We start from the raw sequence: 72,089 nt of genomic DNA, 5'->3' as shown, positions 1-72,089 counted from the left end.
CCATAATCCTCCTAGGTACACAACTCCAGTGACCTGAGAATCTCACCCCTGTTCCTACAGTAGCTGCAGCAAGATGCACCCAAGGAGAGTCTGAGCTTAGCTACGCCTAGTTCCACCCTCCATGATGATCCTTCCCTACCCACCCTAGTAGTGGGAGGCAAAGGTCATATAATCTTGGGAGTTCTAGGACCCCACCCACCACTGGTAGCTCACAGTTCTACAGCTGATTCTCTCTGGAAAGCACCACCTCCTAGCAAGAGGCCAACCAGGACAAAAATAGAGCATGAAACCACCAAAGCTAAGGACCCTCACAGAGTTCATTGCACCCTCCACTACCTGCACTGGAATAGGCGCTGGTATCTATGACTGAGAGACCCATAGGTGGCTCACATCAAAAGACCCTGTGCAGACAAGTCCCAGTACCCTCCCAGAACTAAGTAGACTCGCTGGGTGGTTAGACCCAGAAGAGAGACAACTATCACTGCAGTTCAGCTCACAAGAAGCCACATGCACAGGAATGGGGGAGAGTACTACATCAAGGGAACACCCAGTGAACACCCAGTGGGACAAAAAAGTCTGAACAACAGCCTTCAGCTCTAGACCTTCCCTCTGACAGAGCCTGCCAGATGAGAAGGATCCAGAAAACCAACCCTGGTAATATGACAAAACAAGGCTTGTCAGCACCCCCCATAAATCACACTAGTTTACCAGCAATGGATCCAAACCAAGAAGAAATCCCTAATTTACCTGAAAAAGAATTCAGGAGGTTAGTTATTAAGCTAATCAGGGAGGGACCAGAGAAAGGCGAAGCCCAATGCAAGGAAATAAAAATATGATACAAGATATGAGGGGAGAAATATTCAAGGAAATAGATAGCTTAAAGAAAAAAATATCTAAAATTCCACAAACTTTGGACACACTTTTAGAAATGTGAAATGCTCTAGAAGGTCTCAGCAATAGAATTGAACAAGTAGAAGAAAGAAATTCAGAGCTTGAAGATAAGTCTTTGAATTAACCCAATTGAACAAAGACAAATTAAAAAAACAAGAAAATATGAACCAAACCTCCAAGAAGTCTGGGATTATATTAAACGACTGAACCTAAGAATAATCAGTGTTCCTGAGGAAGAAGACAATTCTGAAAGCTTGGAAAACATATTTGGGGGCATAATTGAGGAAAACTTCCCCAGCCTTGCTGGAGACCTAGACATGCAAATACAAGAAACACAAAGAAGACCTGGGAAATTCATCACCAAAAAGATCTTTGCCTAGGCACATTGTCATCAGGCTATCCAAAGATGAAGGAAAGAATCTTAGGAGTTGTGAGATGGAAGCATCTGGTAACGTATAAAGGAAACCTATCAGATTAACAGCAGATTTCTCAGCAGAAACCCTGTAAGCTGGAAGGGATTGGGGCCCTCTCTTCAGCCTTCTCAAACAAAACAATTATCAGTCAAGAATTTTGTATCCAGCAAAATTATGCATCATATATGAAGGAAAGATAGTTGTTTTCAGATAAACAAATGCTGAGAGAATTCACCATTACCAAGCCACCACTACAAGAACTGCTAAATGGAGCTCTAAATCTTGAAACAAATCCTGCAAACACATCAAAACAGAACCTCTTTAAAGCATAGATTACACCAAACCTATAAAACAAAAATACAATTTAAAAAGCAAAAACAAAAAACAACAACCAAAAAAAAAAAAACCCCAAAGTACACAGACAACAAAGAGCATGATGAGTGCAATGGTACCTCACATTTCAATACCAACAATGAATGTAAATGGCCTAAATGCTCCACTTAGGAGATATAGAACTGCAGAATGGATAAAAACTCATCAACCAACTCTCTGTTGCCTTCAGGAGACTCACCTAACAGATAAGGACTCACATAAACTTAAAGTAAAGGAGTGGAAAAAGGCATTTCATGCAAATGGACACCAAAAGTGAGCAGTACCTATTCTTATATCAGACAAAACAAACTTTAAAGCAACAGCAGTTAAAAGAGACAAAGAGGAACATTATATAATGGTAAAAAAAACCTTGGCCAACAGGAAAATATCACAATCCTAAACATATATGCACCTAACACTGGAGCTCCCAAATTTATAAAACAATTACTAATAGACCTCAGAAATGAGATAGCAGCACAGTAATATTCCAGGAATTCACTACTCCACTGACAGCACTAGACAGGTCATCAAGACAGAAAGTCAACAAATGAACAATGGATTTAAACTATACCTTGGAACAAATGGACTTAACAGATATATACAGAACATTTCATCCAACAACCGCAGAATATACATTCTATTCAACAGCACATGGAACTTTCTCCAAGATAGACCAAATGATAGGCCATAAAATGAGCCTCAATAAGTTTAAGAAAACTGAAATTATATCAAGCACTCTTTCAGACCACAGTGGAATAAAACTGGAAATCAACTCCAGAAGGAACCTTCAAAACCATGCAAATACATGGAAATTAAATAACGTGCTCCTGAATGAACATTGGGTCAAAGACAAAATCAAGATGGAAATTAAAAAAATCTTCTAACTGAATGACAATAATGACACAACCTATGAAAACCTCTGGGATACAGTTAAGGCAGTGCTAAGCGGAAAGTTCATAGCCCTACATGCCTATATCAAAAAGTGTGAAAGAGCACAAACAGACAATCTCAGGTCACACATCAAGGAATTAGAGAAACAAGAACAAACCAAACCCTAACCCAGCAGAAGAAAAGAAAACCAAGATCAGAGCAGAACTAAATGAAATTGAAACAAAAAAATACAGATGATAAATGAAACAAAAAACTGGTTCTTTGAAAAGATAAATAAAATTGATACATCATTAACAAGATTAACAAAGAAAAGAAGAGAGAAAATCCAAATAACCTCACTAAGAAATGAAACAGGAGATATTACAAATGATACCACTGAAATACACAAGATCATCCAAGGCTACTATGATTACCTTTACACACACAAACCAGAAAACCTAGAAGAGATGGATAAATTCCTGGAAAAATACAACCCTCCTACCATAACTCAGGAAGAATTAGATGCCTTGAATAGTCCAATAACAAGCAGCGAGATTGAAATGGTAATTTAAAAATTACCAACAACAAAAAAGTCCAGGACCAGATGGACTTACAGCAAAATTCTACCAGACCTTCAAAGAAGGATTGGTATCAATCTTTTTGACACTATTCCACGAGATAAAGAAAGAACACTCCCTAATTCATTCTATGAAGCCAGCATCACCCTAATACCAAAACCAGGAAAGGACACAACCTTGAAAGAAAATTACAGACCAATATCCTTGATGAACACAGATGCTAAAATCCTTAACAAAATACTAGCTAACAGAATCCAACAATATATCAAAATGATAATCCACCATGATCAAGTGGGTTTCATACCAAGGATGCAGGGATGGTTTAACATATACAAGTCAATAAATGAGATACACCACATAAACAGAATTAAAAACAAAAATCACATGATCATTTCAATAGATGCAGAAAAAGCATTTGACAAAATCCATTATATCACTTTGTGATTAAAACCTCAGTAAAATCGGCATACAAGAGACATACCTTAATGTAATAAAAGCCATCTGTGATAAACCCACAGCCAACATAATACTGAATGGGCAAAAGTTGAAAGCATTCCCTCTGAGAACAGGAACAAGAGGAGGATGCCCACTCTCACCACTCTTCTTCAACATAGTACTGGAAGTCCTAGCCAGAGCAATCAGGCAAGAGAAAGAAAGAAATACATCCAAATTGGTAAAGTGGAAGTCAAACTGTCCCTGTTTGCTGATGATATGATCATGTACATTGAAAACCCTAAAGACTCCTCCAGAAAGCTGCTAGAACTGATAAAAGAATTCAACAAAGTTTCCAGATACAAGAATAATGTACCCAAATCAGTTGCTCTTCTGTACACCAATAGCGACCAAGCAGAGAATCAAATCAAGAACTCAACCCCTTTTACAATAGCTGCAAAAAATAAATAAATAAACAAAACACTTAGGAATATCCCAAACAAAGGAGTCAAAAGATCTCTACAAGGAAAACTACAAAACACTGCTGAAAGAAATCATAGATGACACAAACAAATGGAAACACATCCCATGGGTAGAATCAATAGTGTGAACATGACTACACTGCCAAAAGCAATCTACAGATTCAACGCAATCCCCATCAAAATACCGCCATCATCCTTCACAGAGTTAGAAAAAACAATTCTAAAATTCATGTGGACTCAAAGAGCCCTCATAGCCAAAGCAAGACTAAGCAAAAAGAACAAATCTGGAGACATTACACTACCTGATTTCAAACTATACTATAAGGCCGTAATCACCAAAACAGTGTGGTACTGGTATAAAAATAGGCACATAGGCCAGTGGAACAGAATAGAGAACGCAGAAATAAACCCCAGTACTTACAGCCAATGATCTTCACAAAGCAAACAAAAACAGGAAGTGGGGAAAGGACACCCTTTTCAACAAATCATGCTGGGGTAATTGGCTAGCCACATGTAGGAGAATGAAACTGTATCCTCATCACTCACCTTATACAAAAATCAACTCAAGATGGATTAAGGATTTAAACCTAAGACCTGAAACTATAAAAATTCTAGAAGATAACATTGGAAAAACTCTTCTAGACATTGGCTTAGGCAAGGATTTCCTGACCAAGAACACAAAAGCAAATGCAATATAAACAAAGATAAATACCTGGGACATTATTAAAGAGCTTTCCACAGCAAAAGGAACAGTCAGCAGAGTAAACAGATAAGCCATAGTGGGAGAAAATCTTCACAATATATACATCTGGCAAAGGACTAATATCCAGAACCTACAATGAACTCAACCCAATCAGTAAGAAAAAACAATCTCATCAAAAATGGGCTAAGGACATGAATAGACAATTCTCAAAAGAAGATATACAAATGACCAACAAACATATGAAAAAATGCTCAACATCACTAATGATCAGGGAAATGCAAATCAAAACCACAATGTAATACCATCTTACTCCTGCAAGAATGGCCATAATAAAAAAGTCAAAAAAGGGTAGATGCTGGTGTGGATGCAGTGATCAGGGAACACTTCTCACTGCTGGTGGGAATGTAAACTAGTACAGCCGCTATTGAAAACAGTGTGGAGGTTCCTTAAAGAACTAAAAGTAGAACTACCATTTGATCCAGCAATCCCACTACTGGGTGTACCCAGAGGAAAAGAAGTCATTATTCAAAAAATATACTTGCACATGCATGTGTATATATATGATGGAATACTACTTAGCCATAAAAAGGAATGAATTAACAGCATTCGCAGTGACCTGGATGAGACTGGAGACTATTATTTTAAGTGAAGTAACTCAGGAATGGAAAACCAAACATCGTATGTTCTCACTGATATGTGGGAGCTAAGTTATGAGGATGCAAAGGCAAAATAATGATACAAGGGACTTTGGGGACTTGGGGGGAAGAGTGGGAGAGGGGTGAGGGATAAAAGACAACAAATATGGTGCAGTGTATACTGCTTGGGTGATGGATGCACCAAAATCTCACAAATCACCACTAAAGAACTTACTCATGTAACCAAATACCACCTGCACCCTAATAACTTATTGAAAAATAAAATAAAAGAATATAAAAAAGACACATCTAACATATGAAGACATAAAAAGATTGAAGCAAAAGTAAACAATATGACATGCAAATACTAACCAAAAGAACGTTAATGTACCTAGAAAAGATAATTTTTAAAAGGGAAGACATTACCAAAAACAATGAAAGTCACTTCATAATGGTAAAAGATCAGTTCACCAAGAACATTTAACAATTTTACATTTGTATGTACCTATCAATATGGCCTCAAAATGTATAAAGCCAAAATGAGAAAATTACAACCCATAATACTAATGGAAATGTTTACTAACCTCTCTTGGAGCTCGGTTAAACAAGCATTTAAAACAAATCAATAAATGAAAGATTAACACAGCGCAAAGGAAAATTTCAACCACACACATACACTCACACTCACACACTCACACACATTTGGAAATAATCCACTCAACATTTTTGGAGCACACAAAAACACTGGGCCATGAAGCCAATCTCAAGAAATATAAACGTATTGAAACCATACAAACATGTCGCCTGAACACAACCCAATAAAGTTATAACCCAATAACACAAATATAATATGAAAACTTGTATATATTTCAAAATTAAAAAATTTCCCTTTAAGTAATACATAGATCAATAAGGAAATTATAATAGAAGTTTGGAAATATTTTAAACTGAATTTCATTAAATATGCTATTGGTTAACTTTTGTGATCCAGCTCAAGCAGTGCTTCAAAGAAAATTTAGTCTTACATGCATATATGTCAGTAAAAAAGGAAGGCTGAAGTTAATTAATCATCAACAAGAAGTTAAAATAAGTTCAGACAATTTAAAGAGAAAATATTAACTATTGGAGTGTAAATAAATAAAACAGTTATAAATAGGGAAAATTAATAGGGTCAAAAGTTAGTTCTCTGAAATAACTAATATAAATTATGAGTATCTGTTTAACTGAAAAAAAGAGCAGGTAAAAATAATTACTACAGATATACAAAAGGAAATATTATAGATGCTATAGTGATTAAAAAACAGTAAGGGACTTTGGGAGGCCGAGACGTCAGGTGATCCACCTGACATCAGGAGTTTGAGACCAGCCTGGCTAACATGGGGAAATCCCATAACTACTAAAAAAAAATACAAAAATTAGCTGGGCGTGGTGGCAGGCACCTCTAATCGCAGCTACGCGGGAGGCTGAGGCAGGAGAATAGCTTGAACCCAGGAGGCAGAGGTTGCAGTGAGCCGAGATCCAGCCACTGCATTCCAGCCTGGGCGATAAGAGAGAAACTCCTTCTCAAAAACAAACCAAAAACCAGTAAGGGATATTATAAACATTCCTACATACCATTGAATTTGAAAGTATAATAGATAAGGACAAATTCCTAGGAAAACATATTTTTCCACAATTAAGAACTCAAATCAACAGTGAAAACATTTTCCCACAAGGAAAACCAGTTTCAGATGACTTTTGTGGATAGCTCTATCAAACGTTCAAGGAAGAAAAGTAGTTCCAATCTTATATAAAGTGTTCTAAATAATAGAAAAATAGGAAATGCTCCCGTGTTTATTTTATGAAAGTAGAACAGCTTGCTACTAGAACATAACAAAGAGAATGTGAGATACCAAAGTTACCAGCCAATCTTTTTTTTTTTTTTTTTTTTTTTAAGGCGGAGTCGGCCTGTGTCGCCCAGGTTGGAGTGCTGTGGTGCGATCTCGGCTCACTGCAAGCTCCGCCAGCCAGAATCAATTCTGATTGATTCTCCAGCCTCAACCTCCGGAGTAGCTGGGATTACAGGCGCCCACCACTACGCCTGGCTAACTTTTGTATTTTTAGTGGAGACGGGGTTTCGCCATGCTGGCCAGGCTGGTTTCTAACTCCTGACCCCAGGTAATCCACCCGCTTCCGCCTCCCAAAGTGCGTGGATTACAGGTATGAGCCACCGAGCCCAGCCACCAGCCAGTTTTTATCATAATGCAAAATTCTTGAATAAAACAGTGGAAAAATGATAATCTTCTCAACAATAGCACTGGAATCATTTGGTAGCCACATGCAAAAAAACAAACAAAACTTCAATCCAATCCGTACCTTGTACCCTGTGTAAAATTAATTCAAAACGAATCCTACACCTAAAACTATGAAATTTCTAGAAGAAAGGATAGGGAAAAACTTTTATGGCCTCTGGTTAGACAACTATTTCTTATATATGGCATCAAAAGTATATCCACTAAAGAATAGACTAATACACTGAGCTTATTCAAAATTAAAATGTTCTATTCTTCAGAAGGCATTGTGAAGAGAATGAAAAGGTAAGCCACAGACTGGGAAAAAATATTTGCAAATCATATGTCTTAGAAAGAATTCTAAAAACTCAAATAAAAGGAAAAACTCAATAATATAACGAGCAAAAGATATTAATACACATTTTGCCAAAGAAGAAACACAGAAAGCAAATAAACACATGAAAAGATACTGTCATTAGTCATTAGAGAAATGCAAATACAACCACAATGAGATACTGCTATTCGAATAGATAAAATTTTTTAAAAAACTGATCATATCAAGTGTTGACAAGGATGAGAAAGAACTGGATCTCTTATACAATGATGTTGGGAATATGTAACAGGAAAATCACTTTAGAAATCTGTTTGGCAGGCCGGGCGCAGTGGCTCACGCCTGTAATCCCAGCACTTTGGAAGGCCAAGGTGGTTGGATCACCTGAGGTCAGGAGTTCGAGACCAGCCTGACCAACATGGTGAAAGCCCCGTCTCTACTAAAAATACAAAATTAGCCTGGCGTGATGGCTCACACCTGTAATCCCAGCTACTCCAGAGGCTGAGGCGGGAGAATTGCTTGAACCCGGGAGGCAGAGGTTGCCGTGAGCCGAGATCAGGCCATTGCTCTCCAGCCTGGGCAACAAGAGTGAAACTCTGTCTCAAAAAATGAATAAATAAATAAATAAAATAAAAAGAAATCTATTTGGCAGTGTGTTAAACAGTTAAATCTATACCAACCATATGATTCAGTCATTCTACTTCTAGAAATAAATACATATGTTATCTGGATATCCCATAAAAAAGAAAATACAAGAAAACATGTTTATTCAAAGACTGTACACAAATGTTCAAGAAGCTTTATTTGTAACAGCCAAAATGATGAAACAATCCAAATATCCATCAACAGGTGAATTGCTAAACAAATGGTGGTATCACCATAAAATGGAATACTACTCAAAAATAAGAAGGAATGCACTATTGATACAGGCAACAAAAACATATATGAATCTATAAATAATTATAATTATGCTGCGCGAAAGAAGGAAGGCAAAACTGAGCACATATTGTATCATTTCATTTATATGAAATTCCAGGAAATTCAAAGCCATATATAGTGACAGAAAGCAGATTAGTGCATCCCTAGGGATGAAAGAGAAGGGTGGGAGAAAGAGATTATAAAGGGGCATAAGAAAACTTTTTGGAGTGATGAATGTGTTCATTATCTTGCTTGTGATGATGGTTTCATGAGTGTATACATACATCAAAATTTATCAAATTGCACATTTAAATAATAAACGTGCAGTTTATTATGTTAATTATACCTCAAAAAAGCTCCTAACGTATTAGCCAATATATAAACAAGTTAATACACCATGACTGAGTGAGTTTATCCCAGGAATGTAAGGTTGCTTTCACATGAGAAATAAATAATTGTAATCTACTAAATGAATAAAGAAGAAAATCAGATGAATATTTCAATAGATACACAGAAAGCATTTAATGAATTTTAATATGCATCTATAATTTAAAACATAACTCTTATAAAATCAGGAATAAAACCAAACTTTCATAAACTGATAAAGATTATTCTCAAATAACAATAACAACTTTACTGCAAATATCATACCTAATTGTGAAATACCAAAAACTGTCCTTTTAAGAATGAGATTAAAACAGACACTTGCAAATACACTTCTATTTTATTTTAACCAGCTCTCTATGGAGTACTAGCTAGTTCAGTATGGCAAGAAAAATAGATTAAAGATACAAGGATTTTAAAAAATAGTCAATGCTAGCAGATGCTGTGGTCATGTACATAGAAAATTCAAAAGAATTATAGGTAAACAATTAAAATTTTAAAAAAGAGGGCTGGTTGTGGTAACACATGCCTGTAATTTTAGCACTTAAAAAAAAAAGGAGTCCAACAAGGTTGTTACGTTTTAAAAAATGAATATATAAATATAAAAATCAGTTGTATTCCTGTATATTAGTTAACAACCAGGAAATAGAAACCACTCTATGTTATTTAAATAGAAAGAGATTTAATAGAGGAGATTAGATGCTTATGAAATCATTAGGAGATCTGGGCTTTTCAGCGTGAATCTCAGGAAAACAGAAATGACCCTTCAAAGAAGACCACAATAAGTAACTCAGAGAATCAGAAGACTGCCACTGTCATTTAGGAATATAACACTGTCTTAGTCTGCTCAGGCTGCCATAAAAAAATACTACAAACTGCTTATAAACAACAGAAATGTCTGTCTCTCAGGCTGGGAAGTCCAAGATCAAGGCTCCAGCAGATCTGGTGCCTGGTGAGGGCCCTGCATTCTCACGTGGTGGAAAAGGCAGGAAAACTCCCTGGTGGCTCTTTTATAATGACATTAATCCCACTTGTGAGGGCTCCGCCCTCATGAACTAATCATCTCCCAAAGATCGCATCTCCTAATACCATCACATTGCTGATTAGGTTTCAACTTACTAATGTAGGGAGGACACAAACATTCAGACCCTAGCAATCACTAAAGCTGCAGTTCAGGACTCTGAAATCAGAAAACCACTTCTTCAGTTTCCTTTCAAACCCCAGTACCTGTGAAATATGACTGGATCCTGGAATAGAGCTGCAGACAAATTTCATGCCTCAGTGACCTTGCCTATTTGCCGAAACCACCAAAGCAACAGAAAGGTGATTTCTGCCTTACTTTTTTTTTTTTTTTAATAGACTCTCACTCTGTTGCCCAGGCTGGAGTGCAATGGCAATCTTGGCTCACTGCAACCTCCACCTCCTGGGTTCAAGCGATTCTCATGCTTCAGTCTCTCAAGTAGTTGGGATTACAGGTGTGCACCACCATGCCCAGCTAATTTTCTTCTATTTTTAGTAGAGACAGGTTTCACTATGTTGGCCAGGCTGGTCTTGAACTCCTGGCCTCAAATGATCCTCCCACCTCTGCCTCCCAAAGTGCTGGGATTACAAGCGTGAGCCACTGTGCCCACCCGATTTCTGTCTTACTTTTGCCTTCTAAATCTCCCATAAATGTATATAATTGGTGGAAATGATTCATAAAAATAAAACTAACTTCAGGAGAATCTGCAAGATGTAGATTTTAGCTGTCCATCCTCTGCTGGGAATGACAGTGGCAATCAGCTGGTGACTCTAGGAAAGCCTGGTAATAAAACTGAGGGTCAATTAACCATGTCCACTTCAACTAGCAACAAATAGTTGAGAGAATATAATACAAAAATGGATGATATTGACAGAATGCACAAAATAAAGTACTTAGGAATACATGTGATAGATAATTATGTTACATTAAAGGAGATTTAGATAAATTCAGAGATATACTATTTCAATAGATAGGAAAACTCAATATTTAAAGAAAAGTAATTTCTCCTCAAATTGATCTATACATTCAGTACAAATTCTAGTCTAGATCCCAAAAAGATTTTTAGAGGAACTTGACAAACATTCCCAAAGAAGATCAAGGTTGGGAAAAAAGGGTAAGATTTGCCCTTTCAATAAGCAGAATTCATTAAAAGCTATATGACCGCAGGAGGAGCCATGGGTGTAGGATTAGATAAATTGACTAGTGAAACAGAATCAAGAGCCAAAAATCAGACTCACTTACATATGGAAACTTGATGTATGTCAGAGGTTATGTGGTGATTTCAGTGGGAAGAGGGTAGATTATTCCACAAAGTGCTAGGAAAATTGGTTATCTATATAGAAAGTAAAATAGGACACCTACTTCACATCATATAGAAAAATTAATTTCAGGTGAATTAAAGACTTAAGAAGTGAAAAAATTTAAAACTTTTTAGAGAAAATATGAAAGAATATGATCTCAGGATTGGGAAGTATTTCTTATATAAGATACAAAAAGCGTCAATCATAAAACAGTTACACAACATTAGTATTCTTAATCCATGAAAAAAAAAAAAAAAACCCCGCCTTAGATAAAGTGAAAAGACAAGCCACACTGGAAGAATGTATTTGTAACTTACATAAATGCCAAAGGGTTGGTGTAGTGTCCAGTTTCTATGAAAAACTTCCATAAATGAATAAGAAAAAGGTAGAAGACCCAGTAGAAAAATGGGCAAAAGACATTAAGAAGCATTACACAGGAGAAACACAATAATATGACAAACATATAAAGAAAAAGTAAGGAAACATGCTCAATTTCATGTCATTCGAAATAATCAGAATAACTCGTGTTCCAGGAGACAATATACAGAAATGTTCACAGCCACATTGTTAGTACCAAAAAATATAAGCAATCCAAAAGTCTCTTGAAAGTAGAATGAATAAATTGTGGTGTGTTTATACAAAGGAATATAATATAGCAGTAAAAGTTAATAAACAAATGGCTGGAAGCAATTACATGGATTAATATTAGCAATTTAATATTGAGAGTCATGAGTAACTGGGAAAAACTAGAGTATGATAGTAGCTCAAAGACAAGCAAAACTGAACATATATGCAAAAGCTCTTTTGAAGGATTGCATAAAAACTCTCAGAAAAATAAATTTTCAGAAAGTAAGATATAAACACCAAACTCAGGATAGCGCTTTCTTTTGATGTGATGCAGAGGGATGGGATAGGTGAAAAGTGAGACTTTAGGTCATTTGTGATGTCTTTCCTGTTGTATTATTTGTCAGTGCAGCACATTAGTTAAAGTAAAGCTATGGCAAAGATTTCTCTGATCACCATTATTTCTCCTTGTTCGTTCTAGAAGTTCTAGCCAATACAGTAAGAAAAAAACAAAAAACCTGATAGATTACTAACTAATAAAAGCAGAGTTAAGTGATTTTTATTAGTATGTGATGATATTGTCTGAAAAACCCAATGAAATCAATTAAAAATAACCATCAAAACTAATAAAACTTCAATGAAACAATTGGTCACGGGGATCACTATCTGCCATTTGTCGTATATCTACCATGTGCCAGAAACTGGACTCAGCACTTCATATTCATTGTCTCAGAAGCAACCCTATGCATTATATTTGTATCTCCACAAAGATGAGGAAAAGTTTTCGGTTGAGTAACTTGGGCAAGTGTCAGGACAACAATTTGAAGTTGCTTTGTCTGATTCTAAAACTTGTCCTCTAAGACATTTGATTACATTGTCTCTAAATGAATACTGAAGCTAAGATATTTTTTCCATCACAAAAATCATCAGTGATCAGGAAATTCATCCATGGAAAAATCCTTGAATATTTTCTGTGGCAAGCATTATCAAACAAGGATAGTATCTTATTTAAAAATACACACATCTCAAATGGACAAAATCTATATGCAAAGTGAACATGACTTTCTCTCCCGAACAATACTGCAGAAGACAAAAGTCTTCTCTATCTCCCCTTTTTTAGACATTATGCAGACAGCTACCTTTCTTTTAAGTTATTTTTTCTCTAGGGGAGTTAACAATATTATTGATCAGTGTTTTTTCCCCCTGAAACTATGCCTTAGTTGGATGGGAGTGGTAGTGTATTTCTCCTCTAAGCAGGGTTGCTTACACTAGGAGTTGATGCTAATTTTCTTCCGAGATGGCAGTTTTATGCAAAAGAGTTGGTTTTAGCACATTTTCTAGGGTATGGAAATTAAACACAGAACCAGTATTTTCTAGCTCATTCATAAATTCCATCATAATCTTTCTTAATTCTTTTTGTCCTGGAGACCTTCATACTTTGAAAGAGTTTTGAGGAGGTCGTTATTTTCATACCTTTCATTTGGAAAATGCTGGAAGCATCCTCATCCTGCACTTTCTCTTACTATTTCACCACTCTGTGGAGTGTGCCTGCTGAGCTTGCCCATGAAGTTTTGGACCCACCAACTTCTTACGTGTTAGCCCAATCTTAGCAGGTTCAAGTTTACTATCAATTCAGCTTTGAATCATGAATTAAAGCTAGATGGAACTTTAGAAACCATCTAATTCAGTTTTACAAATAAGGAAACGAAAGCCTGTCCACTTCTACTAGTTTCCTCCAGGGCGTGGTTCTGCCTTATTTGGTTTCTGAGGATTTTCCTTTCCTTTCTTCCCTAACTGGATACCTACTCAGCAGCAGTCAAGATCCGTGTTGTGAACACACAGAAGAGGAAATGAGAGACAAGGCTGCCACCGTGTGGTGTGATAGGTGAACAGGAAGGAGGGGTTTATACAGAGAAGCGTGAGAATTGGGAAGCTTAGGAAAGATGAACGACCAAGACCAGGTGCGGTGGCTCCCGTCTGTAATCCCAATACTTTTGGAAGGCCGAGGCGGGCGGATCACGAGATCAGGAGATCGAGACCATCCTGGTTAACACGGTGAAACCCTGTCTCTACTAAAAATTAGCCGGGCGTGGTGGTGGGTGCCTGTAGTCCCAACTACTTGGGAGGCTGAGGCAGGAGAATGGCGTGAACCCGGGAGGCGGAGCTTGCAGTGAACCGAGATCGCGCCACTGCACTCCAGCCTCGGGCAGAGGTATCTTAAAACTTAGGAAGAATTTATAGTTGACAGATGCCCATGGATTGAGACGTCTATAGATGTCCATGGATTGAGAGGCCTATAGAAGGCCCTTAGGAATTTTTTTTTAATCTAAAAATAGACTTACATATGGATAATTTTAGTTTATAAAATTAAATTAAGTAAAACAATATTATAGGATATTACCTTATTAAACTTCTATTTTTGTGTTCCAATCTTTTTTTTTTTTGAGTCTCGCGCTGTCGCCCAGGCTGGAGTGCAGTGGCGTGATCTCGGCTCACTGCAGCAACCCCTCCGCCTCCTGGGTCGACACCATTCTCCTGCCTTAGCCCCCAAAGTAGCTGGGACTACAGGCACCCGCCATTATGCCTGGCTAATTTTTTGTATTTTTAGTAGAGACAGGTTTTCACCATGTTAGCCAGGATGGTCTCGATCTCCTCACCTTGTGATCCAACCTCCTTGGCCTCCCAAAGTGCTGAGATTACAGGCATGAGCCACCACGCCCAGCCCTGTTCCAATCTTTTTTACCATCAGATAGCTTTGGCATGATAGTCATGTGCTATACATGAGATTATTTAATTAAATCGAATTTTTAAAATGCTGAGCGAAGCAAATATTTAAGAAGTCAATATTTAAATAGGTTTTGCTTTCTGTAGTCACATAAGTTGTATTCTAGTTTGAGTGTCACAGAAATGGGCACTGAGATATATTTTTGTTAAACATGAAAGGGAAGCACAAGTGGATCCACTGCTCGAGTTTCATAAAGGCCACTCTGTAGATGTGATGCTTCCAGCAAGCTGACCCAGGATAAGAAGCAAGGCAATGAAAGATAAATCCACCAAAAATACTATATCTGCTGCTATCCTTGTCCTAGACAATCGCAAATTGCTCATGGCATGTACCCACATATCTGCACTGCTTCACCCAGAATCAGTGAGAACAGGCAGGGGGCACCATATCGGTGGCTCTTCCCCTGCTTGTCTAAAAGAATTAGAAATATGCTGCTCCCTATAAAATTGCCTAACATTCTTAAGACAGCCTAATAATCTCAAAGGAGTAATTTGCTTTATTAATTGAAAACAGCTGAAAAATATATTAGCCTCATTTTATATTTTTAAAGCTTAAATATCTAAAGTATTTGAAACAAAGAAAACTGTACGTCCGAGGGGAAGCAAAAGGTGACTAGATAGGCCCTGGCCTCATGGCATGGTCAAGATGTTGAGCTGGCCAGGCGCGGTGGCTCACGCCTGTAATCCCAGCACTTTGGGAGGCCCAGGAGGGTGGATCAATTGGGGTCAGGGGTTCCAGACCAGTCTGGCCAGCATGGTGAAACCCCGCCTCTACTAAAAATACAAAAATTACCCAGGTGTGGTGGCATAGGCCTATAATCCCAGCTACTTGGGAGTCTGAGGCAGGAGAATCACTTGAACCCAGGAGGGTGGAGGTTGCAGTGAGCCAAGATCATGTACTCCAGCCTGAGTGTCAGAGTGAGACCCTGTCTAAACAAAACAAAACAAAACAAAATAAAAAAATAGTTGAATCCTGGAGTAAGACTTATTTGGACTAAAATACTAGTGTCACCACTTAGATAATGACTTTGGTGAAGTTATTGAACGCTTCCTGTCTTCACTTTCCTCAAAATAGCCTGTCCTCTGGGTTGTGGCAAGGATTATACAGCACTTAGCACGGTGCTTAGCATTTACTCAACATTCCATAAATGCTGGGCTAATAGAACCATCCAGCACTAGAGACGTGAATACAGCTAGATTCTGAGCATGCTCACAATGAAGGTTAAAGAGAAAAGCTTAACTTCTATTGCATTTTTTAGACATTTACAAAAAATATATGTCATCCAAAAAGCAGTAGTTGAATGCCTGCAGGATTTCTCAAAGGCAGGACCTTGGTTGAGGCACCACATTTTCAGCTTAGAACTTGGAATTTCTTAGCACATCACACCAGAAAGTTAGTCCCTTGGTGAAAAGTTTGTTCTGAGTTAGTGAACAGAGCACCAATTTTCTAGTCAAATGATCTTACATTCAGTTTTAGATTCATCACTTACTAGTTGTGTGTTCTTGAACTTCAGTTTTCTCATATTGTAAAGTAAGAACAAGGGCTGGGCGTGGTGGCTCATGCCTGTAATCCCAGTGCTTTGGGAGGCTGAGGCAGGTGAATCACGAGGTCAGGAGTTCAAGACTAGCTTGGCCAATGTGGTGAAACTCTGTCTCTACTAAAAATACAAAAATTAGCTGGGGGTGGTAGTGGACGCCTGTAGTCCCAGCTATTCGGGAGGTTGAGGCAGAAGAATCATTTGAACCTGGGAGGTGGAGGTTGCAGTGAGCCAAGATCGCGCTGCTGCACTCCAGCCTGGGCCACAGAGTGAGACTCCTTCTTAAAAATAAATAAATAAATAAACAAATAAATAATAAGAGTAGTAGCAAGTACTTATAGACAGCTTACCAAAAGTATAGCACTCGCTATGTTACCACTGCAGCAGAGAGATAATGTATGTAGACACCTATCCTAGAGCAAGCCTCAGTTTTTTTTTTTTTTTTTTTATTACCTTGGAATTCTTTGATGGTGGTGTCTAGAGAAACCCTGGGATTTAGGAATCTGGGAATGGACTAATGTTGACTGATGACTGATGAATGGAAAAAGAAGAACATAGGAGGAAATGATCTGGCAGTGTTTCAGTGATCAATTTGTTGTCTCTCAGCTCCAAATCCACTCCTGGTTGCCTGTTGAGCTGGAAACCCACTGTTCTGGAGCCAGTCTCTACCAGCATCTCTCCTTTACAGCTGGCACGATGCTAAACTTTATCAGTAGAGGGCGCTAGAGGGACACTGTAAGGAGAAGTGTTTCCTCTTTGGAATTCATCCCCTGTGTCCCTCCTAGCAGGATTCTATTCTATTCTATTCTATTCTATTCTATTCTATTCTATTCTATTATTTTTGAGAGGGAGTCTGACTGTCCCCAGGGCTGGAGAGCAGTGGTGCGATCCCGGCCCCCTCCAACATCCACCTTCCGGGTTCTAGTGATTCTAGTGTCTCTGCCTCCCGAGTAGCTGGGGCTACAGGCGCCTGCCACCACGCCCAGGTAATTTTTGTATTTTTAATAGAGACAGCGTTTCACCATGTTGGCCAGGCTGGTCTTGAACTCCTGACCGCAAGTGATCCGCTCTCCTTGACCTCCCAAAGTGCTGGAATTACAAGCGTGAGCCGCTGCCTCACCCACTGTGCTCCTCCTAGCAGGCTTCTGCAGACCATGCTCCTGCAGCAGGTGTGGCCTCCAGCAGCATCTGGTTGCCAGAACACAGCCACTCTCTTGTGGAGATCTCCATCCATTGTCTCCTCAGGTGGCTTTACAGCAACTTCCTAGGTATGGCACCTCTTGTGGGTGGCTTTCCCCTTAAACACTAGAGGGCAGATTCCCAGTAATTCCCAGCCATGGTTCCCAGCTTGCCAGCCTCTGCCAGCCTGCACCCCAATAGGGAGTTTCCTGCTTGCTAGCTGTAGCTGAAATTCTAGTGTGTGACCCTTTGCTCAGACCACCTGTGAGACAGTTACGGCCTCAATCAACCCAGGAGCCTCTCCTCTCTCCAATGAACTTCTCCAGTGAGGTCTGAATCCCACCCTTGGGAAGGGGCCCTCTCTTCCAACTTTGTTCCCTTGCTGGGTATATTCACTCATCCCTAGGATTCTCCCTTTATAGTTAATCCTCTGCTGCAGTCATCTGTTCTTTTTTTTTTTTTGTCTGAGATGAAGTCTTGCTCTTTCACCTAGGCTGGAGTGCAGTGGCGCGATCTCGGCTCACTGCAACCTCCGCCTCCTGGGTTCAAGCGATTCTCCTGTCTCAGCCTCCTGAGTAGCTGGGATTACAGGCGTGCACCACTATGCCCGGCTAATTTTTTAATGTTTTTAGTAGAGAGAGGGTTTCATCATGTTGGCTAGGCTGATCTCGAACTCCTGACATCAAGTGATCCACCCACTCCGGCCTCCCAAAGTGCTGGGATTACAGGCATGAGCCACCACACCCTGCCAGTACTCAACTTTTTAAATTAAATTTATTCAAATTACGGTCTGGTTTCTGCCCTCTAATAGGACACTGACTGCAAAGGTGGGTCATTCATCCAACCTCTGTAAAAACCCAATGAACTCTATTCTACCATTAATAGGGTAGAACTCTATTCTACTTTCTTGTGACCAAACTTCCTCTGCCCCTCAGATCTTTCTGGGAAATTTTGAATACATAATGGAGATTTTGGTTCTTTATGTGAGTCATACCACTTTTATTAATCTATCCTTGGCTCAGATGTATAAATTTCACTGAATGGTCAAATCAATATTGATAGGAGCCTGCAAATGTTATGCCTCTTCCAGTTACGAGTTGATTTAATGAACTGATTCTGTACCATCCTAGAATCCATCTCACTCATATGGCAGATTACACCTTCTTTGTAAGGTGACTGGGAGAGCTTTCATGGAGGAGATGGCATTTGAGTTGGACCTTGAAGGAAGGATGCAATTTTACAAAACTGAAATATAGCCACAATCATGGGTATATTCCAGGCATAAGGAAAAGATGCGGAGGTATAAGCATTTATCCAACAAACATATTTGATGGAAAAAAGTAGGAATAACATTGAGATGAAGGTAAAGTCAGAGCATGGAAGACCTCTAATGCCTGGCAAAGAAACATTGAGGAGTATGATCTTTTCATGAAGATTTGGCTTCAGTGTAGAATAGATTGGACTGGGGCATGATTCTGAGACCTAACCAAATTCACAAATGAGAAAATGATTATAGTAGCTAAGATATGAGGCAATTTGGACCTACAGAGCCATCAGGATTGGAGAAATGGAAAGGAAGGAATAGCTGTACAAAACAATGTAAAGGAAAAATACACGAGATCTTGAATGGGTGGATGTAAGAGAGGAGACTTTGATAACTGGAGAGGTATCCAGTTTGTGGCAACAGAAACAGGGATCATAGGGAAAACAGGTTAGTGCTGATTTTCCAATCTGACACAAAATGTGCTGTGAGGAATGGAAAGTCCCTGTAATAAATATAACTGCTAGGATGATATAATCCCAGCACTTTATTTATCTATTCATTTAGAAACACACCTGGCTAATTTCGTTTTCTGGTAGAGATGGGGGTGGAGGTCTCACTATGTTGCCCAGGCTGGTCTTGAAGTCCCAGGCTCAAGAAATCCTCCCATCTCAGCCTCTCAAAATACTTGGATTACTGCACAGATCATCATGTCCAGTCCTACTTATTTATCTATCTATTCTCCTATAGACTCTTTAAAAAGGGTTCAATGGGGGAAGTTATTATTATTCCCCCAAATGAAAATTTGGCAGGTCCCGTACTTTTTGTGCTAATTCTTAGTAGACAATTCTAAGTGTCACTGAGTTTCAGTCCAGTAATTACGAAGTCCAATTCAAGATATTAATAGAAACTCTGAACTGTTTGTGTTAAACCTCAGCGTGCCAGCACAGATTTGCCTGAGGCTGGAAGTGGAAAAAGGGCATGTAGCTGGCTTCATCTTAGTCCCTCTCCCTTTTTGTCTCTTCCTCTACTCCTAACCTTGCCAGTTTCTGACCCCCAAAAGTTGAAACAGGAAGGGATGAGTTTGGAGACTCATAGGGGGGAAAGGAAATACCTTACTAGAACAAGGTATCGTTATTGTTTGGCTCCACGTGTTCTGGACCTGCAGATGTTTAGAGCCAGACTTTTTCTTATGGGAGTTGTCCCTTGCCCCAGACAGATGCACCTCCACTTCACGTGGCCCCTGTACTCTGTCTGTGGGCTATAACTTTCTGCTTGGGTTCTTCTGCCTCTCCAAGTGGTCTGCTTGGATTGGGACCTAACTGGCCTCCTGTGGATGACAGCTCTGGGTAAATATAGTCATGCACCACTTAATGATGGGAACACATTCTGAGAAATGTGTTGTTAGGTGATTTTGCCATTGTGTTAACATCATAGGGTGTACTTACACAAACCTAGATGGTATAGCCTACTACACACCTAGGCTATATGATATAGCCTGTTGCTCCCAGGCCACAAACCTGTAAGGCCACTTACTGTACTGCATACTGTAGGCAATTGTAACATGATGGTTAGTATTTGTGTATTTAAAAATAGAAAAGTTACCGTAAATATACGGCATTATAATCTTAAGGGATTGCTGTTGTATATGTGGTCCATTATGGACTGAAACGTTGCTATTTGGTACATGACCATAGATCCCAGCAGTTTTCCTCTCCAGGCTCCGCTACAAAGGAATTGATCCTCTGTGGCCTCAGGCAGGAATCATCCCTGGGAAATCTCTCCCACCCCAGGAAATGGCAGGTCTCTCCTTCCCCCTTGAGATAGGAGTGAAATGGGGCTCGCAGCTCAGCGCCATACCACATACAATATCTTCTTTCAAAAATATGCTTCTCACAAAAATCATCTTTCTTTCCATGCTTAGCTCTCCCTTTTTATTCTTGATTTGGTTGAGGGGTTCAAGGGTCATGAAGTCATTTTTGGACCAGTTTCTTTACAAATTCTTCATAATGGGTTCTGTCTTGAATCTTACATCTGTTATAGTGTACTATCTCAACAAAAACTTCAGTGTGGGCCGGGTGTGGTGGCTCACGCCTGTAATCCCAGTGCTTTGGGAGGCCGAGGCGGGTGGATCACGAGGTCAGGAGATCGAGACCATCCTGGCTAACACAGTGAAACCCTGTCTGTACTAAAAATACAAAAAATTAGCCAGGTGTGGTGGCGAGCGCCTGTAGTCTCAGCTGCTGGGGAGGCTGAGGCAGGAGAATGGCGTGAACCCAGGAGGCGGAGCTTGCAGTGAGCCGAGATCGCGCCACTGCACTCCAGTCTGGGAGACACAGCGAGATTCCGTCTCAAAAAAAAAAAAAAAAAAAAAAAAAAAAAATTCAGTGTGAACATTCTCTTACATAAGGGCTAATACCAATGGTAATTTTTTTCCTGAATTTCTTTTATAAGGCATAAATTAAGCTAATGTTATAATTTTTGTGTCAAAATTTATATGTTTACATATTTTTATAAATGAAACATTCATGTAAACACAAATTATATATATTAATACATTAGGTTTGTGGGTTTTTTTTTCTCTTTTATTCTAAGAAAATTTTAAGACAGCTTTCATAGATTTGGTATATTAGTTCCATTGCTGCTCTAACCAATTTCCACAAATGTAGTGGCTTAAAATAACAGAAATTTATTATTTTACAGTTTTGGAGGTCAGAGGTTTTAAATTGGTTTCCTTGGGCTAAAATCAGGATACAGCAGGATTGCATTCTTCCTGACAGCTCTAAGAAAGAATCTGTTTCCTTGTCTTTTCCACATCCTAGAGGCTACCAGCATTTTGGCCTGTGGTCTCTATCTTTAAAGACTCTTCTGCCTCCCTCTTCCACAGTGAAAGACCCTTGTGATTGAATTGGGCCCACCTGGACAATCCATGACAATTGCACTATCTTAAAGTCAGCTACAGCTAATTAGTAGGTTCCATCTGGAGCCTTACTTCCCTTTTCCATCGTATATCAGTCACATTTCAACCAGAGAAGCAGAACCAGTAGGAGAAATATATATTTTAAGAGATTTACTGCGAGGAATCGGCTTATGTGATTGTGGGGGCTGGCTAGGCAAGTCTGCAATGCAGGATTTCTTGGTCATTCAAGGGACATACACAGAACAGAGAAAAATTTGAGTCAACTACCTTCAGAATATGACTTCCGCTGAGGTTATTAACAAGACAATGCTCTACTTTCCTATCTCAGCTTTCATACAGCGAAGACCAGAGGTTGCTGCCAGTAGGGGGCAGTGCAGTGTAGTGCAAGAAGCTCCAGCTCTAGGGTCAGTCAGATGAGGTTTGAATTCCAACCCTGACAGTGGGGCAGCCTCATGCGAGTTATTTAACGCTTCTGAACTCTTGTTTCACTCTTTTAAAAAAAAATCTTTTAATTTTGAGATAGCGTTTTCACTTTTGTAAAATAAAGAAAATAGAATCCAGAAGGATAAATTGTTTTGAGGAGTTAAGATTATCGTCTATGTGAGCTATGCTTGCACAAATATGAAACATACAGGAGCACACACCCTAGGAGTAATGGTTCAATATTTGCTAATTCAGTGTTTGCAGCTGCGTTATGGAACATAACTACCACAAATAACGAGAATTGGCTGTACTAAGAGATGGCGCTAGGGGTATCTACGGTACACTCTTCTTTACTTTTATGCATAGTAGCAACCCAGTTTCCCCTTGGTAATCAGGACAAATTACTCCAGCCAATACAGCAGACCTTTCTTTGTCTGTGAATGTTATGTAATGGAATCATACATTATGTAAACTTTTGGGATTGGCTTTTTCACTTAGATAATTCTCTATAGATTCATCCAGATCGTTATGTGAACGAAGAGCTCATTCCTTTTTACTGCTGAGTAGTAGATGTACTAGAGTTTGTTTAGCGATGAGGTTTGAATTCTAATCCTTTTAGTGAGGCAGCCTCAGATGAATTATTATTTTTTTTATTTTATTATTTTTCAGACGGAGTCTGTCTCTGTCGCCCAGGCTGGAGCGCAGTGGCCGGATCTCAGCTCACTGCAAGCTCCGCCTCCCAGGTTCACGCCATTCTCCTGCCTCAGCCTCCCGAGTAGCTGGGACTACAGGCACCTGCCACCTCGCCCGGCTAGTTTTTTGTATTTATTAGTAGAGACGGGGTTTCACCGTGTTAGCCAGGATAATCTCGATCTCCTGACCTCGTGATCCACCCGTCTCGGCCTCCCAAAGTGCTGGGATTACAGGCTTGAGCCACCGCAGATGAATTATTTAATACTTCTGAACCTTCTTTTCACTCTTTAAAAAAACAAACTTTAAATTTTGAGATAGCTGTAACATTTTCATTTTTGGAGCTATTATGAGTAAAGCTTCCATAAGCATTAATGTATAAGTTTTTGTGTGAACACAAGCCTTTGTTTTCTGAGATAAACGACTGGCAGTGCGTGGTAATTGCATATTTAGTTTTTGAGGAAACTACCAAACTTTTCCAGAATGGCTGTGCCATTTTACATTCCCCAGAACAATGTAGGGGCAATCCAGTTCTCTGCATATTCACTAGCATTTGATGTTACTATTTTTTTAAATAATGCTTTAGCTATGCTAAGAGGTAGGCAGTGATACCATATTGTGGTTTTAATTTGCATTTCCCAAATGACTAATAATATATCTTTTCTTGTGCTTATTTGCCATCTGTATATCTTCTTTGGTTAAATGTCTCTTCATGTCTGTGTTTAGAATTGAATTGTTTACTATTTAGTTTTGAGAGTTCTTTATAAATCCTAGATAGTAGTCTTTTGTTGGATATATGGTTTGAAAGTACATTAGTCTTTCAGTAGTAGTGGGGATTGGTTCCAGGATTATCCCCAACACCAAAATCCAGGCATACTCAAATCCCCCAGTACCCCTGCAGAACTTACGTCTTGGATATGAAAAAGCAACCCTCCATATCTGAGGGTTTGGCATCCTGCAAATACTGTGTTACTGAACTGTGTTTAGTTGCGGATAAATAACCTGTGGATATGGAGGGCTGATGGTATTTACTGAAAAAAAAAAAATCTGTGTATGAGTGGACCTGTGTAGTTTAAACCTGTCATTCAAGGATCAACTATATTTTCTTCCACTCAGTGGCTTGTCTTTTCATCCTTTTCACAGGGTCATTCAATAGGCAAAGTTTTAATTTTGATAAAGCCCAATTTATTAATTTTTCCTTTTATGACTCACGTTTTTGGTGTTATCTTTGTTCAGGTTGCTATAACAAAAATACCATAGACTGGGTGGCTTAACAGAAACTTATTTCTCACAGTTCTTGAAGCTGGGAAGTCAAATTTCAAGAGAATCCCAAAATATACTAACACAAACATATTCCACTGTTTTTTGACAGTGGAGGAAAGATAGTCTTTTCAATGAAGGATGCTGGAGAAAATAAACATCCACAGGCAGAAAGTAAAAAAGAATCTAGACCAAAGTTTCCACCTTATACAAATTTAACTTGGCCGGGCGTGGTGGCTCAAGCCTGTAATCCCAGCACTTTGGGAGGCCGAGGCGGGTGGATCACGAGGTCAGGAGATCGAGATCATCCTGGCTAACACGGTGAAACCCCGTCTCTACTTAAAAAATACAAAAAACTAGCTGGGTGCAGGTATAGCTGTATTCTCTATTTAATGTGTCTTCTCTCTTTTTTACTTTGTCAGTCTTGCTAGAAGTTTGTTCACGGTATTGTTTCAAAGAACCAACTCCTTGTTTCATTGATTTTTGCTTATTTTTCTGATTTAAATTTTATTGAGTTCTGCTTTTATCTTTATTACTGTCTTCTTTCTGCTTGAGGTCAGTTTATTTTGTTCCTCTTTTCCTAGGTTCTTGAAGAAGAGCTTAGGTTATTGATTTCAGACTATTCCTGTTTTCTAAAGTATGAACTTAGTGCACAAATATTCTTCTCACTGTTTTAGCTGTGTTTCACAAATACTCATATGTTGTATTCTTATTTTTATTCAGTTTAATGTATTTTTTTATTTTCTTTCCTCTTTGACTTATAGGTTATTTGTAAGTGAGGCATTTATTTTATTTCCAAGTGTTTGATGACTTTCCTGTTATCTTTAATTTATTAATTTCTAGTTTATTCTGTTGTGGTCAAAGAACATAACCTATATAATTTTAAGTCTTTTAAATATGTTGAGAGACTTGTCATATGATCCAGGATATGGTCTTTCTTGGTGTATGTTTATATGCACTTGTAAAGCACATGTATTCTGCTGTTGTTGAGTAGAGTATTTTATAAATGTGGAATACATCCTATTATTGAAGTTCTTCTATATCCTTGCTTATTTTCTGTCTAGTTTTTCTGTCAATTATTGAGTGAGGAGTGTTGAATTCTTTAACTATAATTAAAGATTGCCTATTAGTCCTTTTAGCTCTATCAGTTTTTGCTTCACATATTTTCTAGACCTGCTGTTTAGTTTATACACATTTAAGATTAAGCTATGTTTTCTGGATGGATTGCCATTTTATCATTATATAATATCCTTCTCTGTCTCTGGTGAATTTCTTTGCTCTAAAATCTGTTTTTAATATATTAATTATAGTCACTTCTGCTTTTTTGATTAATATTTGCAAGTTATGTCTTTTTTCATCTATTTACTTTTAGCGTATCTGTATTGTGTTATTTAAATTTTCATGTAGACAGCATATAGTTGGATCATGTTTTCAAATCCACTCTGGCAATCTCTGTCTTTTAATTGATATATTTAGACTGTTTACATTAATGTAATTACTGGTATGTAACAAACTTAAGTCTGCCATTTTGTTTTTTAATTTTTAATATTTCTTAGAGATGGGGTCTCACTCCATTGCCCAGGCTGGAGTGCAGTTGTATGAACATGTCTCACTGAAACCTCCAACTCCTGGGCTCAAGCAATCACTCTGCCTCAGCCTCCCAAATATTATAGCTGGGACTGGAGGCATACACCACCATGCCCAACTTGTCATTTTACTTTTTTGTTTATTCTAGTTTTTAGGTTTTGTTTTTTTTTTCCCACCTTCTTGTAGCTTACATGAACATTTTTAGAATTCTATTTTATTATCTATAGTGCTTTTTGGTACATCTCTTTGTATCATTTTATTAGTGGTTTCTCTAGGCATTACCTTACATGTTACTGTCTACTGGTGTTATTTCACCAGTTCAAGTAAAGTATAACAATCTCACCGCTCTTTATGTGCATTTCCCCTTTTTCATTTTCAATATGATTGTCAATCTGAAATATTTCCTCTACATATATTTAGAACTACATCTGACAGTGTTTTAGAAATTTTTGATTCAACACTCAAACATAACTTATAAAACTCGAGAGGAGAATAAAAGTCTATTTGTATTCATCTATATTTTTCCTTATCTTGTTCTTTCTTCCTCCCTGAGTTTCCAAAGTTTCTTCTTTTGTCATTTTTCTTTCTACTTAAAAAAGCTTACTTTAGCCTTTTTTTTTTTTTTTTTTTTTGACGGAGTCTCACTCTGTCTCCCAGGTTGGAGTGCAGTGGTGCAATCTCAGCTCACTGCAACCTCCACCTCCCTGGTTCAAGCAATTCCCCCGCCTCATCCTCCTGAGTAGCTGAGAGTACAGGCACATGGCACCAAGTCCAGCTACTTTTTTTGTATTTTTAGTAGAGACGGGGTTTCACCATGTTGGCCAGACTGGTCTCGAACTCCTGACCTTAGGCAGTCTGCCTGCCTCAGCCTACCAAAGTGCTGGGATCATAGGCGTGAGCCACCACGACCAGTCCTTTAGCCATTTTTTAAGGGTATGTCTGCTAGAAACTAGTAATTAAAACTTAATTCTCCTAGTTTTCCTTCATCTGAGATTGTCTTTATTTTTCCCTTTATTCCTGAAAGAAATGTTTTATGGGTGTAGTATGCTGCCTTGACAATTCTTTCTTGCAGCACCTAGAAATTATCATGTCACTTCTTTCTGGTTTACATTGTTTCTGATGAGAAATACATTGTTATTCAAATTGTTTACCCACATAAGTAAAGCATAGTAAAAAAAAGATTTTTTTTTTTTTTTTGTCTTTCGTTTTCAGAATTTTACTTATAATGTATCTCAGCTTATATTTCTTTGGGTTTATTCTGTTTTGGGTTCACTCACATTCTTGAATCTGTAGTTTTATGCTTCTTGGAAAATTTAGGAAGTTTTCAGCCATTATATCTTTGAGTACTTTTGTAGTCCTGTCCTCTTTTTTTCTCCTTATAGGACTCTGATGACATGAACATCAGATCCTTTGTTTTAATTACACAGATTCTTGAGGCTCTAATCGTTTTTTTTCAGTGTACTTTCTCTCTGTTGTTCATATTAGGTAATTTATATTGTTCTATCTTTTACTTCAGAGATTCTTTTCTCTGTCCCTTCCATTCTGCCATTAAGTGCATCAACTGAGCTTAGTATTTTGGTTATTATATGTTTCAGTTCTAAAATTACTATTTAGGGCTGGGTGTGATGGCTCATGCCTTTAATTCCAGCACTTTGGGAGGCTGAGATGGGTGGATCACTGAAGGTCAGAAGTTTGAGACCAGCCTGGCCAACATGGTGAAACCCTGTCTCTACTAAAAATACAAAAAATAGCCAGGTGTGGTGGCAGGCACCTGTAATCTCAGCTACTTGTCAGGCTGAGGCAGGAGAATCACTTGAACTCAGGAGGCAGAGGTTGCAGTGAGCCAAGATCATGCCACTGCATGCCAGTCTGGGTGACAGAATGAGATTCCATCTCAAAAATAAAATAAAATAATAAAATCAAATTACCATTTAGTTTTTCTTTATATCTTCTTCCTCCTTTCTCCTTCCCCTCCCTTTCTTCCTCCTTCTCCATTCTTCTTCTTCTTGGCTGAGACATTCCATTTCTTTTTTGAGGCTTCACAGTTTTTCTTTTGTTTCAACCATATTTGTAGTTCCTCAGTGAAGCATTTTCATCATGGCAGCTTTCAAATATTTATTAGACAATTAGAGCAGCTCTGTCATGTCAGTGTTGGCATCTATTGATTGTCTTTTTTCATTCACTTTGAGATCTTCCTGGTTCTTGGGATAATTTTTAATTTTAACCTGAACATTTTTGTATCATGATATGATGTGTTCTATTTAAAACTTCTATTTCAGCTAGCTTTCTCAAACACTCCTCTGGCAGGGTCAAGTTATTACTTCCCGGCAGAGGTAAAAGTCCAGGTGTCCTGCTTGTCGTCCAGTGACACCTGAGGGTGGGGTGGGCAAGGGTAGGAATTCTGGTTTCTGTATCATCTCCACTGACAGTGCAGTGAAGGGGCCTTGTTACTGTTAGGTGATGGTCTTGAGTCTCCCTTAGACCTCCTTTAATACCACCCCAGCCAGGAGAGGAAGGGCCACCTTATTACTGCTGAGTGGGGGTAGGAGTTCAGTTTCCTCACTTGGTCTTCACTGACACTGAAATGGAATCATTCCATGTGCTCCTCAGATTCCAAGGTCCCTGTCTGGTTTGAGTCTATGTTTGCTTAATACACATTATGTCCGGAGTTTTTACTGGTATTTAGCAGTGCGAATAGAGAAAAATACATCTACTTCAGTTTCCTGGAAGCAGATGCCCTCAGTGAAAATTTTAAAAATTTGATAACACTGAATATTGTCAAGAGTGTGAAGAAATCAGTACTGGGAGTATGAACTTTTTCAAATTTGAAAGAGAGCAACGCCCAAAATTCAAAAAGATCAGGAATCCTACTTGTAAGGATCTACTCTATACAAATACTAACATCAGTGATTTAAGAATAAAAATGTTTACTTTAGCATTGTTTGTAACGGGGAAACTAATAAGCAATCTAGCTATAAATAATGTATATAAAGAATAATTTGTATATATTCTCTAAATAGAGAAATGTTTAAATATATATAAAATATATTAATTATGGTATCCATACAATGAAATTATAGGTGGCCATTATTAAAAAAAAAAAAGAAGCAACAAAATAGGATATATAGCACTTTCCTTTTTTATTTTGAGACAGTCTCTGTCACCCTGGCTGAAGTGCAGTGGCCTTATCCCTGCTCACTGCAACCTCCACCTTCCCAGGCTCAAGTGATCCTCCCACCTCAGCTTCCCTAGTAGCTGGGACTACAGGCATGAATCACCACGCCCAGCTAATTTTTGTATTTTTTGTAGAGATAGGGTTTTGCCATATTACCCGGGCTGGTCTCGAATTCCTGGGCTCAAGTGAGCCACCTGCCTCGGCCTCCCAAAGTGCTGGGATTACAGGTGTGAACCACCACACTGGCCCTTCCCATTTTTTAAAAAAATGAAAATTGTTGAGTAGGGCTTTACATGTTTCTTAAAATTGATAACTAAGGCTAAAAACTGTGGACAGAGAGACATCAAGTGTCCTGTTGTAAGAAAGCTCAAACATTTGTGGGCTGACAACTCTATTAGAGCTTATAAGCAATGAGGCAAATTGGCACTACTACCTCCACTCATTATCCCTGTGCATCCTCCTTCCTCTAGTCTCAACCATTGCCCCAGTGCTCCCCAATAGCCCTATAAGCAGGAGACTTTGGCTAGTGGTAAGGTAGCGAAAAGTATCTGTGGAGTTAGATGTTCTTGGTACACATGAAAACCCTGTTAATTCTCCATTGGCTTCCCATGGAAAAGGGTGAGGGGACGCTTCTCCCTGTGCACAAATCAAGTAAGGAAAAGAGGGGCATGATAATTGCTTAAGACATTGAGGGTACCTGAAAAAAAAAAATCTCACACTGGCATCTTGTTCCCTAAAGAAAATTTTTGGATGCTAGCCTAAGTAGTTGCTTCATCAGCTATGCACCTACATGAACAGGTGAAGACAGAACTGGAGACAAATGGCAGACAGATGAGAGTTGGCCATGGGATGAGGACCCTGATGGCAAGAGCACAGAGGCTGATGGGATTGTGAAAGCTGGATACAAAGATACAGAGACAAACTCCACTCCAGAGAGCTGTGCAGAAGGATGGCTCCAAGGCATCCTGTCCGTTCCCCTCTGGAAAAGGGCCTGCAGAACTTATTGTTGCGCCCACGGGAGAGGAAATATTTAGACTCTCGCTATCTAAAAGTTAGCCAGAGCAAGTGAGAAGCGGCAACAACCAACAGAGGATGAGGCCAGTGGGCAGTTAATAAAGAAAAATCCTGTCTCATACTCCCTTCAACCCCCAACACCAGAGACATAAGACCTTGAATAAGGTAGAGGAAAAGATAAGTCAGACTCCTGGCCAGGCGCGGTGGCTCACGCCTGTAATCCTAGCACTTTGGGAGGCCGAGGCAGGAGGATCACTTGAGGTCAGGAGTTTCAGACCAGCCTGGGCAACATGGCAAAACCCTGTCTCTACTGAAAATACAAAAATTAGCTGGGTGCAATGGCGGGCACCTATAGTCCCAACTACTCGGAATTGCTTGAACTCGGAAGGTGGAGGTTGCGGTGAGCTGAGATCACACCACTGCCCTCCAGCCTGGGCAACAGATTGAGACCATCTCAAAAAAAAAAAAAAAAAAAAAAAAAAAAAAAAAAAAAAAAAGCTAGACTCCAGACTCCTTTACCCTCCACTTCAACCAAAGTGAATGATTTGGCGGAGAAGCTGAAGAGCAAACCCACTGCAGGTCCCTGGAGGGATAGCCCACAGTCAGTGGAGGAGATGAAATCTACATCACATATGAGATCTGAGTGGTCAACTGGAAATTATTGAATTTGTCTCTTAATAATAAGGTGTTGGAAAATGCTGTGGCATCAGCCCAAGATATTATTAGGGATCTGTTCCACACTAAGGAAAGGAGATTTGACACAGCATAGATTATAGAAAAACGAAACTGGTTTATGAATTATTCGTGTGAAGTTGAAGCTGTTAATCAACATGTGATATGCACATGTATGCACTGTATGTATGTTTGTATATATCTGTTTGTATGTTCTTGTTAGTCTATATGTTTACATTTTCTCTAAGGGAAGAAAACTATTTAGAAGGATCCACACTCCATTATTAACAATAGTCACAAAATAGTATCTATAAAGTTGGAATTTATAATAACCAACATGTTTTACATTTGAGAAACAAAAATGCTTCCTTTATGAACAATGGGATGTACAGTTCCAGACAGATAAGAGCACGCCCGTAAATTTCATAAAGATGAAAAAGGCTTTATTGATTGATGAGAATAATCATTCACCTTTGCACCCCACACATCTCAATGCTCTGAGAACCCACTGGCTTGACTGCCAAGCTGTGGCCTTTTGATTAATGAATTCCTAAGAGAATGACCCTGTCTAGGGTCATTTTAAATGTAAGAATCCCTGAGGAATAAGGCGCAAGGGCTGGGTTGAAGTTTGGAGCTACTCCCTTAAAGTATTCAAAGTGGTGGCTCTAGCTCCATTGGGTCAGTTTTGGCTCCTCTTACCTTCCTGCTTTGTTGAAAGCTTTCATTCTTCTACTTGAAACAATGTCAGCTTCTTTGGGACAGCTATCTCCCTCCCCTCTTGTGGGTTCCTGCCCCTATCTCTGCTGATCTTCTGGGAACAGCTTCCTGGTGTTCTTTTCCCATTAGCTATAGGAAATCTCCTAGTTTCGATTCTGTGACTGACTCTTTAAAAGAGGGTTCTTACAGCACAGCAGTTTGCTTTTCTGGGACACTATTCTTTCAGCTCTCAGTGGATAGTTTAGGGGATGGTTGATTCAGTTGCTCACTCTCCCTGGAACAAATGCCCTCTTCATTATCCAGGCCCTGTGAAACAGCTTGGCCTACTCCACTCCACTCCTTTTCACTCATGGTGGTGTTTTTCTTGAGGCCGTCCCTGTCCTCCTTCCACTCCAATTTCCTTTGGGGATACACAGGTTATCAGATCTGCACGTCTCTTACCCCTTGTTGTAAACAGAGCTCAAGTTATTTCTCAAAGTACTTTTGAGTCCATGCAAGCCAAGGGGCATGACTGAGCCTTTGCTCTACATGTCTCTCAACATTTCATAATGGTAAAGTTCATCAAGAGGCAAACATGACCAGACCGCATGGTGGGGTGGTGGTGTCTAACTTCTGCTGACCACATAAATCAGCAGTTACTCAACTCAAATGCCACGAAGGGAAGTAACCTGCCTTTCAGAGCAATCCTTGGACAATTCTGGGGATGGAAACTTTCTTTCTTTTTCTGTCTCCCTTTCTGTCTGTCTTTCTTAGTACAAGATCTATAAGTAAAGTTCCCAAAACCTGATTTGAAAACAATCTGGAAAAATAACAATGAAGTCAATGAAATATCTTGGACAAAGATTTAAAGAATAATATTCAGTGTTTATAAGGGTTTATTGTAATGGGCATTCTTGTATACTGCTGGTGAGAGTTTGAATGGATACAACCCTTTTGTAAAGCAATTTTGCAATATGTATTCATAAAGAATTACTAAGATTCCATTACAAAAAACATAATTTAAAAAACAAAAAAAAAAAAAGAAAAAAATAATTTGAAAGGTAATCAAAGATTAAGGATGTATGAAGATGTCCAATGCAGAATTACTTATAGAAAAAATGGAAACGGGGATGCCCAGGATGGCCAAATAGGAACAGCTCCAGCCTCCAGCTCCCAGCGTGAGTGACACAGAAGATGGGTGATTTCTGATTTCTGCATTTTCAACTGAGGTACCAGGTTCATATCACTGGGGCGTGTTGGACAGTCAGTGCTAGTCACTGGGTGCAGCCCAACCAGCGAGAGCTGAAGCAGGGTGAGGCATCATTTCACCTAGGAAGCACAGGGGAAAGGGTATTCCTTTACCTAGCCAAGGGAAACTGAGACACACAACACCTGGAAAATCGGGTAACTCCCACCCTAATACTGCACTTTACCAAGGGTCTTAGCAAACAGCACACCAGGAGATTATATCCCACACCTGGCCTGGAGGGTCCCACGCCCATGGAACCTCCCTCATTGCTAGCACAGCAGTCTGAGATCTAACTGCAAGGCAGCAGTGAGGCTGGGGGAAGGGCGCCCGCCATTGCTGAGGCTTAAGTAGGTAAACAAAGATGCCGGGAAGCTCATACTGGGTGTAGCCCACCGTAGCTCAAGGAGGCCTGCCTGCCTCTGTAGACTCCACCTCTGGGGACAGGGCATAGCTAAACAAAAAAGCAGCAGAAACCTCTGCAGATGTAAATATTCCTGTCTGACAGCTTTGAAGAGAGCAGTGGTTCTCCCAGCATGGAGGTTGAGATCTGAGAATGGACAGACTACCTGCTCAAGTGGGTCCCTGACCCCTGAGTAGCCTAACTAGGGGACATCCCCCACTAGGTGCAGACTGACACCTCACACCTCACACGGCTGGGTACACCTCTGAGACAAAGCTTCCAGAGCAAGAATCAGACAGCAACACTCACGGTTCAGCAATATTCTATCTTCTGCAGCCTCGGCTGCTAATACCCAGGCAAACAGGGTCTGAAAGTGGACCTCAAGCAAACTCCAACAGACCTGCAGCTGAGGGTCCTGACTGTTAGAAGGAAAACTAACAAACAGAAAGGACATCCACACCAAAACCCCATCAGTACGTCACCATGATCAAAGACCAGAGGCAGATAAAACCACAAAGATGGGGAAAAAGCAGTTCAGAAAAACTGGAAATTCAAAAAATCAGAGCACATCTCCCCATCCAAAAGAATGCAGCTCATCAGCAGCAATGGAACAAATCTGGATGGAGAATGACTTTGATGAGTTGAGTGAAGAAGGCTTCAGTTGATCAAACTTCTCAGAGCTAAAGGAGGAACTATGTAACCGGTGCAAAGAAACTAAAAATCTTGAAAAAAGAATGGAAGAATGGATAACTAGAATAATCAATGCAGAGAAGTCCACAAATGAACTGATAGAGATGAAAACCATGACACGAGAACTACGTGGCAAATGCACAAGCTTCAGTAATCGACTTGATCAACTGGAAGAAAGAGTATCAGCGATTGAAGATCAAATGAATGAAATGAAGTGAGAAGAGAATTGTAGAGATAAAAGAGTAAAAAGAAATGAACAAAGCCTCCAAGAAATATGGGATTATGTGAAAACACCAAATCTGCATCTGATTGGTGTGCCTGAAAGTGACAGGGAAAATGGAACCAAGTTGGAAAACACTCTGCAGGATATCATCCAGGAGAACTTCCCCAACCAAGCAAGGCAGGCCAACACTCAAATCCAGGAAATACAGAGAACGCCACAAAGATACTCCTCGAGAAGGGCATCTCCAAGACACATAATTGTCAGATTCACCAAAGTTGAAATGAAGGAAAAAAATGTTAAGGGCAGCCAGAGAGAAAGGTCGGGTTACCCACAAAGGGAAGCCCATCTCACTAACAGCAGATCTCTCGGCAGAAACTCTACAAGCCAGAAGAGAGTGGGGGCCAATATTCAACATTCTCAAAGAAAAGAATTTTCAACCCAGAATTTCATATCTAGCCAAACTAAGTTTCACAAGTGAAGGAGAAATAAAATCCTTTAGAGCTAAGCAAATGCTTAGAGATTTTGTCACCACCAGGCCTGCCCTACAAGAGATACTGAAGGAAGCACTAAACAAGGAAAGGAGCAACCAGTATCAGCCATTGCAAAAACATGCCAAAATGTAAAGTCCATCAATGCTAGGAAGAAACCGCATCAACTAATGAGCAAAATAACCAGTTAATATCATAATGACAGGATCAAGTTCACACATAACAATATTAACCTTAAATGTAAATGGACTAAGTGGTCCAATTAAAAGACACAGACTGACAAATTGAATAAACAGTCAAGACCCATCAGTGTGCTGTATTCAGGAGACCCATCTCACATGCAGAGACACACATAGGCTCAAAATAAAGGGATGGAGGAAGATCTACCAAGGAAATGGAAAACAAAAAAAGGCAGTGGTTGCAATCCTAGTCTCTGATAAAACAGACTTTAAACCATCAAAGATCAGAAGAGACAAAGAAGGACATTACATAATGGTAAAAGGGTCAATTCAACAGGAAGAGCTAACTATCCTAAATATATATTCACCCAATACAGGAGCACCTAGATTCATAAAGCAAGTCCTTAGAGACTTACAAAGAGACTTAGACTCCCATACAATAATAATGGGAGACTTTAACACCCCACAGTCAACATTAGACAGATCAATGAGTCAATGAGACAGAAAGTTAACAAGGATATCCAGGAATTGAACTCAACTCTGCACCAAGCAGATCTAATAGACATCTACAGAACTCTCCACCCCAAATCAACAGAATATACATTCTTCTCAGCACCACATCACACTTATTCCAAAATTGACCCCATAGTTGGAAGTAAAGCACTCCTCAGCAAATGTAAAAAACAGAAATTATAACAAACTGTCTCTCAGACCACAGTGCAATCAAACTAGAACTCAGGACTAAGAAACTCAAGCAAAACCCCTTAACTACATCAAAACTGAACCACCTGCTCCTGATTGACTACTGGGTACATAATGAAATGAAGGCGGAAATAAAGATATTCTTTGAAACCAATGAGAACAAAGATACAACATAACAGAATCTCTGGGACACATTTAAAGCAGCGTGTAGAGGGAAATTTATAGCACTAAATGCCCACAAGAGAAAGCAGGAAAGAGCTAAAGTTGACACCCTAACATCACAATTAAAAAAACTAGAGAAGCAAGAGCAAATACATTCAAAAGCTAGCAGAAGGCAAGAAATAACTAAGATCAGAGTAGAATTGAAGGAGATAGAGACACGAAAAACCCTCCAAAAAGTCACTGAATCCAGGAGCTGTTTTTTTGAAAAGATCAAAAAAATTGATATACCACTAGCAAGACTAATAAAGACGAAAGAGAGAAGAATCAAATAGATGCAATAAAAAATGATAAAGGGGATATCACCACCAACCCCACAGAAATACAAACTACCATCAGAGAATACCATAAACACCTCTAGACAAATAAACTAGAAAACCTAGAAGAAATGGATAATTTCCTGGACACTTACACCCTCCCAAGACTAAACCAGGAAGAAGTTGAATCCCTGAATAGACCAATAGCAGGCTCTGAAATTGAGGCAATAATTAATAACCTACCAACCAAAGAAAGCCCAGGACCAGACGGATTCACAGCCAAATTCTACCAAAGGTATAAGGACAAGCTGGTACCATTCCTTCTGTAACTATTCTAATCAATAGAAAAAGAGGGAATCCTCCCTAACTCATTTTATCAGGCCATCATCATTGTGATACCAAAGCCTGACAGAGACACAACAAAAAAAGAGAATTTTAGACCAATATCCCTGATGAACATAGATACAAAAATCCTCAATAAAATACTGGCAAATCGAATCCGGCAGCACATCAAAAAGCTTATCCACCATGATCAAGTGGGCTTCATCTCCGGGATGCAAGGCTGGTTCAACATACGCAAATCAATAAACATAATCCAGCATATACACAGAACCAAAGACAAAAACCACATGATTATCTCCATAGATGCAGAGAAGGCCTTTGACAAAATTCAACAGCCCTTCATGCTAAAAACTCTCAATAAATTTGGTATTGATGAAACGTATCTCAAAATAACAAGAGCTATTTATGACAAACCCACAGCCAATATCATACTGAATGGGCAAAACCTCAAAACCTGGAAGCATTCTCTTTGAAAACTGGCAAAAGACAGGGATGCCCTCTCTCACCACTCCTATTCAACATAGTGTTGGAAGTTCTGGCTAGGGCAATCAGGCAAGAGAAAGAAATAAAGGGTATTCAGTTAGGAAAAGAAGAATTCAAATTGTCACTGTTTGCAGATGTCATGATTGTGTATTTAGAAAACCCCATCGTCTCAGCCCAAAATCTCCTTAAGCAGATAAGCAACTTCAGCAAAGTCTCAGGATACAAAATCAATATGCAAAAATCACAAGCATTCTTATACACCAGTAACAGACAAACAGAGAGCCAAATCATGAATGAACTCCCATTCACAACAGTTTCAAAGAGAATAAAGTACCTAGGAATCCAACTTACAAGGGATGTGAAGGACTTCTTCAAGGAGAACTACAAACCACTACTCGGTGAAATAAAATAGGACACAAACAAATGGAAGAACACACCATGCTCATGGATAGGAAGAATCAATATTGTGAAATTGGCCATACTGCCCAAGGTAATTTATATATTCAATGCCATCCCCATGAAACTACCAAAGACTTTCTTCACAGAATTGGAAAAAATGGCTCTAAAGTTCATATGGAACTAAAAAAGACCCCACATTGCCAAGACAATCGTAAGCCAAAAGAAAAAGCTGGAGGCATCATGCTACCTGACTTCAAACTATACTACAAGGCTACAGTAACCAATACAGCATGGTACTGCTACCAAAACAGAGATATAGACCAATGGAACAGAACAGAGTTCTCAGAAATAACACCACACATCTACAGCCATCTGGTCTTTGACAAACCTGACAAAAACAAGAAATGGGGAAAGGATTCCCTATTTAATAAATGTTGCTGGGAAAATTGGCTAGCCATAAGTAGAAAGCTGAAACTGGATCCTTTCCTTACTCCTTATACGAAAATTAATTCAAGATGGATTAGAGACTTAAATGTTAGACCTAAAACCATAAAAACCTTAGAAGAAAACCTAGGTAATACCATCCAGGACATAGGTGTGGGCAAGGACTTCATGTCCAAAACACCAAAAGCAATGGCAACAAAAGCCAGAATTGACAAATGGGATCTAATTAAACTAAAGAGCTTCTGCACAGCAAAAGAAACTACCATCAGAGTGAACAGACAACCTACAGAATGGGAGAAAAGTTTTGCAATCTACTCATCTGACAAAGGGCTAATATGCAGAACCTACAAAGAACTCAAACAAATTTACAAGAAAAAAACAAACAACCCCATCAAAAAGTGGGCAAAGGATATGAACAGACATTTCTCAAAAGAAGACATTCATACAGCCAACAGACACATGAAAAAATGCTCATCATCACTGGCCATCAGAGAAATGCAAATCAAAACCACAATGAGATACCATCTCACACCAGTTAGAATGGCAATCATTAAAAAGTCAGGAGACAACAAGTGCTGGCGAGGATGTGGAGAAATAGGAACACTTTTACACTGTTGGTGGAACTGTAAACTAGTTCAACCATTGTGGAAAAGAGTGTGGCAATTCCTCAAGGATCTAGAACTAGAAGTGCCATATGACCCAGCCATCCCATTACTGGGTATATACCCAAAGGATTATAAATCATGCTGCTATAAAGACACATGCACACGTATGTTTATTGCAGCACTATTCACAATAGCAAAGACTTGGAGGCAACACAAATGTCCATCAGTGACAGACTGGATTAAGAAAATGTGGCACATATACACCATGGAATACCATGCAGCCATAAAAAAGGATGAGTTCGTGTCCTTTGTAGGGACATGGATGCAGCTGGAAACCATCATTCTCAGCAAACTATCGCAAGAACAGAAAACCAAACACCACATGTTCTCACTCATAGATGTGAATTGAACAATGAGATCACTTGGACACAGGAAGGGGAACATCACACACTGGGGCCTATTGTGGGGAGGGTGAAGGGGAGAGGCATAGCATTAGGAGATATACCTAATGTAAATGACGAGTTAATGGGTACAGCACACCAACATGGCACATGTATACATATGTAACAAACCTGCACGTTGTGTACATGTACCCTAGAGCTTAAAGTGTAATTAAAAAAAGATTGAATAAAATATTCCCTGCAAACTGGTCAAAAAAGAAAAAAAAAAGAAAAATTGGAAACATCTTAAATGTTCAAAAATAAATTAGTATTTATGCATTAAATGTGATATTTAAAAAATTTTAGTATAATGTTTTCCAAAACAATCGTATGAGGTGGCAATAAGCTATTTCTGTAATATAAAGTGACAAAAGTAGAATATAAACTGCATATACAATATTAACCTAATTTTGTTATGTTTATCCTCTATGTCTCTGGAAGTAAACCCTTTCTTCCCAAGTGCTTTAAAATAATCATAACGATTTTTATGGTTAGAAAATCAAATTAGCTAACAGAATCTGTTTTAATTTGGCAACAGTCTGTTTTGGGGGTTTCTGGTTTTGGGGTAGAAGCCTCTCATGGTGGACTGTGTCTTTAAAGGTTCTTAGAGTTGGACTGGAAAAACAAAAAGTTGGAAGCCAGTTTATTCACTCCCCCATAGAGGTGGTTTTAATTGTTCTCATTGTTTCATGTTCTCCTTCAGTCTTTGCCCAAGAACGTTTTTTAAAAAGTTGAAAATTGATGCAAAAGTGGTCATGGTATGAATTAGTGGAGAGGAAACAAATTCATTCATGTCAGCCAATCATTCTCTTAACTTGCAGAATGGTTAGACTTCCCTCTGTGGCAAGAGAAAAAGAAAGTTAAATTAAAAATTAAGTCCAAGTTGTGAACTAAGCAATTGCTGGTGAGGTATAAAATAAGAAGCAGTTTAGAAATGTGTATCAACATTCCAAAACTGGTCATGATCTTTGGCCCAGAAGTCTACTTCTGGAAGATGGAGACAAGGATCTAAGATGGGCATCCCAGCCTCAAGTGAAACTGCAAAATCAGACACAGCCTAAATACCTGGAAATCATGGAATGGTTAGCTAAACTGTAGATGGAACAAATAAAATATGATAAAATATTGAATGTTTTGAAGGTTTAGCAAGTTCTCGGAGTACCATGCTCTCTTCTCAGAGAGGGCCATCATCCTTCTCTTCTCAGCCCCATTTTGCTTATGCAGCCATAAGCAAAGTGGAGATGGCTCCCAGATGTAGTGTGTCCGGAATTGGTGGGTTCTTGGTCTCACTGACTTCAAGAATGAAACCACAGACCTTCGTGGTGAGTGTTACCATTCTTAAAGATGATGGTCTGGAGTTTGTTCGTTCAGATGTTCAGATGTGTCTGGAGCTTCTTCCTTCTGGTGGGTTCGTGGTCTCACTGACAGGAGAGAAGCTGCAGACCTTCACGGTGAGTGTTACAGCTCTTAAAGGCAGCACGTCTGGAGTTGTTTGTTCTTCCCGGTGGGTTCGTGGTCTCACTGGCTTCAGGAGTGAAGCTGTAGACCTTCATGGTGAGTGTCACACCTCATAAAGGCAGCGTGGACCCAAAGAGTGAGCAGCAGCAAGATTTATTGCAAAGAGTGAAAGAACAAAACTTCCACCCTGTGGAAGGGGACCAGAGTGGGTTGCTGCTGGCTGGCCCTGGCAGCCTGCTTTTATTCCCTTATCTGGCCCCACCCACATCCTGCTGATTGGTCCATTTTACAGAGAGCTGATTGGACTGTTTTGATAGAGTGCTGATTGGTGCCTTTACAATCCTTTAGCTAGACACAGAGTGCTAAACAGAACAGTTCTCCAAGTCCCCACTAGGTTAGCTAGATACAGAGTACCAATTGGTGTATTTACAAACCCTGAGCTAGACACAGAGTGCTGATTGGTGTATTTACAATCCCTTAGCTAGACATAAAGGTTCTCCAAGTCCCCACTAGACTCAGGAGCCCAGCTGGCTGGCTACACCTAGTGGATCCTGCACTGGGGCTGCAGGTGGAGCTGCCTGCCAGTCCCGAGCCTTGCCTGCACTCCTCAGAGCCTGGGTGGTTGATGGGACCATGGAGCAGGGGACAACGCTCACTGGGGAGGCTCAGGTCATGCGGGAGCCCACCTCGGGGTGGGGGTGTTCGGGCATAGTGGGCTGCAGGTCCTGAGCCCTGCCCTGCAGGGAGACACCTGAGGCCTGGCGAGAATTTGAGTGCAGCACTGGCAGGCCAGCACTGATGGGGGACCTGGCGCACCCTCTACAGCTGCTGGCCCGGGTGCTAAGCCCCTCACTGCCTGGCGCCAGTGGTGCTGGCCGGCTGATCAGTGTGTGGGGCCTGCTGAGCCTGCACCCACACCCGGCGGAACTTGCGCTGGCCTGTGAGTGCCATGCTCGGCCCTGGTTCCCACCCGGCCTCTTCCTCCACACCTCCCTGCAAGCAGAGGGAGCCGGCTCTGGCCTTGGCCAGCCCAGAGAGGGGCTCCCACAGTACCATTGCAGGCTGAAGGGCTCCTCAAGCACCACCAGAGTGGACACTGAGGCTGAGGAGGCGCCGAGAGTGAGGGCTGCTAGCGCATTGTCACCTCTCAATCCCCCTTCTAAACAGGACACCCCAACTGCTATTGGAAATTTGGACGATGACCGCTCTAGCTACTTCCTGCTGAATAGAGGCGATGAAGGGGCCCTGCAGTTGTAGTGTCCTCCAGAGGGGAGCTCTCTATGCCAGTGAAAGTACCAGCAGGTTGATCCAAGGGTCCTCAGTAGAAGTTGTTAGTTGAGCTCATTTGGGGTTCCATTTGTAAGACCATCCGTAGCTTGATGGCCTCAATTCTAGAGGAAACAAATTTGACAAGAAGGTTAAAGATACAGGTCCAAAGGTGAGTAACACAGCAAGATGGCTGCCACGGGACTTAGAAAGGGGAGAAGCCATGTTGCCCAACTCCAGAGATTGGTATAAGAATTTGAAAGGCGTTGTCTGATTTCAGAAGCCTTTTCCTGTAAATACCGGGCGGCATCTCATACTATCTGACTGCTTAGTGTAAAAACAACACTCTTCCCCTAAGAAGGTACAGAGTCTTCCTTTCTCAGCAGTGAGGAGGTCTAGGCCCCAGCGGTTTTGGAGAGTCACTACTGCCAAAGAGTCTATCTGGGATTGTAAAGTAAGGATAGATTTTGTTATTTCTTGCAAACTGAGAGGCAGATATCAGTTCAAGTTCCACATAAGAATATGCCTTGGCTGGGTAGACATTTGGAAATTTACCCAGGGGCTTTTAAAGGAATAGGGTGCACTGTTTTTTCTTTACTACTTCTCTTTTTCTTTCTCTTTGACTTCTTCTTTGTCTCTCTCTTTCTGACTCTCTGTCTTTCCTTCTTTGGCTTTCTGTCTGTCTCTTCCTCTCTGTCTCCCTTTTTTCCTCTCTCTTTCTCTCCCTCTTTGTCTTTCTCTCTTCCTCTCTCTCTCTCTCTGACTTTCTGTCTCTTTCCATTCTGCTGCCTCTGCCAGCTTCTCATGCTGATGTTCTCCCCTCTCCTTCCCATTTTGATGGCTTTGGCAGTGTAAGACTGCCACCTTCTTGAGTTTTTGCACTGCGTGTAATAACTCTATAATTTCTTTGGGTATTTGATGGGGGTTCCCCCAGAGGTTAGGAACTTCCATTGTTTGCATATTGCAGCATGGTCATGTAGGATTAGATAAGCATACTTGTTATCTGTATACACATTTATTCTTTTTCCCTTTCCCAGTTCTAAGGCTCGGGTAAGTGCCACTAGTTCTGCTAACTGGGCACTGGTCCTTGGGGGAAGAGGCTTACTTTCAAGTACGGTTACATCACTAACTATGGCATAACCTGCCCTTCATATCACATTCTCCACAAATGAACTTCCATCAGTATACAGGTCAAGGTCAGGATTAGCTAAGGGAACTTCTAAGAGATCATCTTGGGTGGCATAAGTCTGCACTATAATTTGTTGGCAGTCATGCTCCATTGGTTCCCCATCCTCTGGGAAAAAAGTGGCAGGGTTGAGGGCCACACATGTGTGTATTTGAAGCACCGGTCCCTCAAGGAGTAGCACTTGGTATCTAAGTAGGCGGTTGTCTGTTAGCCATAAACTTCCTTTGGCACCTAGTACACCATTTACATCATGAGTAGTCCAGACAGTGAGATCCCTTCCTCGTATTATCTTGATAGCCTCTGACACTAAGACAGCCACCACTGCAACTACCCAAAAACAGTGAGATCAGCCTTTTGCTACTACCTCAATTTCCTTACTTAGGTATGCCACTGGTTGTAGGGTTGTCCCACGAGTCTGAGTAAGGACTCCAAGAGCTATACTTGCTCTCTCTGTGACATATAGAGAGAAGTTTTGTCCTGTGTGAAGGCTTAAAGCTGGAGCTTGTACTAGGACCTGCTTTAAAGTTTTGAAGGCTGTTTCTGCCTCTGGTTCCCATTCCACTAGATGAGTATTTGCCCTCTGGGTTTCCTTGATTAAAGCATAGAGGGGCCTGGCTATCTCGCTGTATCCGGGGATCCATAGTCGGCAAAAGCTGGTAATTCCAAGGAACCCCCGTAACTGTTTTAATGTCTTAGGGTGAGGATAAGCTAGTATAGGCTGTATTTGTTCCTTGCTGAGGGCCCTGGTCCCCCTGGCTAAGATTAGGCCTAGGTATTTGACCTGCTGTAGGCAAAGCTGGGCCTTCGACCTAGACACCTTTTACTCTTGATTAGCTAGAAAGTTCAAGAGATCTAGAGTAGCCTGCTGGCATGAGGCTTCCAAACTGGTAGCCAAAAGTAAATCATCCACATACTGAAGGACCAGAGTGCCTGGACTTGAGAAGTGGCCTAGATCTTGGGCCAGGGCCTGACCAAACAGGTGAAGGCTATCCCTAAACCCATGGGGCAAGACCATCTACGTAAGTTGAGACATGTGGTCTGTTGGATCCTCAAAGGCAAAGAGAAACTGGGAGTCAGAGTGCAGGGGAATACAGAAAAAGGCATCCTTGAGGTCCAGAACAGTGAACCATTCTGCTTCCTCTGGTATTTGAGAGAGCAAGGTATAGGGGTTGAGTACAACTGGATACAGAGGAATTACTGCCTCATTGATGAGCCTAAGATCTTGCACTAGTTTCCACTGACTTCTGTACTCCTAGAACTCCTAGTACTTTTGTACTTCCACTGGTTTCTGTACTCCTAGAATTGGGGTGTTGCAGGGACTGCTGCATTTCCTTACTAAACCTCGAGCTTTTAAATGTTTAACAATATTCTGTAATCCTTTATGAGCTTCAGGTCTTAAGGGATATTGCCTTTGGTAAGGAAAAGTGTTGGGATGTTTTAACCTGATTTGGACTGGGCAGGCATTTTTTGCCCTTCCAAATTGTCCTTCCAATGCCCAGACTTCAGGGTTGATTCCCTCCTCAAGTAGGGGACAACAAGTGGGTGACTTGCTCCCCATATTCATGTAGATAATAGCTCCAGCCTTGGCTAATATATCCCTCCCTAATAAGGGTGTGGGACTTTCAGGCATAACAAGAAAGGCAAGTCTCCCAACTACAACTGAGGAAGTGGGAGAAATACCTGGTTACAGGCTGTCCCAGGATTCCTCAGATGGTAAAGGACCTTGAGGACAGTTATCCAGGACAGGAGATTAACACTGAGAAGGCCGCGCCAGTGTCCAGGAGGAAGTCAATTTCCTGGCCCTCAATGGTTAAGCATACCGGGGGTTCAGTGAGGGTAATGACATGAGCTGGTGCTTGCCCCAGGCACCCTCAGTCCTGTTGTTGGATCATCTGGTTGGGGGGCTTCTGACCCAGAGAACCTTCCAGTGATTGCCTCGGCATAGTGGACATGGATGAGGGAGCAGCTTGTTTCTCATTGGACAGTCTTTTTTTAAAGTGTCCTAGTAAACCACACTAATAACAAAGCCTACTGGGTGATTGGCCTGCTCCATTTTCTGTCCTCTCTGAACCACAAAAGTTTTGTTTGTCTGAGGGTCAGGACTAAGGCTGTGGCCTTTCTCTGATATCGCTTTTGCTTTTGGGCCTGTTCCTCTTGGTCCCTATTATAGACCACTAAGGTTGCCAGGTTTAATAATGCCTCCAAATTTTGTTCAGGGCCCAGGGCTTGCTTTTTGAGCTTTCTCCTGATATCTGCAGCTGATTGGGTAATAAACTTATCTTTTAGAATCAATTGACTCTTGAGTGATTTGGGTGACAGGGGAGTATATTTTTTTAAGGCCTCCCATAGCCGCTCAAGGAAGGCAGAAGGATTTTCTTCCTTTCCCTGAGTTATGGTGGACATCATTGAATAATACATGGGCTTTTTCCTAATTCTCCTTAGTCCTTCTAGAACACAAGTCAACAGATGTTTACGACTCCAGTCCCCATGATCTGAGTCAAGGTCCCAGTGGGGATCCATACTGGGGATGGCTTGCTGACTGGTAGGGAATTTGTCCCTTTCTTTGGCTGTCATTCTATCATTTACTTGACTAAGATACCAGATATCTCCAAACTCTCCGGCTGCAGCCAAAGCCACATTCTTTTCATTAAAGGCCAGGGTTTGATCTAACAGTAGCATGACATCTCTCCAAGTGAGGTTGAAGGTTTGCCCTAGACCCTGTAGGACATCTATGTACCTATCAGGATCATCTGAAAACTTCCCCAGGTCTGCCTTGATCCACTTTATATCAGAGAGGGAGAAAGGGAACATGTACTCAGTTTGTGCCAAATTCTCCTTCCCCTACAGCTTGAAGGGGACATAACCGATAGCCTGGGTTTTTTTTTTTTTTTTTTTTTTTTTTTGGTCCTTTGGAGATTTCTTTGCTTATTTCTTTCTGGGCAGGGGAGATTAGAGGAGGATTATCATTAATAGTAAGGGGAGCTATAGGGAGGCTAGGATATGGGGGTAAACTGAGAGGTCCTCTTGTGGGATGTAAATTGTAAGCTTTGCATAGCTGTATATTCTCCCTCAACAAAAAGAAAGCTTGGACATAAGGTATTTCAGTTCATTTGCTTTCCCTCTTACAGAAAAGGTCAAGCTGCAGGATAGTATTGTAATTTATACTTCCCTCAGGTGGCCATTTTTCCCCATCAGAGAGAGAACATTGGGGCCAAGTCATAGTGCAGAAAAAAATGAGTCACCTCTTTTTCAGGGTTTGTGGGTCAAATTGGTCCCAATGACTTAGGATGCATTTCAAGGGTGAGCCTGTTGATGCCTGAGTGTTTCCCATCTGAAAGACAAAACTACCCACCGTTTTGGTTTGCTTTGTTTCTCCCCCTGCCCAAGAACCCGCAATGGTCCCTGGACCCTGCTGATCAGAATAGTTGTGCTCAGTGATGCAGCAGCAGAAACAACCCCTACCCAAGAACCAGCAACGGTCCCTGGACCCTGCTGATTGGAATAGTTGTGCTCACCAACACAGCAGCAGAAACGCTAGTTTTTTCCCCCAGACCACATGGAGGACTGAGGAAGGTAGGATTTAGTGGCCCTAACCAATGCATTCTCAAAAACCTGCACCCTTGCTAGTCCACCCAGACCACATGGAGGACCAGACCGAGAAAAATCAGATTTAGTGGCTCTTACCAATGCATTCTCAAAAATGCATTGAGTCCTAAGCATTCTCCTGTTAGTATTGGGACTTTACTCCTGTCCTATAAAGATGTTATGCCCCCAAAATGAAATGGAAGGCCATACCCTGAGGGAGGGAAGGGATCTCCAGGGTTGGAAGAGTTACACCTTTTGTCCTTGCTTATATGAATATGAAGGATACAATTGCTGAGGATCCCCATATCCTAGCTTCAGGAATAGCTTTTGTTAGGCCTGCTAGTCTAAGGAGGGACCCTAAAATTCCAGGTAGTCCCCTTAGGATGGGGCTTCGGGCAAAAATTGTCTTTCTGATTGGTGAGTCCAGGTGCCTAAAGAAGGTAATAGAGTCTTGGAGTTTATACTAGAAGTCATTCTTACAGGAGAAACTAGAAAAGCACCAGAGACAGGGAGTGATTTTTAGAAGTGGGACTAACCTCAGAGAAGAGAGGTGAGAGGAAGTTTGTCTGGCAGGCATTAGGACCCAGGAGGCAAGGGTAAGGGTAGATAGAATAGATGGGTGAGTCTCGCTTGGGCGACATACCTTTGAGAGTTCCGCTCATGGCCACAGGGTCAACCAACTTGTCAGGACTCCAGAGCCGCATGGCTTTCTTCTCAATTGACCCTCGGCTCAGCCCAGAAGTACAGGAAAAGCGGAAGCTGATTCTAGGCAAACCAACCCTCCCAACTCCGAAGAGTTGGGGGTTGTTAGAGAGCCCTTTCCCAGAAAGCCTGACACCCGTGTCTTAAGTCCAGTGGCGATGCTAGTCGCTTTTAACTGGCCGGCAGGTGCCTGGTATTTAGCCCCTGAATTCTAAGGAAAAACAGGACAGAATAGCAAGCAAAAGGGGTCCGTTGGTGCTCACCACTCGGTGATAGTCAATGTCCCACTGCTTGGCGATAGGTGAAAGTCTCACTGTGATAGACGAAAGTCTCACCACTTGGCAATAGGCGATAGTCCCATCTGGGCCACCAAAATGTGTCCAGAATTGGGTTCTTGGTCTCGCTGGCTTCAAGAATGAAGCTGCGGACCCTCCCGGTGAGTGTTACAGTTCTTAAAGATGGTAGTCCGGAGTTTGTTCTTTCAGATGTTCAGATGTGTCTCAAGCTTCTTCCTTCTGGTGGGTTCATGGTCTCACTGACAGGAGTGAAGCTGCAGACCTTTGTGGTGAGTGTTACAGTTCTTAAAGGTGGCGCATCTGGCACTACTGGGGGACCTGGTGCACCCTCTGCAGCTGCTGGCTGGTGTACTAAGCCCCTCACTGCCCAAGGCCTGTGGAACCGGCTGGCCACTCTGAGTGCAGGGCCTGCCGAGCCCCTGCCTGCGCCTGCCAGAACTCATGCTGGCCTGAGAGTGCCATGCACAGGCCCGGTTCCCACCCGTGCCTCTCCCTCCACACCTCCCTGCAAGCAGAGGGAGCCAGCTCCGGCCTCAGCTAGCCCAGAGAGGGGCTCCCAGAGTGCCGTGGTGGGCTGAAGGGCTCCTCAAGCACCACCAGAGTGGACGCCAAGGCCGAGGAGGTGCCAAGAGTGAGGGCTGCTAGCACATTGTCACCTCTCACTAGGGTCATAACAGTAACTAAACAGATGTGAATGTATAATTCGTTTCAGGATTTTCCCTAAATATTATGTAATGTGGAAAACGAATTCATTCTAATGAGAGAGAGACAGTCTTAGAAGCAATCTCATGCTCTTTTTGGTATTGGTCCTAACTAGTTTTTAAGACTTCCTGCTGCATACAGTTGAGACTGGGTGGGGTATTTACCAGGTCAAATAATAGTCTGGTTCAAAAACCTTGGGATTTTTCTCTAGAGTTATGACTTTTAAAAAATTGTTTTTAATGTTGGAAGGAAATTTAGAAATCCTACTGGCGAAGAAAACAAGGCACAGAGAGATTAAGTGACAGTCTGGATCATAATACCAAAAGACACATTTTTGAATACCATAATCCTTAATGTTAAAATCCTGAAAGAGCAAAATTCCCAAACTCTAAACTCCTAATATCTAAAATCCCCAAAATCACCATCACAGGATAGTTGGATCATATTTGGCAAGCTCTTTTGAACCATCTCCATGCAAATTGCCCAAATCTATCCCTATATTACACTTTTTTATATGCTGAATTTTCTTTTTAGTTTTTTAATTTTCTTTTCCTTTTTTTAAAAAAATTTTCACTATTTTAAATTGTCAGCATTATTTTTTATAATTCTACATGCTATGTATTTAATCTTCACATCATTTCCAGTATTAGAGGTAGAAATTGTATTGAGACTTTTAGAGCATTCTAATTTGTTTTATACATGTTTTGCAAATTTGACTCCCTGAAGGTCCATTATCAGAATGTTGCCTTTGTGTGTAAGCATTGTGCATGTACATAAAAATGTTAAAACTTCTTTAATAAATGAATAGATGTTCTTTTGTACATCTGCATTTGTGAAAGATAAGATTTCTCAAGATCTCAGTTCTTAGGGTAACTGTATATGTATGTGCTGGTGACCCATCAAGGTTTTTAATTGATCGTATCAGAAGATTATGGTTGTTCATCATGGTATTTCAGATGACCACAGTTATAAAGCTGGGTACACTCAACTACCAACCATAGTGATATGCATTGATCCATTTCCTTTTCTGACCTACTTCTTTATGAATACAATTTGTCTGCTCATAACTGTTTTGTCTATGTGACTGTTGTTAGTATACCTGAGTGTCTATGCTTGCAAAAATATATACATTATTATGGCCTATTTTATTATGTTAAGTGGCCTATGAAGTCTTCTGTTGCATTTTTATGCTTCTCAAGTAAATCCTCTTTTAAAAGTATAAGTAAAAATCTTTTAAAAAATTAAAATTTTTTCAGAATTATATTTTTGAGATTTTGATCTTTTGGGATTCCAACCTTCAGGTTTACAGCGTTTGGGATTGTGTCTTTTGGGATTATGATCAGCTTCCATTAAAGGATTTGCTTGGGATCAGAGCAGCTAGATGGCAGAGCCTCCATGTTCAAGTCTGCCTAAGAGCTTTGGAAAACACCACTTTTTGGTTGGGGTTGTGGGTCATGCCTGTAATTCTAGCACTTTGACAGGCCAAGGTGGGCTTATCGCTTGAGCTCAGGAGTTTGAGACCAGCCTGGGTAACATGGAGAAACCTTGTCTCTACAAATAATATTAAAAAATTAGCCAGGCAAGGTAGCACACAGTAGTCCCAGCCACTTGGGTGGCTAGGTGTGAGGATCGCTTGAGCCCAGGACGTAGAGGCTGTAGTGAGCCAAAATCCTGCCACTGCACTCCAGCCTGGGTAACAAAGTGAGGCCTTGTCTCAAAAAAAAAAAGGGAAATATTACTTTTTAAAAACCTTATTCTAATAAATTTGAATGTACCTGATATGAAATATTGAGAAAGATAGTGGAATTCAGTATTATATAATTTATGAGTTAATGTATAAGATTCAAAAGAGAAGAAAAGCAAAAGACAGGTTCTAGAGACCAAAAGGTCTGGAAAGTTGATGAACTGTTTGAGGGGATGATCCCTAAGATGATGCAGAAGGCCTTGGTAGGTGGGGAATGAAAAGTAAGCTCAGCTATCACTGAGTTAGCTCTGACTCTGATGGTCTGTCATTCATAGGTTTTGAGTTGATTTTCCAGTAATGGAGGTAAGTTTCTGTGAATACAGCTATCATATTTAAAAAAATTTTCACTTAGGATCAAAAGTACATATTTATAAGATGGCTGCCCATATCCATGTAGCAGAATGATGGCCCACAGTATATAGCTCATCTCCAAATGGCCAGAGTCCAATTTCAGCCTTGGGAAAATAAAAACCTCCAGCACAACTACCTTAGATACAGGGAGGGATCTTTTGGAATAACTTCTTCAGATACTTGCCCACCGTTGGTTAATTGATTAGTCTGGGATAGAGGCAGGTGGGAGTACTCCATTTTGGGCTAGCTGCATGAATGGCAGGCTGAGGTGTCAGCAGCCTAGTGTTAGAGTATGAGATGGGCAGCCAGCATGTCCTGGTAGCTGACCCTTTTGGAAACTGGCACAGCTGGCAGTTTTCAGAACACAAGACTGCCCTGTCCTGCCAGGTCCTTGCAGAAAAGTGATTGAGTCTTCTGAGGAAGACCCAAGCTGGAAGTCAGGAACGTGTCCTCTCATTCAGCTACTTCCAATGCGTAGCACAGGGTCTTGCATACAGTGGCCACTCAGTGATGATGCATATAGCCAGTCGGCCACAGATATAAGAGCAAGCCCCAGCAACAACAGTAGAGCCCAGCTCGGAGTGAAATGGGGTACCATACATCATCATTCTAAGACGCATTTTCTCCCCACATTTTCACTTTTTGAAAAAATTTGAGATGGAGTCTCTCTCTGCCACCTAGGCTGGAATGCAGTGGCACAATCTCAGCTCACTGCAGCCTCTGCCTCCTGGGTTCAAGCAATTCTTCTGCCTCAGACTCTGGAGTAGCTGAGATTACAGTCACACACCACCACACCTGGCTAATTTTTGTATTTTTAGTAGAGATGGGGTTTTACCATGTTGGGCAGGCTGGACTCAAACTCCTGACTTCAAGTGATCCACCCGCCTTGGCTTCCCAAAGTACAGGGATTATAGATGTGAGCTACCAAGGCTGGCCCGTTTTCACATTTCTAAAACCGCGGTGCATCTTAACATTGGTCTCTTTGTTTCAATGATTTGTATTGTTGGACCTATAATGGAATTAACTGCAGTTAAAGAATGTCTTTACAAAGATTATACTCTGATTCCACATTTTAAAAAAAGTTATTTTATGCATACAAAGTAATGGAAATAGAGAAGTACTGTGTAGTAACAAAGGCATTTGCCATTGGAAGAATATCCGTGATTCCAGATTTTCTCACAAATTAACATCCAAGTGCTTTTTGGGGCATAAGAAAAAAAGTAAACAATAAGTAGATGATCCTGTAATATTTGGTTACTGAGATACATGCAAAGGATTGCCTAATACATGCTGTATTAGTTTCCTGTGGCTGCCTCAATAAATTACCACAAACTTAGTGCCTTCAACTGACAGAAATTTACTCTTCTCTTAGTTCTGGAGGCTGGAAGTTCAATGACAGTTTCGCCGGGTTGAAATCAAGGTGTAGGCAGAACCATGCTCCCTTGGAGGCTTTACAGGACAATCTCTTCCTTGCCTCTTCTGGCTTCTGGTGGCTGCTACTCTTTCTTTGCTTGTGGCTACATCATTTAAATCTCTACTGTCTTCACATCACAATTTTCTCTTCTGTGCATCAAATCCCCCTCTCCCTTTCTCTCATAAGGACACTTGTGATGGCATTTAGGGCCTACCCAAATAACCAAGGATAATCTCTCCATCTCAAAATCATTAATCATATCTGCAAAGACCCTTTTTCCAATTAAGGTAGTATTTATGGTTTCCAGGGATTAGAATCTGGTCTCCTTGAGGCCACCATTTAGCCCACTACACAGGCCAAACAATGCAACTAGGGTCAGGGAAACCTCCAAATTTGTAAGAATAAGTAAAAGAAAGCCTGGTGTGACTAATTTATGTTGGTATTTTCATTATGCTCCCTGCCAAAAATATCAAGAAAGAGTCAATATTGAAACTATAGAATGGGTATCAAGTTGCTTGGAAGAAAATTACAGAGATAACAGAGAACTCTTCTAAGAAATGTTCTTAATAAACCAGAAGATAAAAATGGGTAGTAAATCACTAGATATTCACATTTCAAAGTGGAAAATTATTCCGTAGGGCCAAAGAATTTTTTTAAAAAACTTTTGTATGGTAGATTAATTATAAAAATGGTTCTAAATTTCCATACTTACACAGTCTCCACGTTCTAAGCAAAGTGTGTTTGTAGCTTCTACTATTGAGAGGTAAAATTTATTTCCCTATCTCTTGAATCTGGGATGCCCTTGTGACTGGCTTTAGCCAATAGAACACAGCAGAAGTGGCACTATGCCTATTCTAAACCTAGGCCCAAGAGGCCTTATGTCTTTCTGTTCTCTCCCTAGTTGCCACAAGAACAAACTAGCCTATGGGATGATTAGAGATGCATGGATTAGCTGGGCCCAGTGGCTCACGCCTGTAATCCCAGCACTTTGGGAGGCCAAGGTAGGTGAGTTGCTTGAGGTCAGGAGTTCAAGACCAGCCTAGGCAACATGGTGAAACCCTGTTTCTACTAAAAAAGAAAAAAAGCTGGGTGTGGTGGTATGTGCCTGTAGTCCCAGCTACTTGGGAGGCTGAGGTGAGAGGATTGCTTGAGCACGGGAGGTGGAGGTTGCAGTGAGCCAAGATTGTGTCACTACACTCCAGCCTGGGTGACAGAGCCAGACCCTGTCAAAAAAAAAAAAAAAAAAAAAAAAAAAAAAGATGCATGGTTCAGATTTCCTCATACCCTAGCCAGTAACCAGTCAGCCACAAGGCATGTGAGTGAGGCCATTCTTGACCAGCTAGCTCCTAGCCAAATAGACAGCCAGCCAAAAATGTATGGGCAAGCCCCAGCAAGAACAGTAGAGCTCAGCTCAGATCAGCAGACCCTCTTAACTGACTCAAAGACTCCTGAGTAACAACTAAAGCGTATTGCTTTTAAGCCATTGGGTTTGAGAGTGGTTTCTTCTATGACAAAAACTGTTACATAATAAAAAATCACAAGACTTTCATGACTGGGATTGACTAAATGATTCAGAATGAATTAGGCTCTGAATATAAAATAATTTTTGGAATATTTAAACTAGTTCATTTTGCATACATTTTCCTTTTATGTATCCTTAATGGCAATATAGGATTAAAATAAAGTTATAAATAAGTCTAAAAGAGATCCTTCAGAAAGTATAAAATACAAATTCTAATTTTAAAAAAGCTTAATGTCATGCTTTTCTTGGAAGTATTTCTTTCCTTTGTATGATTACAGTTTTTAAAATTTCTTTTATTCAGGGGCCCTCCTACATTCAAAGCAGTTTCAACAAAATACAAGAATTCTATATGCAGCTTTCTGCTGCTTTTTCACCATGTAGCTCTTGGTAACTTATTTTCCATCTCTGAGTTTCAGTTGCCCTATTTAAAAACGTGAGGATAATAATACCTCTGGGTCAGGGTTGTTTTGAAGATGAAATGATAGTGTCTATACACGTGCTTCGTGAATGCAAATGGATGAAAAAGATTAAGAAAGCTGAGTCTGTCCTGGTATTTCTTAAATGTGCCTTATAATAACATTTTACTGGCTAAAAAGTGCTAGTGATTTCCTCAATAAAATTGTTCTAGTCCATAAAGTAGGTCATTTAGGTTATATGAATTTGTTTTGTTGTTGTTATCTCTGCTCCTTCTCCACATCATAGACACAATAAGACCTAAGAACATGGCCTTTTTCCAAAAACATGTTGCTCCCCATTGGAGGAGCAGAATAAACCCAGGTGGTCCATATGTAGGCATCCCAGCCCTTATGGCATTATATTATGTTTGTAGCAAACTGATTTGGGATTCTTGTTGCATTCAAAGCCTACATTGCAAAAAGCTGCCCCAGCCAACAGCCAATCTATCTCCTGCTAACTAGAGCTGATGGGATAAGAGGCATACAACTGCCTGGAGAATCTAACCAGAGCCTTCTAGAAGAAGTCAATAGTGGTCCCTGTCTTGAAAATTCAAATTCAAAAGATGTGGAGATGTAAGCTTTGGATAGTTGAGTTTGCAACTGAATTCAGTTCTTGTAGAATTGGGGCCACAGTCAGCAACTTAATAAACCAAACCTATGTGAAACAGATAGTTCAGAAGCAGTTGAAAGTGAGCCAGCACAGAAAATTAGGTTGCAGAGGATAAAATGCAAAAGACTGACAGCGAAAACAGAGACAAGGGCCCAGAGAGCTCCAGCTCCGGAGAGGAGAGTTTCCCTCCTAACTTTTCAGTTTCCCAGGAGAGATTCCCTAATTCCCAGTTACAATTTATTTTCTGCCAGGAGATGTCAGCCAGATTCCCTGGACTATCTTTACAATACCTCATTCCCCTTTTTATTTGAGCCAGTTTGTATGGATTTTTATTCCTTGTAACTATAGGATCCAGTTAGTTTTTAAAAATTCTCCTGGATTTAGAGATGTCTTAGATTTCTTTTATTCCTTGTTGGAGAATATTATTTGGTGATATAATGTAAAATATAGATTTGGTCTCTGTCCTGGTTCTTGGCACAAGAACTTCTAAGACCCTTGGAATCTCCTGAGTGATAAGAATTTTTTTTTTTTTTTTTTCATGCCAATGAGATGGTTGGTGGCTGGAATCACTGCATGGTCCATAGACAGCTACAGCATAGGGGCTGGTTGCCCGAGGAACAAGCCTTGTGATTGGAGGGTTGGCATTTTCAGCCCCACTTCACCTCCAGAGAAGCAAAAGGGACTGGAAATTTGAGTTCAATCCCTAATGGCCAATTGTTTAATCAATCATGACTATGTAGTGGGATCTCCGCAAAACCCCTAAGCAACAAGGCTCAGAGACCTTTTGGGTTGGTGAACACATCCTCTTACTGGGAGGGAGGGACACTGTGCCCCCATGGGAACAGAAGATCTTATGACGAGGACCCTTTCAAACCTTGCTCTATATACCTCTTCATCTGGCTATTCATTTGTATCCTTTGCAATATCCTTTATAATAAACTAGTAACTGTAAATAATAAACTAGTTCATCTGTGTCCTTTGTAATATCCTTTAAAATAAACTAATAACTGTAAATAAGTGTTTGTGAGCTGTTATAGCAAATTAGCGAGGAGTTAGCATCAGAATGGAATTGTAGGGCTCCTAGTTGGTGTCCACAGAGAATTGGAGAATCCGTTTGTATGGGAGAAAACTCCACACATTTGGTGTCAGAAGTGTTGTGACTGTATAGAAAAGGAGAGTTTTTCTTTTAGGGAGGATAAGTATGATTGGTTAAAAAAAAAAAAAAAAAAAAAAAGGTGGCTCACACCTGTAATCCCAGCACTTTGGGAGGTGGAGGCGGGTGGATCACCTGAGGTCAGGAGTTTGAGACCAGCCTGGCCAACATGGTGAAACCCCGTTTCTACTAAAAATACAAAAATGAGCTGGGCGTGGTGGTGGATGCCTATAATCCCAGCTACTTGGGAGGCTGAGGCAGAAGAATCACTTGAACCCAGGAGGCGGAGGTTGCAGTGAGCCGAGATCTCATCATTGCACTCCAGCCTGGGCAACAAGAGTGAAACTTGGTCTCAGAAACAAAAAAAAAAGAAAAAGAAAAGAAAAGAAAAAAGGCAGCCGGGTGTAGTGGCTCCTGCCTGTAATCCCAGCACTTTGGGAGGTCAAGATGGGCGAATCACCTGAGGTCAGTAGTTTGAGACTAGCCTGGCCAACATAATGAAACTCCATCTTCACTAAAAAAATACAAAAATTAGCTGGGTGTGGTGATGTGCACCTGTAGTCCCAGCTACTTGGGAGGCTGAGGCAGGGGAATTGATTGAACCTCGGAGGTGGAGGTTGCAGTGAGCCAAGATTGCACCACTGCTTTCCAGCCTGGGTGACAGAGAAAGACTCTGTCTAAAAAAAAGAAAAAAAAAAAAAGAAAAGAAAAGAAAAAAAATGATAGGGGAAGAAGCTACTGAGTGGGAGATGGATGCCTAAACTTAAGAGATTTGAGGGCAGCAGAAGATGGTGGCATTCACATAAACTACAAAAGATGAATAATGCTAGATGAGATTCATTAGTAAACGATCCTAAGAACCAAGCAGAAAACTTTAGAGGTGACTGTTTCTCAGCCATGGTCAGAATGCTGGTGGAAGACATATTGTTTTGAAGGACACAGTGCTTATTATGGACCCTTGTCTGAGATTTACTGTGAAAAAAAGAATCCATGTGTGATGTCATGTGGACCAATGTTTCATATTAATCCCCCTTCAACAAGACTGATCGTGTTTTTTCCAGTATAGATTTATTTTTACTACGGAATAAGTGTCTGTTAAATGTTTAAGTATTATGGTGTATAACGAAATTCTGAAATTAAAATTAGACAATATATTTAAGCCAGTCTATGGTCCTCGAAGTGCAACATAACCTCACTCAGCAGACACAGGTATCTCTAAGAAGCTTATCATTAAGCTTTGTGCATTCCTCTTTGAGCACTTACTGTGTACCTGAGACTGTGGTAGGTGCTGAGAAAATCAAGGGAACCAAACAGACATGGTTCTTGCTTTCATGGAGCTAGAAGAGATAGAGAAAAACAGAAATGAAAGAAAATAACAATTACCTATTATCACTAAGTTGATAAGTGCTGAAATACAGAAATAAGGGCAGGACCCACAGTAGATAAGGTGGTGAGATCTCACTAAAGAAAGAAGAGATCTGAATGATAATCTGTTTTAATCACACTCAAGGTGATTTGATGCTATTGGATTATAAGAATTCAATGATTGTTTACTATTGTCTAGCTAACTAGGGGAAATGCATATCATCCTTTCAGGCACTTTTGTAACTTAGTGACCAGAAGAAGTGGGGGGACCAATATTAATTAGTGTCTATTATGCTCCAGGCATTGTCCAATTACATATTAGCTCAAAAAAGTAGTCATTATTATACCAATTTTAGAGATGGAAGAACCAAGGTCCTGAAAGGTCTAGTATCTTATCCAAGGACTCAGTCAAAAGCTCTTTCCACTACACCAGGGTCTTACCTACATCTGTGAAAAGCAATACGTTACTTCCTCATCACCAACTCATTAATTTTAAAATAAGATCGTGTGAACTACTTAGTGCCTCAAATCATTTTCATTATAAAAGAAACTTTTAAACTAAAGAGTCTAGTCTACAGGCCATGTAAATTAACATTTAGTAAGATATTTTACTGGAAAACGGGAGAGCATATTTCTTGAGTGCTGCCAACAATCTACCGCCACCTGATTTCACCCAGTCCCATCATACCTACTTGCTTTATTCTTTTCTTAAATGTGCACCCAGACTTCAACGTAAGAGGTTCAAGTTCAATTTAACCACAACAACAGCCCCATTGCCATTTTGCCCCACTACTCTCTATCTTGTCTATCTTAAAGCCTCAAAGAGTTAATGATTCATTCAAGATTCAACTACATTGAGTGCTGGGTACGGAAGACCGCCTGACATTGTTTTTGAGAAGTCTGTTCTCATCACTCTGGGGCGTTCTAAACGGATGCTCTCTCCTCCCTTTCCCACCCTTTCTCCCCGTTCGGCCCTGGGAGGGGCTCTTAAATAGTCCTTGGAGGTGGTTAATCTTTCGGTGAACTGGTAGGAGGGTGGGCCCGCGCAGCCTGCCCAGACCCAAAGATCAAAGGCGTGTTCCTCTCAGACGCCTGGAGGAAACCCGGCGGACTCTGAAGAATGCTGTTGGCAACCAGCGAGTTTTCAAGGGCAGAGCCAGCATTTGGAGCGAAGGATGCAAAGCTAAGAAAGGATGTTGGCAGGACAGCTGTGCCCCGCCCGCACCTGGGTTCCCCGCGGTGTGCGGACGTAACCCAGAACCTGCCCTGCGCCTCATCCCTGAGCCAGCGGATCTGTGGCGAGACACGAGCCCGCTGGCCCGGAGATTGCACCCGGAAAGGGACAGAAAGGAGGCTGTTCGGGCTGGGGCTCAGAACTCTTTCACCGTCTCGCCTACTTCCAAAAACTCTTCTCCCAGGCGGGGAAGCTTCAGAGGCTGCTTCCCTCCTCCGCCTTTGCGCTCAGCTTCCTGCTGGCGGTGAGCTCCCCAAGCACTCCTGCTGCCCTCGCCCCCAGCCCTGGCTTCCCTGCAACCCGAACTCCAGGCCGACTTCCCGACGCATACAGTGCCGGACCAGAGCAAAGTCAGCCACTCGCACTGGAGTGATGGGGAGATTTTTTCTGGCCTGAGAATGCACAAAGGGACTCTCCTGCAGGGGACGTGATTCCAGGGCCCCCAGATTTCTCTCTCCCTTAGAGGTCGCAACGCAGCCAACAGAAGTCTGGCTTTAATCCACTCAGGACTTAAAAACATCATCTAATGACTGAAATCTGTCTGAGAACACAGGATGAGCGCATCCACGTCCACACACCCGAGTGGAACAAATCTTTTATTTTCTGAAGACAAGTGATTTGAAGTCCAGACTGTATGGCATTTAAGAATTAGGAATCCACTGCGTGCCATCCTGGAGTGAATAGAAAATTAAACTAAATTGGAGTCCAGAATATGCAGCTTCTTTAAGAAAAATTTCCTCTCTGAAATATTCTTTCCCACTGCATTAAGCAGTGTTCCTCGTGAGAAATCTGAAAACATTGATTGTTAAAATGTGGTCCTGGGACCAGCAGCATTGGCATCACGTGGGGCCCCACTTCAGACTCCTGGACTCAGAATCTCTGGAGGGTAGAGGCGTCTAGGTGATTCTGAAGAACCACTGGCTTAAAAGTCTCCTTGGTCAGTGTTTTCCACTAATCAGTAAACATATAGAGCCAGCGGAGCTGGAGCTCTGTATCACTTATCTTTTTAGAATGAAGTCTCTGTTTGACAGTGGGAAAGCCTGCTAGAAGGATCCTGAGTTGCTTGTAAAGTCATGCAAGCAATGAGAGAATGAGAGAGAGAGAGAGAGAGAGAGAGGACTTCCCTGGCTACAGTCCAGATTGGATATCTGTCTGCTTCTGAGAACTTGCAGACTCACTTACTTGAAACACTTCATTCTCCGTTCAGGCGTCTGTAAGATGCTTTGGTTGTTCTCCTGGTTCTTTCTAAAAGCACCTTCTCAGATAGTTTTCATAACCTAGAGGTCACAGGCAGGATACTCCCCACCCTTAGCACCCCCCACTCCCAACTTCCAAACTATACTGGCTTGAGGCCAGGGGAGTTCCCCATTCTTTCTGTGAAGCTACTCACCCCCTATTCAAATTGAGACACACCGACTACCTGGGCTGGAGCTGGAGCAGGGTAGGCTGGGAGTTTTACCCTTCTGGGAAGACCAGAGGAGAGAGACCTATGGTGGGTGTGGGTGTGCTGATGATCTGGAATGGGAGAAGGGCCCACTGAAAAGAGGAGATGGTTAGACTGTGGGTGTGTGTTGGAGGCATGTGTGGTGTGGTCACGTTGTCATGTTCCTGGGCTAGTGGCAGCCACCACCCAGTCATTCCCACCATGATCTTCACTCCATTCAATGGGCAACCATGGGGACCTGAGTGTGCCCAGGCCCCTCCTTGGCTGAGGCTCCTGATGGGACTGGGCAGCCTCATCATCAGACACCAGTGTTGACCTACCTGCAGGTGACAGGCCCTGACTTTCCTCTCTGGATTTCTAGGAAAAAGAAAGTTCTGGACAAATTTAGAGAACATTGGGGAGAGGTGCAAGGTGAGACAGAGACAGAAAGAGAGAGAGAAAGAGTCAATAGATACCAAAAAGAGGTATTTTCATTCATGGAAAAAAAAAAAATCATTGCCTGGACGCTATAAATATACACCCCTTGGAGCTTCCTGCCTGAACACTTTCAGTTTGGATCTAGGCACAGATAGTTCACCACCCGCCACTTAGTAAAAGTAACTGACATTTTCATGGAATCTTTCCTTTACCAAGGGATTTTACAGATATAATCTCATTTGAGCCCCATTAAGGCTCTGTAAGATGAAAGGGGAAGGTCTGCATATAATGATTATTATCATTCTCATCACCTTTATCCCTGCTTGCAGAGATGGGAAAACTGAGGATCCAGGCTTTTTCAAGAAACAGCTAGCTGGATGCAGAACCAGGGTCAAAACTGCGTGTTCCCTATTCATAGCCACATGCCTCCTGCCTAAAGCAAAGGCTTCAAATTATTGATAGGCAACTATAGACAGCCATGAAGACTTTCTAAAAATCCATGTGTAGATTGGCGTTGCAAGGAAATGAGCAAGAAAAAGTTATTTCTCTATGGACGGCCTGCCTGGAATCCTCAGAATTTAGCGCATTTGTTTTGTAAAAACGTGAGCGGGAGATTGGAAAATCTGCGATATGTGAAAGGCGAACAATTGAATCACACTAGGGACTCTTTGATTTGAACTCTGGATAGGTTGAGGCATGGACTCTATCCCTCTGGTAGAAAGGACAGAACACATGAATCTAAGGAACGGGACTCTGGCCAGAGCTTGAAATCTGTTCTTGAAAGTCAAGTTGGGGTGGCGGTGGTGGGGTGATGGAAGGGTATCCTGATATCTTGAGAAGTCCTCCATGTGCAAATAGACAGGCGGATGAAGTCACCGAAGTTCTCAGCCCTTGGAGAATGAGGAATTGCGCTTGGTAATGTAGTCGCCACCCCTTGGTAATGAGGTCACTATAACTGACAGAGAGCACACCTGGCAGAGCAGCTTCTCCAGTCGGCACCAGCCTAGCGGGATCCTTCCTCTATGGCCAGGCAGGGGCTGCACCCGAGGAGCGAGAAGCGGCCTGTGGGGTTGGTGGAAGGGCGGAGAAGCTCTCGCTCCAGGTACCAAACTAAGCCGAGAAAAAAGGGTAAAAAATCGAAAAGAAAGAACAAATGAAGCGGAAGTTTCAAGGCTCTCTGCGAGGAATAACAGTATAAATAACCGAAGACGTCTTGTAAACACTGCGGTCATAACCCCGAACATTAAACAGCCCCGGTGGCATCTGGCGCATCGGCCGCCGCGGGCTGCTCAGGGGCAGTGAGAGAGCCGGGTCCCAGGCTTCTCTGCCTTGCTTCTCTGTTTATCTCAACTTAATCTTCCCCTAGGAGCTGTTCCGTAGCCTGGAAAATGTTTAAATTAAAACCCAGTCCTCCGGAAGTCGTGGTGGGAGCTAAACGCGCCCGCTAACCGCAGCCAAAAGGCAGGCATGCAGGTTTGTTGTTAGAATTAATTAGTGGATTATTAATAAGAAATGTAGATAATGCATGCTGCAGAACTCTGAAAATCCTGAAACACACCCTAAGGGTTATGGAATTTACATCTTCCATAGCTTCTATTATTTCTTCACTACTTTGCAGCCATACCCACACCTGGAAGGTGACGAAAGGTGGAGTTTACTTTCTCGCCCGTGTCAGCAGTCATACTGTGGAATCCATGAAAGCTGGATTTCCTTTTTCTGGTGCGTTTTTACTCTTGAACTGTGTAACTGTGGATAACTTTAATACTGCCCATTCTTTGTTTACAGTTACATAATTTCTGTTGTCCTTAAAAGTAACCGACATATTTCTTTTTTAAGGTTACAGTAAAAAACGTAATCTGCATCTTCATTATGAAACTCATATGCAATTTTCTTCTATCTCTAGAATTTAGATTGATGTTTAAAAGAATCATTTTCATTATCAAGCTTCCCCATAGTTTCCCACTTTTCTATTCCAAATATTTTTAAAAATCACACAAAATGTCAGAGCTTTTAGCAATATAAAGAAAGATTTATTTTCAAAAGTTGCAAAACTTGTTTGAAAAAAATATATATCTTTAAGTGAATTACTTTATAAATGTGACTGTCAAAGTCAGCTATCCTATGATCTACATTTTACAACATATTGTACAAAAGATACATTGATAGGTTCTTATCTATTTATACATTTATAATTACATATTGCACTTGGACCAGCAAGGCTTGCAGAGTCATTCACGGTAGAAGTTAATAAAGTTAAATAGATGGGAATCTTTGCAAGTACAATTGATCTCCTCTGGTTTGGAAACGAATCTCCTCGTCGTTGTAAAGTGTTCTCGCGGGGTGGGACAGAGAGAGGAGCATTGCGAGGGGGAAGCAGAGACAGAGAGCACGGAGGGCAGGGGTCGCCTTCCCGGGGCCCGCTCCCCCCGGGAGCGCGCCTTTCCCAGACTCGCACCTCCAAGGTCAGGACGCGGTGGTTCCACATAAGCGGCTCGCGGTCACCACTTCTTTCAGGTCACTCTCTGGTTTCCCGGCCACCAAGAAGGGCCACGTCTGCGGGAAAGAAGAAGGTGGAGGAGGTAAGTAGCCATGGCGGAGGGGGTGGGGTAGGCTCCGGGCCAGAGATGAAAGGAGTGGGGGCGGTGGGGGCAGGCAGTGCACTGGAGAGACCGATTGATTATCTCTGCAATTTACTCGCGGTCCTAGCGCACCCCGCGGCTGCATAAAGCAAAAAGCTGCCTTGGCGCCAAGTCACAGCTCTAGGTGGTGGTGGTGCTGAAGGTGGTCTTTTAGAACGAGAGCCAAAAGGGCTCATACTGGGTTCCTTGTGAGACCCAATGCAGGAAGCCCTGGGCAAGCTGAGAGTGGGTGGTGCTGTGGCACTGCCTGGAAGCAGACGCTCTGGTAGCCTGAGCGGGGAAGCCCAGAGTGACCTTGTGCCTGCTGGGCACCGAGTTCGGGGCGAAGCTCCCTCCTGGCCTCTCTTCTGAGGTGGTGGTCGGGTTTCAGGGCCCTGTCGCTTTCATCGTCTTTCATCGCCATCTATTTCCCTAGCCCCGACTTTCGTTTCTTCCATTGCAAACACCAGCTTTGACTACAACTTCTAAATTAATCACCACCTCTTAAGGAAAAAAAGAAAAAAGCTAAAAAAAACTACATTGACTTTTAATTTAAGATCGTCTTCGTGCTGGACTGAGAAAGCATGCCTTCTCTTCCTTTCTCCGGGCTGTTTTATAATAAAGTTCATTTAAGTTTCTTATTCAAAGATGAAGAGAGTAACAATTGTAAATATTCGAGGCAACACTTTCATTTTAGGTGAAGATTTTAAAAAGCTATTTACTCATTGGAAAAAAAAAAAAAAAAACCCAAACTTTCAGTTGGAGGGAAAACTATTTTTCATGGCAAAATGTAGTTTTGCATCTTCTTCTCCCTCAGTTCCAGAAACCAATTGGGTGAGAAGACAATTCAGACCTCTCTCACCACTGCTCTAGTGCTGGCTGATAAGACTTGCCTTTTAAGAGGAAAAATCTCTCATTCTTATCATATACAAACAGAGGTCCTAGTAAGTTGTTGTTATTGTTTTTCTTTAGATCCTAGAAGTTTTAAAATAAAATCAAATAAAAAAATTAAAATGTATTTCTTAAACAGTAAAATGCATTTGAGAAAAAAGTAGACTCGATGATTATCAGTTTTTTTGTATTAAAACAGTTAGGCTCAATGGGCATTACTTTTTAAGATAAAAGGTAACTTTTCTTAAATCTTGGATGAGAGTGACCTATTTTAATATTTATTAAACTCATACTAGTGAGGATTTACTGATTTTGCTGATAATAACTGGAACTTCTAGGATTTAAAAATACTAATCCACTTATAGGAGAAGCACAGAATGTTTAAGCGGTTGGAGGCTTACATTGACAATTTAGGGGGGCATAGATGTGTCCTTATTTAATGGTCCTAAATATGATTGTGAAATAAACGGAGGTGGGTGTTTTTATTTACAAGGAAAGGAAAATCAAAATCCACTCTCAGCTAAAAGAAGAGAAAAGGATTAATAAAATGCCTCCTTGGCGTGAGGTCTTGTCAGTGTTCTCAGTTCCGCAGCAGCCACTCCACCCCAGGGAGGATGGCGTTGGAGCGGGCGCGGGGGATCCCTCCTCTGTGCCAGCTCAATACACTTGCAAACCTTTAATTGGGCTGCCACGTCAAACCCTTGCATAAATCACTCCCGCTCCGGGGGCTGGTAGGGCAGAGAGCGTGGGCCGCGTCTAGACCGCCCGCCTCCGGTCCCTGGAGGCTCTAGGCCCGCGGTGGCCGAGGTGTGTAAGTCACCGCCACGCCCGCACCCCCACTCCCAGCCCCGCGCGCACTCGCGCCCACCGCTGGCGGGACTGCGGGCGCGCTTGGACTGCAGGATCGCCTGGACTGCAGCGGCAGCCCCGGGGGCACTCACCAGGTTGACCGGGTGAATGTACCCGTTCTCGTATTTGTCGTTAGCCAGGATCTGCCTCAAGTGGGCGATGTAGCTGGACGCCAGCCTGAGCGTGTCCAGCTTGGAGAGCTTGGTGTCCGGGGGCACCCAGGGCAGGGTGGTCTTGAGTCTGGAGAAGGCCTTGCTCAGCACTCGCATGCGGGCCCGCTCTCGCGCGTTGGCGGCGTTGCGCTGGACCTGCTTCCCCTCCTGGCTGACCCCGCTCAGGGGGCTCTTCTTGGTGGGCGCCTTCCTCCTCTTGCCCAGGCCGCCGCGGCCCTTCTGGGGAGACCCATTCTCACAGTTGGAGCTCTCCTCGGTGCTCTCGTTGGAAGTCACAAATTCCTTGTTCGAGTCCATTTTCAGCCCGTCACATTCCAACATCTCCACCTCTTGAAGGTCCTCCACATCGCTGAGGGAGCCGGTGGACATGTTTGGGGGAGTGGACGAGGGAGAGAGGGAGAGACAGAAAGAGAGAGAGAGAAAGAGAAAGAGAGAGAGAGGCAGAGAGAGAGAGAGAGACCCTGAAACCAAGGGGCCTCCCGAGTGTGGCGCAGCCACCTCCTGTTGGAAGCTGGAGTTGGGGACTGGTTGGGTTTCACAACCCTTTCCCCTTCGCAGAGTTGTGAGAAGGAACCTAGAGGACTTCTGCAGCAGAGGAACCGGCTCTCTGTTTCCCCACTCCCAGAGTCGTGGCCGTAGAGGACTGTGAGCGAGCGCTGAGGAATTTGGTGGACACTAGGAATTTATCTGGGGAATAGAGGGGCGGATCTTTGCAGCCAGGGGAGGGGCCTGCCAGGCCCCAGCAAAGCGCTTAGACCCCTTTCACAACGGGAGGGAAACTCATTGCACAGACCCTAATTTGCAACTTGTAATGTAAATCAACTCAACTGCATCATGTACTTACCAGCCACCTTCTCCCAACTGTGGCCGGCTGAGGAGAATCATGTCCTGTCCATCTCTAAAAGGCCTTCTTTCCCTCTTAAGACGTCACAGCTGGTTGTTACTGAGAACTTTAGAAAAACGACTAGATCCTTTGGCTCTTTCTGGGCCTTCCACCTACGAATCTCACAAGCACTCCATGCCCTCTCTCCTCCCAAGAAAACACGAGTTAAGATACAGGGAGTATCAACTGCATCCTGCCAACATCTCATAAGACTCCAAGGCTTTACCAAGATCTCCTTCCACCTTCCCCAGGATAAATGAAGACAAGTGCTTCCTAGAATCTTTATGGTGATGGAAAAGTAAGTATAAAAAATTTCACATACACCTGATCATTTTCAAGACATCAAAGGACTGCCTATGTGTACACAAACATACTTGATTTGCACGCTCAAACCCAACACACACAGCTTAATGGGGAGTGGGTAGGGAATGAGATAGGGCAGTATGAGTGTGTGGAAAATATTATGTTGGTTGATCATCTTTTCCTAATAAGTGGAAACTTTCCCCTCTTTTTTTTCTAGAAATGCATTTAATATTGCCTTGAGAGTCTTAGTTGCTCTCAGACATCACCTTGCCTGGCACTTTTTGTGATGCACCATCCCTTTCAATGCTGCTGTCTTTGTCCTCTTCTAGCCTCTTTGGTGCCAGTGTTCCTCACATGAAGCTGACACTACAAAACAAAAAGCAAGATTATCCTTTTGAGAAAGGTTCTTTTCCATCTTTAACCCCATCTGGAGCCATCTTTCCTAGAGAATAAGAAAGTCTCCTGGGAAGTAGGTAGAAAATCACAGGGAAGCAGAACCTAGGGATTGGATGAAATTGATGCAATGAAACCAGGGAGACTGAAGGTGTAAATCTCTCTTCAATTTCTTTGCCAGGTTTTCTTCCCTTGCTGGTAGGCATTGAAGTTGGGCTGGAGCAAAATGTGAGAGTGGTTTCTGAGTGGTTGTCTTAGGGTCTGAAGGCTTCTCCTACATTAAGATATCATATCTCTAATCCTAGGCTCAGCTGGGAATTCACTAACCTCTAACGTTTTGTTTTGCTAGCAGGGTCTTGTTTGCTTTCCCCCTATGCTGTAAACTAAACAGGTTGTCAGCAAATCAGTCTTTATTAATGAATTAGTGACCCCTCTTCCATAATATCTTCGCTGAGGATCCAAAATTTGTTAATCACCAGTGTAGAGATTTATGAGCTCTCTTATTTTCTGTTGTTTGTGCAGGTGGAGATTTAAATGACCACATCCACCCTAAGATTTATTGTGAGAATGATTGATGTTATAAACCAGGAAAGGACTCTTCCCACAGCAGGGTTGACAGAAATATCAAGTTGAAGTTGCCTTTGTCTTCACGTACAAATGACCCAGTACTACAACACAGAAAGTATAATAATTTCATCTGAAGGTCAAGACAGCAGTAGGAGAACACCCAGCAGGCCTGTTAAAATTTTCTTTACTAATTCCCCAACTAGTTTCCTTTGATTTGCTCTCGCTTCTCTCAGTCTTGGTAAAACATGAAAGTTAAAGTTATTTTTAGAGTAAAGAGCTCTGTGAAAATGGGCATTGGCCAATACTTTGTGAAATGTGTGTGTGTGCGTAGCTACTAATATACCTGCAAAATAACTACAAATAATTAATTTGGGCTCTGGAATGTGATAATTATTATGAAAATCCAAACTATGGCCTTACTACATACCAGGCTATTAAGCTGTGATTTTTCTTGTTGGAGCCATTTTTTTTTTTTTTGGCTCAGGTTCTCTGTTACACCTTAGTTAATGGACTGCTCAGGCTGTCTAGGGGGATAACAACCATAGTACTATGTACCACTGAAAAGATTTCTGTTGTCTGTATGTTTTTCAATGTTGGAAACTTAAAAGCACCAATTTCTGGAAGCATGTAAAACTAGCCTCATGTCATAGGCTGGTTTTTATGCTTAGCAATTATTTTTCTTTATAGCCATATAAGAAATAATTAAGTCTCATGTCCATTTATCTTGCAGTGAGACGTTTAGGCTGAGAAAGGCTAGTGGGCTGATAATACATTTTGGAGTGTTTCTAAAATTCTGTAAAAGATGGCTTCCAGTTTGGGAGTAAGATTTGAAGAATGCTGTTGCTTATGTATCTTGATTTGAAGTCTTGGAGAAAGAATATTCACATGGAAAATACTTTTTAATTTTAAAATTTTGTGTCTATCCCTGCTAATAAACACTTAGGGACAAATGGGTGGGGCAAATGACTTCTTGTTGGATTCTACTGAGCAAATCAGTTAAGCTGTAACTTAAGCTGTGCCAAATTCTCCCAAAATGTAAACTATATTCTGTGAGAAGAGAAGCACTTTGGAGAAGCTGTATTAACCCTTTTGGTATGTTGACTATTTCTGCTCCAAAGCATGAAACAGAAAACTAGTGATTTGAAAGTATGAGATCATTTCTAAAAGTTCTTACCTGACTTTTAAGAAACAGTTATACCCCAGAGGCATCTGGCCAATTTGCTGCTCACTTCTAACAATTTGTTTTGCAAGAAAGACTATCTTTGAAAGATTTTAGTGCTAAGGAAATTTTATCTCCGAAAGCTGTAAAACGAAGATTAGGCATGGAATGTACCCTTGAACTTAAATCCTGGTTTATCAACTGATACATTTACAGGAAGTTCAAATTTGATTCAGTTGCACTTGGATGGAATAATTTGCTTCTTTTTTTATGAGAAGGAAAACATCATAGGCTTCCTTTGAACTGACTTCACATGCCATTACATAATCTTTCTCAGGGGAAAAATATGCCTTTAAATTTAAATTTTAATCCTTTTCTCTTTCTACTCATCATTTGGTCAAGAGAAACATAGGCTGGCAAATCGGCAAAACTGACCATTCTCTTTTTTCTTCATATCTAATTAGCACCTCCAGATGTTTTATTGATTTTGTTTGATGGTAACTACCACCACTTCAAACATTTGCCAACTTTCTATGCAAGTTGATGCCTTTTCTTTTTTTGATGGAGTCTGTCTTGCTCTGTCGCCCAAGCTGGAGTGCATTGGCACAATCTAGGCTCACTGCAACCTCCATCTCCCAGGTTCAAGAGATTCTTATGCTTCAGCCTCCCGAGTAGCTAGGATTACAGGTGCCTGCCACTAAGCCTGTCTAATTTTTGTATTTTTAGTAGAGGTGGGGTTTCACCATATTGGCCAGGCTGATTTCATACTCCTGACCTCAGGTGATCTACCCACCTCAGCCTCACAAAGTGCTGGGATTACAGGCATGAGCCACCGTGCCCAGTCAGGTGCCTCTTTTTTGATTTTACATAATTATCTCCATACCCTTTGTTGGCTGCTGATTGATTATTGTCTATCTCCCACTTATATGCTTATCAAAATCTGACTTTGTTTCATTAAATTTTAACTTTATTTCATAAAGTGAGCATTACCTCTCTTTGCTCATTCTAAATTATAGTGGTGCTGGCCTGTTATATTTTGGCAGCTAAAGTGAATATAGCACTAGTGAGCTTAGTGGCTAGCTAAGAAGGTCAATAATAGTGATGCTGGGTGTTGCTGCTACCTTTACCTGGCACCAGCTGGGAGATGGTATAAATCCTGGATAGTATAAATCCATTCAGTAACCAGAAGTCTTCTGCGTGTTCAGTATACCCTAACCCCCTCTTTTCACATTTAATTCAGTGAATTGTAGATAAGATGCCACAGTGCTAAGATTTAAAACTGGCAAATAACAACAATAAAGTCTAGAGAAAGATTCTGCATAGTTCTTTGAATCCAAGAGTTAATCTTGCATTTCACATGTTCCCTTATACAGCTTTAAAAGCAGCCAAGCCTATGTACTTGAAAGTCAGAGTTTACCCAAAGGTGTAAGTGAGCCAGAGAAAACTCAGGCAGACAAAGAGAGTTAAAAATTTTGCAAAGCCAGTTTAATGTCCTCCTAAGTTTTCTAATACTAGAATAATTTTATTAGACTCTGTCAGTGTTACGAAAGAGAGAGAAAAGGACTGAACGACTCCTGAGTCAGGTACCATGCAAGGACCTTTGCCTCCATTCTCTTGTTTCATGTATTTTCTCTCCTTTCTGTTGGCACTGCTAAAGAAAGAGCTGCCACATGAAATGAATATTGTATTAGAAATGTATGCCAGAGGCTTTCCCCTGTAATAAAGTTTTAGAAAAACTGGCTTGAGTGATGACTATTCTGTATCTTAAAATAAAGCTTGAAAGCAAAACCTCCCAAGTTTTCCCAAAAAGAATAAATCTTCTAGGTTGTATGGGAGACCGCTTTAACGCACTTATATGTTACGTATAGTTTATTGATAGGCATAAAAAAATACAGGCCAACTTGCTGTCAGCCTCCTTCCTGTATGGAGGCACTGGAATCAAAGGCTCCTTTGTGTGATTATCTCTTTGGGATTATTTCCTTGTAGCAGGTGCTTTCAGCTTTGAGGAACCAAGAGCTGCAGGAAAGTACTGAGTGTAAATCCTGGCTTTAGGAAGATGAAATATTTCCAGGCGATGAAGCATTTCAAAATAGAGACACAAAGTAATAGTTTGTCAGAATTGGATGGGGCTGAGGACCAAGGAGGCCATAAATAATCACAAACTCTGTTCCAATGAGATGTCAGGGACAGTACTGCCCACCTAACCCTGTGTCCTGATTTGCCTCGTATAATTCCTTCTACTGAGTCACATTGCCATGAATGGTTTTTGCTGTTTGAATAATTATAGTAAATATGAGAAAGTTTCTATTCTGTTATTCCCTATTTAGAATATGTAACCATTGATCCCTAAATTATACAAAACGAGATAGACTTGAGCTGTCCTGGGATATAATGCTTAGAACCCTGTCTAAGATGGTTTAAGTAATGTAATCGCCAGAAGGACTTTGTTAAAATAAAAATCTCCTCTCTATCATAGAAACCTGATGGGCCATCTGAGGGCCACTCATTCAACTAACATATCCCCAAATCTGCCCTCTTCTCACCATCTCCTCTGCTAAACACTGGATCAAGTCACTCATGTCACTTAAATGATAACAGTCTCTTAAAGGGTCTTTTTGTTTCCATTCTTGTCCTCTTAAAATCTATTGCCAATAAAGTGTTTCAAGTCATTCCCCTGCTTAAAATCTCTTAAAGCTTCTCGTTGTGTTTAATATAAAATCCACACTTCCGATTGTGACTTGCGTGAGTCTGGTTTGCTTGCTACCCTTTAACCACGCCGGCCATGTCTGTGCTCCTCCAAGACACCACACCCGTGCCTCCCTCAGCATCCTTGCCTTGCTGGTTTTCCTGTTTGGATGTTTTTGTCTGGCTCTCTGCATGGCTGAGCCCTTAGATTTCAGATCTAAGCTCAACTGTCATTTTCATGTGAGAACTTTCCTGAGCATGCAATGAAGAATATTTTTGTTCCATGATTCTACTTTATTTATTAATAATAAAAAACAGTAGCTAACATTTACTATTTACTACATACCAGGCACTGTTATAAAGCCCTTTCACGTTCAACAAATTTAGCCCTAGTAACAATTTTATAAGGTAGGAAACTTATAGATGAGAAAACTGAAACATAGAGAAATTAAGAAACTTCTTTAATTCATAAAATTAGTGTCCTAGTCGTCTATTGCTGTGTAATACCCAAATTAGTGACTTAAGTTATTATTATTTCTCTTGGTTCTATGGGTTGACTGGACAGCTGGGTGGTTCCCACGTGGGGACTGTCACAGTGTTGCAGCCAGAAGGCATCTTACATGGTTAGTCATGTAAAGGCTGGACTAAGCTGAAATCAAAGAGGATTTCTTCATTCACACATCCAGGCCTCAGCTGGGATGGCAGGGGCAGCTAGTTCTGGGCTGGCATCTGTCTCCAGACAGCCTCTCCATGTGGCTTCCTCAACCTGACCATCTTAGGTGGCTGAAGTTCTAACACAGTAGCCAGCTTCCTTCAGAGTGGGCATTCCCCAAGACTCAGATGGAAGATGGAAGTCTTCTTATGACCTAGCCTTGGAAGTTACACAACGTCACTTCTGCTTCACTCTGCTGGTCAAAAGCGAGTTCTGGGGCCATCCCAGATTCAAAAGCAGGGCTTGTATAAGAGCATGAATACCAGGAGATATGGTTCAGTGGGGGCAGTGAGGGGTTGGGTGGCGGTCATCCTTGGAAGTTGGTTACCACAGTGCATAAATGCCAGAGTCTGGACTAATACACAGACAACCTGACTCTTGAGCCTTCACTTTAAACTACCATGCTCTAAAATTATTATTTTAAAAAATTTTGTTGACTTTGTTATTATCTCTCTGCCAACCCCTCTCTAATTATAATCAAAGCTTCATGAGTATAGGGATGTGATGTGTCTTGCTCAGTTGGGCACTGAGAACCTAAAGCAGGGCTAATATATAATATGTACTTTATAGTTGTTGAATGAATGAATGAATGAATGAATATCTTATCTTTTTAAAAAATTACTCAGCCCCCAATGTCAGGTATTTTAGATTTTCACATTTGGAAGGTACACTGTAAACTGTAAAGTATAATAATTATTTAGGGTACTAACAAACCTTCAAAACACAGTGGCTCAGATAAGCCACAGATTTACTTTTCTTTTTCATATCAGTGCAGACCTAGGCAAGTGGGTGATTCTGCTCCGCAAGGACACCCAGGGATCCAAGTTTTTTCTACCTTGTTAGTCTCTCATCCTTTGGGGGTGACATATCTGAGTGAAGCCAGCTTACCTTCACCAGCCCTGAGGAGGTGGGAAAAGAGGATGGGAGGCAAACAGATTCTTGTAATAATGGGATCTGAAAGTTATACATATAAGTTCCACCCCCATCCACTGGCCTCTTTAGCTGCAGGGGAATTTGGAAATATGGTTTCTAAATATGCTGTGCTAAAACTTAGGGTTAGGGGGAATCTATTAGAAAAAAGAAGAGGAGCCTGTTCATAGAATCTGCCAGTGTATTTATAGCATAAATGATAAAGTTAACTGTAATGTAAAGACCTGAATCTTTTGTTTGACCCTGATGTAAAGTTTACTTTCTGTATAAGCTAGCTTTATTGTTTTTCTGCAGATGACAGTTCTCTGTGAAATTATAATTAGTCAAAATCTAGTGCTAATGGGCTTCAGGTCTCATTTGGAGCTCAGAATCAGTTGAAAAACATTTAACAACTTACCTCTGGCTACATGTTTGAGGTCACACACCAATGTGAGGCATTCCAACGAATGTTGTCATTAACTTACCTTCAAAATAGCAGCTTTATAAAATCACTGCTTTTGAGGCTGGACCAGTAGAAATGTATAGGTTATATTTACTA

At 41.2% G+C, this 72,089-nt stretch overlaps 1 protein-coding gene and 1 long non-coding RNA gene across 3 annotated transcripts; one reads left to right on the top strand and one right to left on the bottom strand.

The window, feature by feature from the left end:
* Positions 1 to 58,092: 58,092 nt before the first annotated feature.
* TCF21 (transcription factor 21) lies at positions 58,093 to 64,571 on the bottom strand. 2 transcript variants are annotated; one of them, XM_023230654.3, is made up of 3 exons: positions 63,839 to 64,571; positions 61,844 to 61,941; positions 58,093 to 60,498 (listed from the first exon to the last, which is right to left on the bottom strand). In XM_023230654.3, exons 1-2 carry the CDS (start codon positions 64,286 to 64,288, stop codon positions 61,852 to 61,854), a joined length of 540 nt encoding a protein of 179 aa, XP_023086422.1. In that variant the 5' UTR covers positions 64,289 to 64,571; the 3' UTR covers positions 58,093 to 60,498; positions 61,844 to 61,851. The 2 variants fall into 2 exon arrangements, with proteins under 2 accessions (XP_023086422.1, XP_023086421.1); XM_023230653.3 differs by lacking the exon at positions 58,093 to 60,498 and having other exon boundaries at positions 61,397 to 61,941.
* On the top strand, positions 60,852 to 68,963 carry LOC111554924. The gene is made up of 3 exons (XR_002735370.1): positions 60,852 to 61,967; positions 64,256 to 65,100; positions 66,021 to 68,963. It is a non-coding gene; the product is annotated as an uncharacterized LOC111554924 (long non-coding RNA).
* The last annotated feature ends 3,126 nt before the right edge of the window (positions 68,964 to 72,089 follow it).

This window comes from Piliocolobus tephrosceles, chromosome 5 (assembly GCF_002776525.5).
Source record: "Piliocolobus tephrosceles isolate RC106 chromosome 5, ASM277652v3, whole genome shotgun sequence".
Classification (NCBI taxonomy): Eukaryota; Metazoa; Chordata; class Mammalia; order Primates; family Cercopithecidae; genus Piliocolobus; species Piliocolobus tephrosceles.
The sequence above is the reverse complement of the archived record's forward strand: the minus strand, read 5'-3'. Positions and strand labels throughout refer to the sequence as shown.

Bases quoted from the DNA above. Each gene is read 5' to 3' on its own strand.
- TCF21 (XM_023230654.3), bottom strand. From the start codon at position 64,288: ATGTCCACCGGCTCCCTCAGCGATGTGGAGGACCTTCAAGAGGTGGAG. The intron at 61,942-63,838 runs GTGAGTGCCCCC...TCTTTCCCGCAG, and splicing joins ACATTCACCCGGTCAACCTG to ACGTGGCCCTTCTTGGTGGC.